General features: G+C 46.0%; 1 protein-coding gene and 1 long non-coding RNA gene across 2 annotated transcripts in view; both read right to left on the reverse strand.

Annotated features, from left to right (window-relative positions):
• The window catches only part of LOC139228589 (rho GTPase-activating protein 45-like), a 247,193-nt gene extending 229,348 nt beyond the window's left edge, over positions 1–17,845 (reverse strand). Inside the window, exon 1 of the mRNA XM_070859736.1 lies at positions 17,543–17,845. Coding sequence (XP_070715837.1) covers positions 17,543–17,632 — 90 coding nt within the window. The 5' untranslated portion in view covers positions 17,633–17,845. The remainder of the gene's footprint in view (positions 1–17,542) is intronic.
• A 23,948-nt stretch (positions 17,846–41,793) lies between these two features.
• LOC139229158 (uncharacterized) lies at positions 41,794–58,440 on the reverse strand. The gene is made up of 3 exons (XR_011587666.1): positions 58,378–58,440; positions 49,090–49,114; positions 41,794–42,134 (listed from the first exon to the last, which is right to left on the reverse strand). It is a non-coding gene; the product is annotated as an uncharacterized lncRNA (long non-coding RNA).
• Positions 58,441–72,089: the final 13,649 nt, after the last annotated feature.

Below are 72,089 nucleotides of genomic sequence, written 5' to 3' on the forward strand. Positions count from 1 at the left end.
GAATGCCCTGCAAATTCCGAGTTTCTGCATGCGCTTGCGTTGACAGGCTATTACGGGGGCCCCGAAAAAGCAATCACTGGCGCAGAGTTGAGCTATTTGCCCAGTGAATGGCCAGCAATGCCCACACAAGTCTTATGGTTGATGCAAGCAGGCATATAAGCAGGCGTAGGAGCTGCTTCCATCAGCGTACGGGTATATATAAGGTTAAATAAAACATTTAAAAATCCAAGTTTATGCAAATATTGGCCGAGATTTATGAAGTTTGAAATTAATATAGCATAAGAACATAAGAAATAGGAACAGGAGTAGGCCATACGGCCCCTCGAGCCTGCTCCACCATTCAATAAGACCATGGCTGATCTGATCATGGACTCAGCTCCACTTCCCCGCCCACTCCCAATAACCCCTTAAACCCCTTATCGTTTAAGAAATTGTCTATTTCTGTCTTAAATTTATTCAATGTCCTAGCTTCCACAGCTCTCTGAGGCAGCGAATTCCACAGATTTACAACCCTCTGAAAGAAGTAATTTCTCCTCATCTCTGTTTTAAATGGGCGGCCCCTTATTCGAAGATCATGCCCTCTAGTTCTAGTCTCCCCCATCAGTAGAAACATCCTCTCTGCATCCACCTTGTCAAGCCCCCTCATAATCTTATACGTTTCGATAAGATCACCTCTCACTCTTCTGAATTCCAATGAGTAGAGGCCCAACCTACTCAACCTTTCCTCATAAGTCAAACCCCTCATTCCCAGAATCAACCTAGTGAACCTTCTCTGAACTGCCTCCAAAGCAAGTATATCCTTTCGTAAATATGGAAACCAAAACTGCACGCAGTATTCTAGGTGTAGCCTCACCAATACTTTATATAGCTGTAGCAAGACTTCCCTGCTTTTATACTCCACCCACTTTGCAATAAAGTCTAAGATACCATTGGCCTTCCTGATCACTTGCTGTACCTGCATGCTATCCTTTTGTGTTTCATGCACAAGTACCCCCAGGTCCCGCTGTACGGCTGCACTTTGCAATCTTTCTCCATTTAAGTAATAACTTGCTCTTTGATTTTTTTCTGCCAAAGTGCATGACCTCACACTTTCCAACATTATACTCCATCTGCCAAATCTTTGCCCACTCACTTAGCCTGTCCATGTTCTTTTGCAGATTTTTTGTGTCCTCCTCACACATTGCTTTTCCTCCCATCTTTGTATCGTCAGCAAACTTGGCTACGTTACACTCAGTCCCTTCTTTCAAGTCGTTAATATAGATTGTAAATATTGGGGTCCCAGCACTGATCCCTTAAATTTTTATTGAGGTTGGTACAATAAAGGAACTTATGAATAAAATAGCAATTCTGTAATTATAAAATTATTAGAATTCTGTACATTTTGTAATTATTAGAATTATGTACATTTTATAATTATTAGAATTCTGTACATTGTATAATTATTTGGGGGTTCCATTGTGAATCATTAGGGAATTCCCTTCATAAATGATTTCAATTGAATTCTCCTTCGTCATTGGGGTCCCAGGGATGCTTCCAAACTGCCTGCGTCCCTGGGATCCGAGGGCCATTATGGAGCCGTCCGCCCCGAGGCCTGAGACCGCAACTCTTTGCAGCCTGGACGCCAAGAGGTAATTTTGTAGATCGGAGGCATTCTCCAGAGGTACGCCTCCAACCACAAATTCTAGGCCAATGTTAATTCTGCAATGGAAGGTCTCTCGGTAGTCAGAAACAGTTGTCACAGTATTAGTGATACTGCAGTCCTAATAGTCTTATTAATAGTTCTAATCTCGCCCATAAAAGCTTAAAACATTCCTGTTCACAGATAATGGTGGATATGTGATTTTTATCCTCAGTGCAAGTAGGTTCCATGCCAATTATGGGGTCTCCAAGTTTCAAATGCATACACAATAAATGAATATTTCTGTTACTGGTTCTCAAACCCCAATCTCCTAGTTACACTTGTACTATTCACTTCTGCTAGGTAGAATCTCTTGTTAAATGAGAGCATCTGTCTTTCCAATTTTCCTCCCTCCTCTCAAGTGGACTTCGACTCATGCTGTTTTTTAAAATTAATTGTTCACAGGATGTCGGTGTCGCTGACAAGGCCAGCATTTATTGCCCATCCCTAATTGCCCTTGAGAAGGTGGTGGTGAGTCACTTTCTTGAACCGCTATAGTCCTTATGGTGAAGTTACTCTCACACTGGTTTGGTACAACTGAGTAGGCTAGTTCAGAGAGCAGTCAAGAGCCAACCACATTGCTGTGGGTCTGGACTCACGTTTAGGCCAGACCAGGTAAGGATGGCCGGTTTCCTTCCCTAAAGGACATTAGTGAGCTAGTTGGGTTTTTACAACAATCCGATAGTTTCATGATCACCATTATTGATACTTGTTTTTAATTCCAGATTTATTTAATTGAATTTTAAACTACCAGCTGCCGTGGTGTGACTTGAACTCACGTCTCCAGATTATTAGTCCAGGTCTCTGGATTATTAGTCCAGTGACAGAACCACTATGCTACCGTTCCCCATGGCGAACGAAGCTATGATTGCCAGCAATCTCTGGTAACCCCCGCAAATGGCCACTGTTAAAATAAAAACATAAGAAATATGAGTAGGATTGGCCATTCGGCTCTTCGCGCCTGCTCCACCACTCAATAAGATCATGGCTGATCTTCTACCTCAACTCCGCCTTCCAGCACTATCCCCATAACCATTGACTCCCTTAATGTACAAAAATCTAATGATCTTTGTCTTGAATATACCCAATGACTGAGCATCCACAGCCCTCTGGGGTAGAGAACTCCAAAGATTCACAACCCTTCATGTATGAGTATAGACCATGAATGCCAACCATCTATTCAAACCAGCAGAGGGGCATCAGAGCAGAGCCCAATCCTATTCTCGCCCAATGTTCACACAGGAAGGGCCATTGAATAATAATCAAGAATGTAACTTATTTTCTCCCTCCCCAGTCTAGAGGCATTGAGCCCAATTTTGATGCCCCCATTGTTACCTCAACTGACATCAGCTACCTCAGCACAGAGAGTTTGAACCTGGAACCTTCCTGGTCTCTATGGCTCAGAAGCATCCCTGATGGCTCTCTTACCCACTGGTGCATCTGATTTTCTTCGTGTTTGTATTTAAAGTTACACCCAGTTACATTTCACCATCACTTTCTTATTGCCGTGTGTGCTGTGTATTTTTGTATTTTCATACTCATGTGGGTTGGCAGCTGTGGTAATCTTTTCCACATTTCTACAACTGTAATGTTGCAATGGCTTAGTGACCGTTTTCTCCACTTTTCCTGTTTTCAATAGTATAGAAAAATGTTGTAAAATATCATTTTTGAAAGCTAACTGAAACACTGATAGTCTAAATATTTGGTGCCTGGGGATAGCCAACACATTGTCTGAAATGCAATTTTTATTCCTACTCATGACATTGAGTAATGCACCCGTGCTACATCATCACCAGTTATCCAGTTCACCTCAAAGATAGACACAGGAAGCATACTTCACAAAGAGGCATTAGATATCTTCCAATTATCCACAAATATACAGCACATTAATGTAAGTTAATGGTTTTTAATTTCTGAAAGACTCCCAATATTGCTGAATCCATAGCAGAGGTGTTGCAATGCTGATGCATAGTACTGATGCACAGTGCAGGCTACACAGCTTAAAGCAAATCTCAAGAGCCCAACTTCTATGATGAAATTTGCTCTGTGAACGGACTCCATTTTGTTTCTATAGCATTGCATTGCCTTTCAAAGAGAATGATAGCCAGAAGAGCAACATTTTAAATGCAGCTTCAGGTTCCTCTAGCACTAAACTTTACAAACCGCAATGCGTCACTGGGATTGGCATTCAGGAATGGGAAGGTTGCTGCTCCCTGTCCAACGTAATGAGAGTCAGTCGTTGATGCACCTACTATATACATCACCCAAGCACCTCTGTTCCGTCCTTGAGACTTGACAGGGTTGCCTTTAGCTGGCTGCTTTGCCAGTATGGGAAACCAATATCCATCTTAGGCAACATAGATCATAACTATATTTTAATAACTTTTTGTGGGAGAGGGGATTGTGGAGTCCGCTGGCTGACACACACCGACAGGTTTCAGGATGGCTCGAGGATCGAGTGAGAAAGTGCACAGGTTCTCGGACACGGCACTGGAGGTCGTGATGGAGGAGGTCCAGAGGAGGAAGAATATCCTGTAACCGCAGGATCCTCCCAGAGACGTGTTCTGTTTGAAGATTCAAATCGATTTTACGTCAAACAGGGCAAAGTTTTAGATCACAGCAGGTGGTGAAAATGTGAATTACTCATAACAGCAATTCCTACTAAGAACGCCTTTTTGTTGGAAAATTCCACTTATATTTAAATTTAATTTTTTCATGATCTCATGATAAGGAAACAGTTAAGTGGCAAACAGCTTATTCCCTTAAAAGGTGTCAACTGTGCTTCTGTGCAATGTAGGCTTGTCAAAGCCACTATACTTGAGCGATCTTGATTTCCTGTCTCATACACCTTGCTGTCACATTGACTTTTTGCATTTCATTTCATTGTTCTTTGTAGAAGAGATCATAAGAATACTACTGGGTATAATTACACACATTCCAACCGAGAAAACTTGCACCAGTTCAAAAAATTACACAGCCCCCAAAAAGTTAACACTTGAAGATCAGACCTTTTTTACAAACCTATGAAATGTAAAAACAAGTAGCTACATGGGCGATGCAATTAAAGCTGCAAGTATGGCCAACATTCTTCACTTGTAATGGAGGGAAAATAAACATAGTCATGGAAGTCTGAAAGGGAAAATTCAGACGTCAAAGGCACTAAATTTGTGATACATTTCTGAAGGAGGGACCAGGAGGCAAGTTTGAGGGGGCAATTTTTGGCTGCTTCTTCAGGCACTAAATAACCACCAAAGTGGCCAAGATGGGGTCTTGAGATGCCACATCGGTTTAGCCTGCGTTTAGCACACGGCGCCATCTTGGTAAAGGATTGAAGCTTACACTAGGAACGGCCGCCTGGAAAATCGTTATGGAGCTGATGGCTACTTAAATGGCCTGCTAGCGTGCATTAATGAGGCTACATAGCATTTAGGTGGATAACGCTTCAAGTAACACCCTCACCTAACAGCGACCAGCTGATTGGGAGTAAACAAGTCGTTGCTGAGAATTTCAAGCACTACTTAAAGGTACATCGTCTTTTACTGTTCACTTTTGGAGGACTTTTGAAAAACATCGGGAGACTTTCTGGGACACTTTGTCAAGACTTCACCAATACTGGAATAACATTTATTCGAGACTTCTAGGCCTTCACCTGAAAAATGTGAGTGCTGTACTACTCTATCTTATTGGACACCTTATAGGAGTCGCCAGGAGAAAGGGAGTGAGTGGTCATGGGCATCTTGCTAGGAGTCCCCCTTGGTCTGCAGGAGAAATGGGAGGAGGACATGAGGCCAGACAGGTCAGCATCAGCTGCTGCAGGAGAGAGGGACAGGAGGGTGAGGCGGGCTCCTTCTCCACTGTGGGTACAGGACGTTCCTCCTCCCCCGGACCTCCTCCACCTTTGACTCCTAGTGCCGCGTCCGAGAACTTGTGCGCCCTCTCCCTCAGTCCCTGAGCCATCCTGAAACCTGCCACTGTGTGTCAGCCAGCGTAGTGCACGCCTTCAGTGGAGCTACATAACCCGCTCCACGGAAATTGCTTCTAATCAGCGCTTGAGTGCTAAACCTGCAGGTGTCTGTTTAAGCGCTTCCAGGCAAGTTCAAATTATAGTAATCAGCGATTAGGTATAAACTTGTGGGCTAATACCAGACTTTCAAACAGGCATGTCTTATTAGCACGGCACCCATTTAGTGCCTGCTTTTCTCAGCAAAATAACCTCCTGAAGTTGTGCAGTAAAAAATGTGCATTCTGGTTCATTTTAAGCATTTATATACTTCACAACAAAGTAATGTTTGGAATTTAAAACAGGCAAACCAGATCATTCCAAAAGTTACCCTAATGGTCAGTTTCCACATCCAACCCCACTGCCCCAGTTCACAGAGGCATTCCCACTCCCCTCCGCCCCCTCCAGACACAGTGCCCCAGCCAACTTGCCATTCTTTCACTCTCTGACATTGTCCTTCTTCCAGTTCATACTGGTATTCCTCCTCCTGCGACCCACACGCCCGCCCCCCCCTCAATTCAACCTGGTGCTCTTCCTCCCCTCCAACCCAGTGCAAACTCGTACACTTTTCCCATTTCTCAATCTCTTTCCCTCCCACCCCAATGCATGCTGGCACTCTCCTGCCCTACTCCCTCACAGTCAACCATGACATTCTTCTACCTCCCTTATCCCAAAGTGTCACTCCCAGCTTCTCCCCTCTTCCCCTCCCCACCCTAACCACCACTCCTAGCTTCAGCCCGTCCCTCTCTTCATTGCTCCATTCCTCTCCCCTCTCCATCTTCTCTTCATTGCTGTCTGTTTCCTCATTCCCTACCCTCTTCATTGTTCTCCATATTCCCCTTCCTTCTCTTTATTGCCATCCACTTCCCTCTCCTTTCATTTCTTTATTAATTCGGCTCTTCGGTACCATCCATTTTCCTTCCTCTATTTTTCATTGGCACTCATTTCCCTTCTTCTCTTTCCCTTCAGTGCTGCTCCAACTGAGCCCTACTGCTAATGAAAAGGGATACCGTGCACTTGGAATTCCCGACAGTGACCTGAATCCCTCAAGCAGCAGGACACGAGGAGCAGTAAGTTCTGCAGCGAGTAGACCGTGCAACCCACGCAATGGGCCTGAGTAGCTCCAGATTTATTTGGCAGTATTCAGTATCATTGTCTTATAAAATGTAGGGGTCCCAAACAGAGAATATTTGCATGAGACCCCAGCAAGGCAAACATCAGACCATAACCCCTGCCCCAACTTTTTTTTCCTGTTTTTTTTCCTGTTTTTTCTGTGTTTTTCTCTCCTTCCCATGGCAGCTGTTTAGACGCAGCTTTTGATTCTTAACTTGTCCCATTACCATCTCCTTTTGCCTTGCACCATCAGCCCTTTTGTCATTTAATCTCTCCTGCCTTCCACCCTATCACAGACCTTCCCTTCTGTTTTTTCCTCCCTTCCCCCTTTCCCTGCCTCTGTACTTGCTTAAAAACTTTTTCCAGTTCTGACGAAGGGTCATCGACCTGAAACGTTAACTCTGTTTCTCTCCCCACAGATGCTGCCTGACCTGCCGAATATGTCCAGCATTTTCTGTTTTTATTCCCATGACAGTGACCTACTTTAAAAAGAATGATTCAAGTGAGACAAAAAGCAGCATGGCAGTTTCTCCCTCCCCAAAGTTATATTGGTATCCTGTGATGCTCCAACAGCCTGGCAAAGAGCTGTGTAAGTACATAGAAAAGCGTATGTTCAAGGTAAGCTGAATTGCCTGGGAAAGAAGTGGTCAAACAATTGAGGTTACCGCCAAGACAAAGTACTTCATTTCTGCCACCCACCCTCCATAATTTTTTTCGGAATCGAGAGTTAGGACAAATAGTCTGCGACTCCCCACCCCTCCCCAGCCCCCCCACCTTCAGCGCAATTTACACCAACCCTTTTCTGGGGGAGAGAGACTGGGGAGGGAGAGAGAGAGACTGGGGAGGGAAAGAGAGACTGGGGAAAAGGGGGGAGAGAGAGTTTCGGGAGAGGATGAGAAAGACTGGGGGTGGGGTGGGGGGAAGAGAGAGACTGGGGGTGGGGAGAGAGATCCTGGGGGGGAGAGAGAGGAAGAGAGAGAGTGGGGAGAGAGAGAGAGAGCGACTGGGGGAGAGAGAGAGAGAGAGAGTGGGGGGAGAGAGAGAGACTGGGGAGAGAGAAAGACTGGGGTGAGAGAGAGACGGGGAGAGAGAGAGACGGGGAGAGAGAGAGAGACTGGGGGGGGGGGGGAGAGAGAGACTGGGGGGAGAGAGAGAGAGACTGGGGGGAGAGAGAGAGACTGGGGGGGGAGAGAGAGAGAGAGAGAGAGACTGGGGGGAGAGGGACTGGGGGGAGAGGGAGAGACTGGGGAGAGAGAGAGACTGCGGGGGGGGGAGAGAGAGAGAGAGAGAGAGAGAGAGACTGGGGGGGAGAGAGGGAGAAACTGGGGGGGGTGGAGAGAGAGAGAGACTGGGGGGGAGAGAGAGAGAGAGTGAGAGAGACTGAGGGGGAGAGAGAGAGAGAGACTGGGGAGAGGGAGAGACTGGGGGGAGAGAGAGAGAGAGAGAGAGAGAGACTGGGGGGGGAGAGAGAGACTGGGGAGAGGGAGAGAGAGAGTGAGCGCCGGAGGGGGGGGGGGGCGGTGGAGGAAGAGAGAGACACACGTGTGGGGGAATCAGAAGGGAGAGAGGGAACTAATGGAAGACGGATCACGTTCTTACAACCGCCTACAAGGGACAACATTGGAGTGGATGATATCCAGAAGTCACGACTGTCACTATTCATTTCATACCCAATAAACCTGTTAACAATCCGCACACAATGCCCCATCTATGGTGTGGGGGGCTGGGGGGCGGTGGGGAGGAGGTAAGGCACTTTGGCTGGGGCAGGGATGTGTCCTTTCTGACTTCTGAAGTCAAAATCGATCCTGTTACAATTAGGCTGGGAGATTCCAGTTACACATTCCAGAGAAACTTCAGGGTGCGGCTTATCCTCCAAGGGGACCAATCAGCAATAGGTCATGTGATAATGGAGAGCCAATCAGAGAAACGGCTGCAATTTAGTTAGTACAAATAGGCGCATTCAACTTTTTCCCCCTTGCTAGTTCTACAGATGCGAGAAGTCTTCCCTTACCTCACCCAAGTAACCATTCTTCTCATGCCTACACAATAAGTGTTAGCTGACTATTTGGCTACGAAAGGTATCAGAGAAAAGCCTGACCCTCTTCTAACGCAATATCCACTCATGCACATTCCAGCAGGAGTCACATGACATTGATCAGGAGCTGTGGCTGATCTACCCCCTTCCTAAACAAATTCCCACTGATATACATGATCGAAAGGGAATTGATTTAAAAACTTCTTTAATGAGGTTTAATGTCCCAAAACATGCACCAGTTTCTATTTTACATTCAGATTAAGTTTGCTTATGCCTGGCATTTATGTGTTTATATTTCTGCTTTTGTACCCATTTATCTGTTTGTTTCTGTGTATCTGTAAATATTTGGGCATCGTCAATACTTGGCACCAAATTTCACAAATCCAATCCTATCAACATTAGAGATATTCCTTTTTCCTCAAGTTATAACCTGAGGGAGGGATGTTAGTGCTGGAGAATTTGGGGCATCAAGTGTCGGCTTCAAACAGAGCGAGATATGGTATAGCACTGTTAGATGAAGAGTAAAGCCCCCAACATGTGGCCCTAACTACGTACCTCAGCCCCAACCTCAAAATAGCACCCCCTACTGCACCTGTGTGGCATCTTTACATTTCTACATCAGCTACTTTATGGTTGATCTGTTGTGGGATTTCTAATTTAGTGCCAGTTCATGCTGCATTAAGAATTGTTTGTGCTCTAGGAACTGGATCAAGATTCCCTACCACAGAGAGTTGTTGATGCCAGTTCATTGGATATATTCAAGAGGGAGTTAGATATGGCACTTACGACTAAAGGGATCAAGTGATATGGAGAGAAAGCAGGAAAGGGGTACTGAGGGAATGATCAGCCATGATCTTATTGAATGGTGGTGCAGGCTCGAAGGGCCGAATGGCCTACTCCCGCATCTATTTTCTATGTTTCTATTTTCTATGTTATGTTATGTCTGTAATGTACTTATGAATAACTCCACGAGGCAATGTGTTGTACTCAAACTGTAGTCACCTTGGTCCTTTATTCGTAACTCCAGAGTGAGGCACAAGCATGGTGGGCAGCCTTTATACTGGGCCTTGCACACCTATGCAGGTGACCCTCAGGTCTCCCACCGCAATGCCCTCTGGTGGACAGCCTCTGCCACAGGAGCAGGAAACCCCGGTCTCCACCAGTTGCACAGTCTAGTGGTGCCAGCATAGTATATACACAGTGTAAACCTTATTGATAGTACATCAGGTAAACAAGTCACCATCTTATGCAACTATACAGTGACTACACAGCGAGTATATCTATGGTCTGCATATATAACATCACTCTCCCCCAAATCCTTTGCACTATGTGCTCTGGCTTAGCTCTCCCCAGACTTAAGGGCCAATAGCCCTTGCACCTTGGCTGTGCTTTGGCTTGGCTCTCTCCCTGTTAACCTCCAAGTCCTTTTGCCACAACATTGGATAGTGGTTATCAGTTTGGATGGTTGGATGTTGCAGTGGAGGTTCCAGTGGGTTTTGGGTGTGATCCATGTGTATGTCCATGGCTACATACATCCATTTCCCCCACCCCCCCACAGAGAGATCATGCAGTAGGCCCGTTACATTAACATACAGGATCAGACACAGTGCAAGTACAAAGAAAGGAAGTTACAGTTTGTATCGTGACACCTTGGTTCAGTGATTTACATTCGTTACGTTTTGCGGTCGTGCGCCAGGATTAGGTAGATTGCATTCATGGTTCCGTCATGTTAAGCACTGAGGTAGCAGTACAGGTATGCGAGGACGCAGGTTCCAGAGCAACCAGACAGGGTCCCAGTCGTCTGATAGCGGCGCTGCAAACCAAGCCAGGACTAGGAGCCTTTGCCGTTGCCTAGTGGTGGACAGAGCCATAGATATGTGTGGCCTCTCTGTCCTCCTTTGAGGGCTGCATCTGCCTGCTCTCTAACGGTGTTGGGAACCTGGCTGTTCCAAGTCCTCGTTGGTTCTGATCTTTCACTCCCAGACACGGCTAAGGTAGCGACTGGGTCTGGGGGCTGCACTGTCTCCACCTGGATGGTGGGTAATGGCGGCCAACTGCGCGTATTGGCGCCGTTTTCATTTCCATGTCCGTGGCGAATAGTGCCATCGGGTGCCTACTGCGTGGGATAGACCTGGGGCAGGGTTTCAGGATCAGTGCCTTCACCCTCCTGAGGTCGCTGGCGTTTAACTTGTGGGGGACACCTGGGGAAAGGCATCAGGATCAGTGTCTTTACCCTCCCGAATTCGCTCGCTTGCTACTTTTGGGAACACTCTATTCCCGACATCTCGCAACAACATTTTGCTCTTTACATTAGGAATAGTACCAACATCTCGCAACAACATTTTGTTCACAATTTTAATCAGTTCGTTACACTGATTGCCATGCATACAATATTTCTTTAAGTTCAGTTGATTGCAGGTCTCCTTTAAGAGAACCCTGCCGGCTTTACCCCAATCAAATCCTTTGTTAGATATCACGTGTTGGTCCCTCAGCATTGCACCTCGTGATATGGCCGTGGCCATCTTTTTTTTAGCCACGCTGCACCTCGCTGCAGCAGGGACACCATCTTGCCTCTGTCCTCGAGGTCGACTGCCTTGATCCTTCTCTCCCGCGATTCTGCCACAAAAGCTGGAAGAGTGCCTGTTAATTCGATCTTCCTCCCCAGGAGTCCTGCCACTGGAGCCGGAAAGGTACTTTTAGGTCGTTCCGGTCGGATCATTGCCACGCAGTCGTGATGGATGGTCTGTGCCTCAGGTTCTGCGCTGGTCTGTTCTCTGGTGCCTGGCCCAAGCAAAGGTGAGGTTTTGCTCTGCCTCTGAGCACGAGGGACATCGATTGCTGGATTGAAGAGGTCTTCCTATTTCCACTGGATCTTCCCCATCCATCTTCTTTCGAGTAGCGTTGGACCATCACCTGCAACAAAATACAGAGGTAACTTGTGCAGCACGCCATTATGCATTACACTTATATCCGCACTACCAAGACTGGGATCAGCTCCTTGGTGTAAGTGTGCAACTTTTCCTGTATTGGAAGCAGCTTGGGTCGTTTTTCGTTCCATAGCCTCTCAAAGGCATCCTGGCTCATCACTGACTGGCTCGCTCCCGTGTCCACCTCCATGAAGACTGGAACGCCATTTATCTCGACTTCCATCTTCACTGGAGGACAATCGGTGGTGCAGGTACACACTCCATACACTTCTTCTTGGGACTGAGCTGTCTCTTTGGCCAAATCATCATACTCCCCGCTGGATTCAAAGTCATCTACCGACTCCTCTGCTAGACTGTGAATCGTATTTCTTTTACAGATACGCTGGAGGTGGCCCTTTGTGTTATAGGCTTTGTATACGTACTCAGTAAACCGACACTGGTGAGCCCTATGGTTTCCTCCGCAATACCAGCATGGTGCTACTCGATTAACATCCCTCGACAGACTCTTGAGTTCTGGAACTCTGAGGTCTGTGCTCTCTGCCCTGGGAAGAGCCAAGTTCTACAGTCTTCCCTGTGAAAGGCACCATTCTGTGTACAGTACTTACCAGATTTGAGTCCACAGGATGAATAATTAGCTTGGTGCTGCAGGTCGAGGTCATGAACGCCTGACTGATGCTGATGGCCTTCTGCAGGTTGACTGTGGTGTCAGCAGATAATAGCTTGTGAAAGACGCCCTCATAGCCAATTCCCATAATGAAGATGTCTCGCAATGCTTCGTTGAGGTGCCTGCCAAAATCACACAGTGCTGCAACTCTCCTGAGGTCGGCAGCATATATTGCAATCTCTTGGCCCTCAAGTCTGCGGTGAGTGTAGAATCTGTGCCTGGCCGTGAGGATGCTCTGTTTTGGTTTTAGTTGGTCGCGAATTAGTTAGTCAGCTCATCGTATGTCTTATACTTGGCCTTCGTGGGTGCCAGCAAGTCCCTGATGAGGCAGTAGACCTCGGGCCCACAACTGGTCAGCAGTATAGCCTTGCACTTCTCGCCAGTGTGTCCTTCTCCCTGCCAGGTCATTTGCCACGAAATATTGCTCGAGCCTTTCTGTGAAGGCATCCCAATCATCACCCTCTACGAGGTCTTTTAGTGTGCCAAAGGGAGCCATAATCGTGTGAAAATCCGTATTCGCGTCGCCAGTTGTTATGTCTGTAATGTACTTATGAATGACTCCACGAGGCAATGTGTTGTACTCAAACTGTAGTGACCTTGGTCCTTTATTCGTAACTCCAGAGCGAGGCACAAGCATGGTGAGCAGCCTTTTATACTGGGCCTTGCACACCTATGCAGGTGACCCTCAGGTCTCCCACCGCAGTGCCTTCTGGTGGACAGCCTCTGCCACAGGGGCAGGAAACCTCGGTTTCCACCAGTTGCACCCTCTAGTGGTGGCAGCATAGTATATACACAGTGTAAACCTTATTGATAGTACATCAGGTAACAAGTCTCCATCTTATGCAACTATGCAGTGACTACACAGAGAGTATATCTATAGTCTGCATATATAACAGGTCACACTCATGTTCTTTATAAAACATGATGCAGTAAGTGCTGCTTGTAACTGTACACATACTGGATGGTGTGGCTGTCACAACTTGGCTCAAACCTATCCTCACTCAAAAATGCAACCATGTGCACTTTCCAGTAAGGATTCAAGAAAGACTTACATTTATATAGCGCCTTTCACGACCACAAAGCGCTTTACAGCCAATGAAGTACTTTTGAAGTGTAATCACTGTTGTAATGTTGGAAACACGGCAGCCAATGTGTGCACAGCAAGCTCCCACAAACAGCAATGTGATAATGACCAGATAATCTGTTTTAATTATGTTGATTGAGGGATAAATATTGGCCAGGACACCGGAGATAACTCCCCTGCTCTTCTTCGAAATAGTTCCATGAGATCTTTTATGTCCACCTGAGAGAGCAGACAGCCCCTCGGTTTAACGTCTCATCCGAAAGATGCACCTCCGACAGTGTGGCACTCCTCAGCACTGCACTGGAAGTGTCAGCCTGGATTTATGTGCTCAAGTCCATGGAGTGGAATTTGAACCCACAACCTTCTGACACAGAGGCGACAGTGCTACCCACTGAGCCACAGCTGACACTCAAGAGGAAGAATGCAATCTAATTGTTCACTCCTTTAGCCCAGGGGCCATTAAGGTAGAAATGGTAACAGCCTGAGTACAGTCCTAATTCAGCAGGAATCAAAGCCAAGGCCATTGCTGCTTCACAAGCCCCTCATTTCCCTGTTCGCTGAAAACAAGGGGATAAATGCTAATGCCTCGGCCCGCATACAAAGGTGGGCACTTGCGCTATCAGCGTATGGCTACACCATCCGCCACAGACCAGGCACCGAGAACTGTGCAGATGCTCTCATTCGGCTACCATTGCCCACAACGGGGGTGGAAATGGCGCAGCCTGCAAACTTGTTGATGGTGGCGTAGCCCGCAGACTTGTTGATGGTCATGGAAACATTTGAAAATGATAAATCGCCTGTCACGGCCCACCAGATTAGGACTTGGAGCAGCCAAGATCCTCTGCTGTCCCTAGTAAAAAAACTGTGTACTGCATGGGAGCTGGGCCAGTATCCCCGTTTAAATGCAAGAGCTAATCAAGCCGTTCCAGCAGAGAAAGGACAAGCAGACTGCCTGTTGTGGGGTAACCGCGTAGTGCTACCCAAAAAGGACAGGGAGATGTTCATCTCGGATCTCCACAGCACTCACCCGGGTATAGTAATGATGAAAGCGATAGCCAGATCCCACGTGTGGTGGCCCGGTATCGACTCTGACCTAGAGTCCTGTGTACGGCAATGCAGTGTGTGTGTTCAGTTGAGCAACGCGCCCAGAGAGGCACCACTAAGTTTGTGGTCCTGGTCCTCCAGACCATGGTCGAGGATCCATGTCGACTATGTGGAACCATTTCTCGGTAAAATGTTCCTGGTGATGGTGGATGCTTTTTCAAAATGGATTGAATGTGAAATAATGTCGGGAAGCACAAGCACCGCCACCGCCACCATTGAAAGCCTGAGGGCCATGTTTGCCACCCACGGCCTGCCTGACATACTGGTCAGTGACAACGGGCCATGTTTCACCAGTGCCGAATTTAAAGAATTCATGACCCGCAATGGGATCAAACATGTCACCTCGGCCCCGTTAAACTAGCCTCCAATGGGCAGGCAGAGCGGGCAGTACAAACAATCAAACACAGCCTTAAATGAGTCACAGAAGGCTCACTCCAAACCCGCCTGTCCCGAGTACTGCTCAGCTACCACACAAGACCCCACTCGCTCACAGGGGTGCCCCCGGCTGAGCTACTCATGAAAAGGACACTTAAAACAGACTCTCGCTGGTCCACCCCAACCTGTATGATCAGGTAGAGAGCAGGCGGCAGCAACAAAATGTAAACGATGGTCGCGCCACTGTGTCACGGGAAATTGATCTGAATGACTCTGTGTATGTGTTAAACTATGGACATGGTCCCAAGTGGATCGCGGGCACGGTGATAGCTAAAGAAGGGAACAGGGTGTTTGTAGTCAAACTAGACAATGGACAAATTTGCAGAAAGCACCTGGACCAAATGAGGCTGCGGTTCACAGACTGCCCTGAACAACCCACAGCAGACACTATCTTTTTCGAGCCCGCAACACACACCCAAAGGATCAACAACACCACCCTGGACCATGAAATTGAACCCACCACGCCCAACAGCCCAGCAAGGCCAGGTTCACCCAGCAGCCCTGCAGGGCCAACAACACGCCAGCCCAGCGAGGGCACAGCCAACACACCAGAACACCAGAGAGACTGGATCAACTGGGCCTTTATACACTGGAGTTTAGAAGGATGAGAGGGGATCTCATAGAAACATATAAGATTCTGACGGGACAGGACAGGTTAGATGCGGGAAGAATGCTCCCGATGTTGGAGAAGTCCAGAATCAGGGGACACAGTCTTAGGATAAGGGGTAGGCCATTTAGGACTGAGATGAGGAGAAACTTCTTCACTCAGAGAGTTGTTAACCTGTGGAATTCCCTGCTGCAGAAAGTCGTTGATGCCAGTTCATTGGATATATTCAAGAGGGAGTTAGATGTGGCCCTTACGGCTAAAGGGATCAAGGGGTATGGAGAGAAAGCAGGAAAGGGGTACTGAGGGAATGATCAGCCATGATCTTATTGAATGGCGGTGCAGGCTCGAAGGGCCGAATGGCCTACTCCTGCACCTATTTTCTATGTTTCTATGTTTCTATGTTTCTATGTTTCTATACCATGCTGACAGTGCAGCCTCTCACTGAGCCATTGGAGCAGCATGCCATTCCTCTATTACATTCAATAAAAGAAAAAAACAAGGCGTAAAAGCTGCTTACGCAATTAATAATTGTCTTGACACAATTTCGTTGATGTCTTTTGTTAACTTATGGTTAGACCAAGGACACATGTCGAGATGGCAGTGTGATAGCAGCCTGAATCTATTTCCTCCCAAAGTTTATATCTCAGGCTGGTTTCCTTCCCCTTTGGTGAATACTATATATCATAACAGCTTCAAGATATAAATACAAACTTTATAATAAACAGATAAAATGTAAGAGTAAAGAACCTGACGCAGTTCCCAATTGCTAGTTGAAGATCTTTTTAAAACATGAATATTATATCACTGTATAAGTATCTGAATTGAAATTTCAGTTTAAATGTGCTTTATAAGCTTCTTTTTAACTAGTTATGCGCTACACACTTGCATTGTAACCCTGTGCAGAATGTTGATAAAATACAAAAAAAAAGTTTTTTTAAAAATGTAACTTATGAACTGACTCCACCTATTTTCTTGGTGTTACCTAAAATAGGTGTGGTGGTCTATCAGTGTCAGGGGCTGCGAGCCATTGGCTGCTGGCACTGCTTGGAACATCGTCTGATGGTTCTGGCTCAGAATCTTTCCTGATGATGAACTGGCCGACATCCAGACAGTGCCACCAACGACTGAACCCCCCTCGGGTCCCGCTGAGCGGATATTGCACACTTTATAACATCATTGTGTCGTTACCGTGAACAGACCCGCACTAAAATATTACAAAACTGCTTCCAAGCGGCGTTCGCTGCTAATGAAACATAACTGGCAAGCAAAAATGCACGATATTTAATACGACGATGTGGGTCTTGAGATTATCGCTGCGAGTTACAGAGTTACTGCTAGCATTTATTATGAACAATTAAACAGAGAGGGGGGAAGGCACATTTACTGAGTTTCTAGTTAAAAAAAAGACTTATCTCCCCAAGTTCCTTCTACCTACCGTGAGCCATACCTTTGGGCGGTTGGGTAGCAGGTCCAGGCCCGATTTTGATCTGGTTTTCTTGCCCCTCAGTCCTACAGTATAAGGACTGTAACTGCTTTTCCCAGTGCTACGCCTGCTCAGCATCTTTCTCGCAACTTGTCGCTCTCGTATATATACATATATATAGTTGCAAAATCTGATTACAAACTTCACAGAACTCGCTCACACACACACCCACAAATAAATAAGAGGGGATCTAAATATTCAAACGTTATCTGTTGCCAAATTTGCCAATGCATCACTATTAATTTGGGTTGAAAGGGATCCTGCTGATGTCCAGTTAAGCCTTCATCACTTCATTGCTTTCCGGCCAGCCCTACCCTGCCAGCTGAAACTGCAAGTGCCGTGTATTTTGCAACCTCCCCGAAAGATCATTTAAATACTCTCCTATGGGCCGGAGAGGATGCTTGCGACTTACAGATGTGCTGTGCGGTACGGGACTTCCTGTTCTGTTCTTCTTAGATATTGAAGGCGTTTTTATCAATTCCCTTTTCTTGCGAGAAAACATTTTCTTGCGAACGGCGAGTTGCTGTAACTTTTTTTCCTTTTTAATTGCTGGCTCCCTTCCTCCCCTCTGCCTTCCAGGACGGTCCGATCTCCCCCTCCCTCCCCTCGCCACCAGCGACTGCTTCAAACTTCTCGCTCTCGTTTCATTCCATCAACATTTCGCAGCTCAGTCGCGTTGCTCTGAAACCGCAGCTATCAGCCAGCGTGCAGAGAGAGAGAGAGAGCTGGTGACAGTAACCACATTCCGTTACTTTGTTCTCCCCTCTCTGAGCAGCCATGTGACACCCATCCACTCATCTCATTGGCTTCGAAACAGAAACATGCACCTCTTCATGTAACATTTCCATACATTACTCCACCTAATCTTTGTTGTATGACCTACCTAGGGCACCGCACACTGCACACACACATGTATCTATTCCATTTGCAGCCATCATCTTGTGCATTTGCTGTGCATGTTACGGAGGATAAAAGAAAGATTTGCATTTATATAGCGCCTTTCACGACCTCCGGGCGCCCCCCCCCCCAAAGCGCTTCACAGCCAATGAAGTACTTTTTGAAGTGTAGTCACTGTTGTAATGTAGGAAACGCGGCAGCCGATTTGCGCACAGCAAGTTCCCACAAACAGCACTGTGATAATGACCAGATAATCTGCTTTTAATGATGTTGATTGAGGGATAAATATTAAACGGGACACCGGGGATAATGCCCCTGCTCTTCTTCTTAATAGTGCCCATAGCATCTTTCACATCCATCTGAGAGAGCAGACGGGTCCTCGGTTTAATGTCTCACCTGAAAGACGCCTCTGATAGTGCAGCGCTCCCTCAGTACTGAGGAAGTGTCAGCCTAGATTACAAGGCGAGGTACTACCAACTAAGCCACAGCGACGTGTTATATACTCCATATGCAGTCATTATCTTCATAGGATCATAGACATTTACAGCATGGAAGGAGGCTATTTGGCCCATCACCATGAAAGAGCTATCCAATTAGTCCCACTCCCTGCTCTTTCCCCATAGCCTTGCATTTTTTCTTTATGCCCAATTCCCTTAATAACCCTCAGTAGCCTTGAGTTGCTGACTCACATCCTAACTTTACAATTTCATACCCTGCTGTTTGACAGCTTACCCCAAAGCTGAAAAGTAAATGTGCGTGTTTTTTAAATGGTGCTGAGACTTATAGACCAAGAGGATCCCAAGTCTGATCCCCCAGTCTCTGTTGAGTTCGCTGGTCTCAGCAAGGACAATAGCAGGAGTATTATAACTAGTATCCATCGCCCCAGGTTGGGGAGAGGAAAACCAAGCTAGGTTTTCACTCCTAATTATGATCCAGTGACCCCTACAGGATGTGTGGACGTGGGTAAGGATGGAATCAGAGGCAGCATTGGTGGTACTTCTCCAGTGTTTTGAGGTGTCTGCTGTACATAGTCCATGTCTCTGAAGCATAACGAAGGGCGGGTATCACTACTGCTCTGTAGACCAGGAGCTTGGTGCCAGGTTTGAGATCCTGGTCTTCAAACACTCTTTTCCTCAGGCGACCACGTATAGAATAATAATACTAGATAAATGTCAGATAATTAAGGACGACAGTATAATTTCAGGATTCAGTGCTGAGGTTTCTGATATTATTTATACCTTGAGAGCACTACCATGTAATGCAATGACAGCCCGGACAGCCCAATATATATAATGTTTACTGGACACGGTACATTTCAATATCAGAGTGCAGGATTATATTATGATAAATCACTGATCAGTGCAGTAAAATGAAATATCACTGCAGCTCAAATCATGTGGAAACCTGTTGGTCTGTCCACCATTACACCAATAGCAACACAGATGACCCAAAAAATTAAAAGCCCCTTTTATAAACCCCACCTCAACATATCATAAATATTAAGTGTCAGCTGTGGCTCAGTTGGTAGCACTCTTGCCTCTGAGTCAGAAGGTTGTGGGTTCAAGTCCCACTCCAGAGACCTGAACACATATATCTAGGCTGACACTCCAGTGCATTGCTGAGGGAGTGCTGCGCTATCGGAAGTGCTGTCTTTCGGATGAGATGTTAAATCGAGGCCCCGTCTGCTCTCTCGTCACCGCCACCCAAAAAAGCAGATTAACTGGTCATTAATCTCATTGCAGTCGGTGAGCACAATAGCTGCTGTGTTTGCCTATATGACAACAGCGATGACTTCAGAGCAATCAGCTTAGGCCAGGGATTGACCCTGGGACCTTCTGATCTATGGCTCAGTCCCATACCAGGAAATTAGCAGCACTAGCTTAGTACTACATCATTAGAGCATTGGAGCCACTGCTGCCAATCCACTTCCATGCTGTGAGCACATCCTTTGTGTCTTGCACCTCTCCAATCACATCCTGTCTGCAGCTACATTTCACATCTCTGTCAGCACACCAAAATGTTGCAAAAAGTAAATATGTTCCAGTAAGAGTTACAGCCTTGGACAGAGTCCTCGGTGGGGTAACACATTGATGGAGGAGGCTGTAGCAACAGTACAATGCACAACATCATTCTGAATGTGAGATTCTTTTGGGATAACCAGAATGGTGAGTTCCTATCCCGACCATGCCACTATGGGAGGCACAAAGCAGACGACAGGTTCTTTCTTTACGGAGGGACGGAAAATTGGGTGGCCATTTACTGAGGAGGATTAGTATACACCTCCTGGTGGCCAGTTGTGGAGCAGCATCTTTAACCAGGGAAGGTGTTTGGCAGGAGAATAGGAGAGGAATATAATAATGTCAGCTGTGGCTCAGTGGGTAGCACCCACACCTTTGCATGAGAAGGCTGTGAGTTCAAGTCCCACTCCAGAGACTTGAGCGCAAAAATCTAGGCTGACACTCCAGTGCATTGCTGAGAGATGCCGTCTTTCAGATGAGATGTTAAACCTCACTTAGGTGGATGTAAAAGATCCATGGATTCAAAGAAGAGCAGGGGAGTTATCCTCGGTGTCTTGACCAATATTTATCCCTCAAACAACATTGCTAAAAAAAAGAGATTTTCTGGTCATTATCGCATTGCTGTTTGTGGGAGCCTGCTGTGTGTAAATTGACTGCCGCGTTTCCCACATCACAACAGTGACTGCACTCCAAAAGTACCTCATTGGCTGTAAAGCTCTTGGGGAAACCTGGTGGTCACAAAAGGTGCTATATAAATGCAAGTCTTTTTACAAAAGAAACAAAAACACACACCCAAGTGATATGCCCTTACTATACAGTATAAATGCACACGAGGCCCATACTTGAGAGAAGGTCACTCTGTGACCAGTTACCTTTATTACCAAGACCTCAAGTGATGAAGGTGGGTGGAGCTTCCCCTTTTATACCTGAAAATCCAGGTTAGGAGTGTCTCCCACAAGTACATCCCCTTGTGGTCAATGTTCTCAAGGTGTACAACTTAGGTCAACTTATACATGGGTTACAATGATAGTTGAATACATGACACCAAGTATAATTTATTTCTTAAACATAACAGGCGTTGTATGGTTTCCCATGTTTCATTATGATTACATTTGGCATGACAGGGAAAGGGGGCAAGTTACAGCACTAGGGAATTCATTGGTAGCAGGTGAAGGAACACATAGTTTTACTGAGAAACAATCCATTTTGTTTTGGGAGATATCTTTTCTTTCTATGTGACTTCTCGTTCTGGAGGTGGGCTGCCAATGCACTCCATATTATCCAGTTTCTACACTCGTGGATTGTATCAGTCCAGAATGTTGCCCCTGGCCATTCTATCACACAATCTAGCACCGTCAACTTTCACCATCACTTTTACCGGACGGTAAAAACTACAACAACATTCATTTTGCCTCCCCAATAAGGTGCCCAGAATATGTCATTTATCTCAGCCTCAGTGAGACATCCGGTGGCTGTGAAAAGCGCTATATAAATGCAAGTCTTTCTGTTTTTCATCACTTCTTTCTTTGCTTGTGCCAGCTCAAGCACCCTCATTAGTTATTCTTCTTGCCCAGTTTCAATGTATGTCTGTAGCACCAGAACTCATTATGTAAATTGTCTTTACTATATAATTGTCTTGTATTTAGTGTGTACTTTCTGCCTGCATCATGCTTACTTCCTGTAATAATTCCCTCTTCACAGATTGTTGATTTGATGAAACAAAATTAATCAGGCGCCATAAATCTGTGGCTCTGATAATAATACATTGCTGCCTTCCATAGCATAATATCCCCCACTGTTATAATGCAGCATCTTCCGTGACTCAACTTAAGCAACTCCTCAGGAGATCTGCTGGTATATAGAAAAATGCACTCAAGTAGTGATTACAAGGCATTGACTTAATAAAGAGTTGCAGACCATATCATAACCAACATCTGAACTAGAATTGCGGGCCCTGTAGGTTCTGTTCCAATGATATCTCAATTAAACCACCACCCATGTAAAAGCGGCGTTAGAGGTTGCAGCCCCTCTTCCAGTTTTTGAAGGGGCAGCTCGTTGGTTGCACTTCAGTCTCACGCTCCCGATCCTTGAGCATCTGGTCCGGAGGGGAGTGAGCAGTTTGGAGGACCTCCTTGTCGGTCTGCTCCTGGATCTGGCCAAGGTGGCCATTAACAAGTCCAGGCAACGGTCAATCGAGCAGGGTGATTCAGCCCGACTGCCTGCCTCTCCTCCCTGGTTATGTTCGCGCCCAGGTGTCCCTGGAGATGGAGCAAGCGGTGTCCACCAGTACGCTCAAGGCCCTCCGCGACCGGTGGAGACCGGAGGGACTGGAGTGTTTCATCACCACCCAGAAACAAAATTCTGATCTGATTTGCTAAGTTTCATTTACTTTCTGTTTAATTTGTGGTTTATTGGCTGTGCCCGTTTAAAAGGAGGCACTTGCTTCTTTTCTTATTGGTGATGGCAGCAGCCACTGATCACTGAAATCAACATCAAAAGTGTAAAAGCACCTTTAATCTTCACCAGTTAGAAGTTAAAAACAAGCTGTCAGATCTGTACAGAATGGCTACGCATCAACACCACATCTACATAGGCAAAGAACATAAGAACATAAGAAATAGGAGCAGGAGTAGGCCATTTGGCCCCTCGAGCCTGCTCCGCCATTCAATAAGATCACGGCTGATCTGATCTTGGCCTCAACTCCACTTTCCTTCCTGCTCCCCATAACGCTCGATTCCCCTAACTTGGTTAAATTGTTCTCTTTTATATTCCGGATGGGATAAATGTCAGAGTGAAAGAAAAGGAATTCAAACTATTAAAAAGATAATTGTGTATGAAGAAAAGGAAACAAATGTCAAGGTTTTTTGAGGGGGTTTAATATTAAGGAAGGGCAAGAAAAGTGCTTTCAAAATTCTTCAGGAAACGAGGTGGAATTCGGAGGAGCTGCCACTGCCTTTTTTTTCTGCAGTTCATTTGAAAATCCAACAGAACCGTGATCCGAACAACCGCAGACGGGAAAATGAGTCCAACGTGAAGGGTGCATTTCAAGAGCATTTAACGAAGTTCAAACCAACAGAGGTTTGCGAAAAACAGGTAGGTCATGCCCAATAAATTTATTGAAATTCTTTTGGGGATGCGACAGAATTAGTGAGTAACCGCAGTGCTTTTCATAAATGAGCCGTAAGGAATTACATAGGGTTGCCCCCGTGTCCCCTTTTTTTAAGGGCACAACAAATAAAGAGACTTAAACAAAAGGCGTACTTTATGGCACCAAACAAAAAGAAACATAAAACGAAATCATAATATTGTTATTTGTGTCTTTGAGACATTCTTGTGGTGCCCACCAGCCGCGGAAGGTGTATGGTGGTGTGGCGAAAGGTTAATGTAAATATTGAGACTTTCAAAAGGCACTCAATCAGGGTCCTGCAACAAGAGACGTGCAGTTGGAGCAAAATCTCTAGGGGATAAAGGAGGAAGTAGTAAATTGGATAATAAATTGGCTAAATAATAGGAAATGAGGGCCAGTGATCAACGAAAACAATTCTAATTGGAAGCTGTCATCAGGAGATTACCTCAGGCATCTATCCCGAGATCCCCGCTTTTTGCAACATTTACACATGATCTTGGGAAAGGTGGGAAAGACAGAATGTACAATTGTATCATTGTGTGGGGAAGAAGGACATTCAGAGGATGAGGATAACATTAAAAGAGATCTACAGAGCCTTACTAATTGAGCAGATGAATTGCAAGTGGAATTTACATTGAGAAATCTAAGTTAATACGTATTGGTAGTCAATGCAATTACAAGAAGGCAGTAACTAATTTAGATGTAATCGTTGGCCAAACGTTGAATGAAAATATACCCCAGTGTATGGCTGTATTTTTTTCTTCCTCCTTTTTCCATTAATTTTCTTCTCTTCCTTTCTCTCTCCTTCTGAAGGTTTAACTCTTTGTTGGAGTATGGTTACACAGGCACCAGTCACCCTCCAGTTCTCAACTTAAATCCAGTCTACACAGTTCTCAGCCAGTGACAGGGCTCATGCACTTCCAGCGTGGGTCACTGGATAGCAATCAGGAGCTGATTGTTTTCCCCTTCCCAACTAAAATTACTGAGGCTAATTGTGGCACTGTTACTGCCAATCCAGCTCAGGACAGAGTGGAGGTCAGATCTGGGGCAATTGAGGCCTGTATGGCTCTATTACTCATTGGGCCGAAATTCAGGCCCGCCAGAAACCTGGCGCACTTACCGTTTTTTAAGTGTTTTCACCGCCGGGTAGGATGTGGTCGACTCTTGATCGATATTCAGCTCTTTTTCGTTTTTTAAACATCGGCCGGGAAGTCGATCGTAATGGGGGCGGAAGTGCAGCGGTAAGTGCTGGTGAGGGGCGGAGTCACGCAGCAGCGGAGCGGTGGTGATGTCATTGCGCGTCTGCATCACCCAGTATCTCCCCTCCTTTAAAGGGGAGAGAATCGGCAGTTACTGAGGTTCGGCCCACTGGGCCACCAGGGAGGGTTTCGGCCAGATCAGCAGTCTGTTGGCGGCCAGGCCGAACCCGGGGAGACAGTAGACCAGCCGACATGGAAGTCGGCCGGCAAAAAAAATAAAATGGCAGCTGCGGCATTGGGCCCTTGCCTTTAATGACCGCCGCACAGCCAGGGCTCACAGAGAGAATACAAGGTGCACCACTCGGCGGGCATTAGATTTTTCGGGCTGAATTTTGAGGAAGGTGGGGGGTCCCGGTGGTGAGCGCACTGATGATGCACTCACGGCCGCTCGGCAGTGGCAGGGCGGAAGTGCGCTCTGCCAGGAACCCCGCCCCCTGCTGAATTTGGCTGGCGCAATTCGGTGGTAATGGGCTTAATCGGGACCCTGAATTTCGGCACCGGTGTCTTAACAAGCTGAACCATTGGGGGAGCCCTAAGGACAGCAAACGGGTAAATCCATGGAAAATACAGTGACAAGCAGTAAAGCTTTAGTGAGACCAACACATGGATTATTGTGTCCAAATATTATTACCTTACTTCTAAAAAGATATTTATGCATCAGAAAGGATTCAGAAATGAAAAAACAAGGATGATTCCAGGATTCAGATCATTGAACTATGAAGGGTTCGAAAACTAACTCTATTCTCATTGCAGAAAATAAGATTACAAAGGAACTCCAGAGATTTTTTTTTAAAATACCAGTAATTATTAAAATGGCCAAGTTTTTTTTAAATGAAAATGAACATCTGAATATTCATCTCAATTTTCATTTCAGAAAAAAATTCTAATTTAATCTACAACAACAACAATTTGTATTTATATAGCACCTTTAACGTAGTGAAACGTCCCAAGGCGCTTCACAGGAGTATTAAGACATAAAAAATTTGACACCAAGCCGTATAAGTAGAAATTAGCGCAGGTGACCAAATGTTTGGTCAAAGAGGTATGTTTTAATCTATAGAAGAAAGCAGTCAACCTGGTGCCTTGAAATTCACTTTTAGCACAAATGTAGAAATTTTAAAAAGCTCTTTGATATATGAGAAAATTCTACTGTGCAAAACATTACTAATTTTAACTTTCATTTTTATACCATTTTTCAGAGTTGACATATGCGTTGCTCAGAAGATGAATTTAATGTCGGTACAATCAATAGAGCGATAAGTTGAGGACAGGCATTGAAAATGGGGTAAAGGGTCAGATACTTTTCAAAACTTCAAGCAGACACGTCAATGTAAGATAAAAGTAATGAACATTGTCACTGGTTTAAATGGAGAGACCTTTGAAAATAGAATGACTGGAAAAATATATAATTAGTGTAGTTTCTCTTTTCTGCCAGTTGATGGCAGTGCAGCCTGCAATCCAAGCTGACTAAAGACACCAGGCATCATCATAGGCAGTCCTTCGAAATCGAGGAAGACTTGCTTCCACTCTAAAAGAGAGTTCTCAGGTGGCTGTACAGTCCAATACGGGAATTACAGTCTCTGTCACAGGTGGGACAAACAGTCGTTGAAGGAAAGAGTGGGTGGGACTGGTTTACCGCGCGCTCTTTCCGCTGCCTGCGCTTGTTTTCTGCATGCTCTTGGCGACGAGACTCGAGGTGCTCAGCGCCCTCCCGGATGCTCTTCTTCCACTTAGGGCGGTCTTTGGCTTCAGAGGTTCCCAGGTGTCGGTGGGGATGTTGTACTTAATCAAGGATGCTTTGAGGGTGTCCTGGAAACGTTTCCTCTGTCCACCTGGGGCTCGCTTTCCATGTAGGAGTTCCGAGTAGAGCGCTTGCTTTGGGAGTCTTGTGTCGGGCATGCGATCAATGTGGCCTGCCTAACGGAGCTGGATCTAGTGTGGTCAGTGCTTCGATGCTGGAGTTGTTGGCCTGTTCGAGAACACTGACGTTGGTGCGTCTGTCCTCCCAAGGGATTTGCAGATCTTGTGGAGACATCAATGGTGGTACTTCTCCAGCGATTTGAGGACTGCATATGGTCCACATCTCTGAACCATACAGGAGGGCGGGTATAACTACAGCCCGGTAGACCATGAGCTTGGTGGCGGATTTGAGGGCCTGGTCTTCGAACACTCTTCCTCAGGTGGCCGAAGCAGTGCCGCAGAAAAATCAACGCCGGGGCACTCAAAGACCCAGCTAAGAGCCCTATACAGCCAGCACCTCACTGGTAACCTGGCGACCCCGATGACCCCGAGACGCAAAGTGCCCACAGCACTTGGTCTGCCCTCCAGGCCACCATAACCAGTGCCTGCGAAGAGACGCTCGGTTACTCAACCAGGAAACACCAGGACTGGTTTGATGAGAATGACCAGGAGATCCGAGAGCTAATAAACCGCAAGCGCAGGGCATTTCTGAACCTAAAACAACAACCCAACTCGGGAGCAGCAAAGCAGCTTTACAGACGGCTTAAGGCCGAGGTCCAACAAAAAACCCACGACCTGAAGAATAAATGGTGGGTGGAGAAAGCACAGGAGATCCAGCAGCTGGCCGACAGCCATGATGTGCGAGGATTAGGCAGCATTCAAGTTCATCTACGGTCCAAGCACCCAAGGCCCTCCTCACTGCTGGCCAAGAACGGGGAGACACTCATCAAGGACACCGAGGCAGTCAGGACCCACTGGAAGGAACACGTCGAAGATCTCCTTAAGCGAGACTCTGCCTTTGACACAAGTGTCCTCGACTCGAGGCACCTGTGGGGCTGTAAGGACACTTTCCTCTTCTTCTTCTTAGGCAGTCCCTCGTATCGAGGATGATTTGCTTCCACACCAAAAAGGGGATGAGTTCACAGGTGTTTCAATGAGGGACCTGAAATTCCAGGTCCTGAACTACAGGCCTGCAATGTTCATCTAAGAATGAAAGACTTACATTTATATAGTGCCTTTCACGACCACCGGACGTCTCAAAGCGCTTTACAGCCAATGAAGTACTTTTGGAGTCTAGTCACTGTTGTAATGTAGAAAATGCAGCAGCTAATTTGTGCACAAGCAAGCTTTCACAACAGCAATGTGATAATGGCCAGATTATGGGCTAAACTTTCCAAAGGGATCGCCCAGTTACCATCCATTTAACCGCAGAGATTGGGTTTAATGCCCATATTTGATTAAAAATGGAAATTAACACTCAATTAGCGCCTATTTATCGTCGGCATAACTTTCGGCATAATGTTAACGCCAGCAATTAGCTAAACTGCGCCCCCATATTTTAAAAAAAAAATCTGATGTCATCACTCGTGCACCACCCAGAATACTGTTTATAATGGAGAAAGTTACGCCCAAATACCGCCCAGATTATCGCTGAGTGTTACTTTCAGCATCTCACCCATATACTGCCCAAATGATCGCTCGCCCAAAAAGACGCTCAAGAAAAGCTACACTCACTTGAGCTTAACCCAGCGCTATGGACGCCATTTTGTAATTCGGAGGACTTTGCAAAAAAGACTGCTTCAAGTTCATGGGAGCTTTGATGTAATTCGTGAGTGCCCGTTGAGATCAAGTTTACTGCGGCACTTTCCTTCTATGCATCGGGCTCCTTTCAGGCCTCAGCTGGTGACATTTGCGGTATCTCTCAGCACGCCACACATTGCTGCATTTGACAGGTGACTGAAGCCCTTTACGCTCGCAGGATGGACTTTATAAACTTCCCTATGACCAGGGAGGCACAGATTGAGAGCGCTTTGGGTTTCTCGAGAATAGCAAACTTCCCCAAGGTGCAGGGAGCAATAGACTGTACGCACAGCGCCCTGCAACCACCTTTTCAGGTTGCAGAGGTGTTTCGGAACCAAAAGGGATTTCACTCCATGAATGTGCAACTCATTGTTGACCACAAGCAAATAATAATGGCAGTAAATGCAACATTTCCAGGGAGCATCCATGACGCGCACATCTTGCGTGAGAACACTGTCTCTGACCTGTTTAAGAGTCAGTCACATGATTGGATGCTGGGGGATAAAGGATATGGCCTTGCCAACTGGCTCATGACCCCCCCCCTGCGTAAGCCCCAGACAGAAGCCGAGAAGCACTACGATGAAAGCCACGTAGCCATACGCAATATTGTCGAAAAGACAATTGGAGTACTTAAGCAGCGCTTCAGATGCCTGGACCACTCAGAAGGTGGCTTACAATACAACCCTGAGCAGGTCGCTCAGTTCATTGTGGTGTGCTGCATGTTGCATAGCTTAGCTATCAGGAGGGGACAAGAATTGCCAGGTGGGACCGCCGGTCCACCTCAGGAGAGAGGGGAGGCGGAAGAGGAGGATGAGGAGGTGGACGAGGACCTCGGGGAGGACAATCAGGCTGGCATTGAAACCATGCCCCCACCCCACCCTAGAATGCAGGGAAAGCCCCGTGGCAGTTACGCAGCTGCAAGACTGTTGTGTCCGCAGCTCATAAATGAACGCTTTGCGTGAACTTACGTTGGTGACCATTACAGTTGTGTTATGTTACGTTTCATCTTTGCCTGGCCTGGCCTCACCATTGTTTGCAAACTTTGTATTTACGTTTAACGTTTCTGTTATTGGAAGACACTGCACAACAATGTTAAGGTAAAAACATTTTTTTTAATGTATACAAAAGTTTAAAAGAATTTTTTTTTAACAATAAACACCCATCTACCTCCCACCCCCACCCCAACAGTGAAATTTTAAAAAATGACAATAACAACCTTAACAACAGCATAATATATAACAGTATAACAACAACAACAACAGCAAACTTTCAAAAACAATTATAAATATAACGAACACCCACCCACCCGTCAACAAATTTATTAATAACAAGAGTAACAAGAGTACAAAAACAAACATTTCCCCCCCTGTCCTACTTGCGGCCACGCCTCACCTTGCCTTTACCCCCCCTGGTCTGAACACCACCTCTCCCCCTTGTACCCACAACAAGCCACCTTGTAGCAGGGCACCTCGAGTGCTGATGCTGTGTGGGGGCTGACGGCAGAGTCAAAGGTGGGGCTGGAGAAGATGGAGAGGACGTTTCCAAAGAAACATCCCCTGAGTCAGAAGCAACTGCTTCCTTCTGACTCTCATCCGTCGGCGGCAATGTCGATACAGCACCTTGGGGGTGCAGTGCCTTATTCTGAGACCACAGGCTGCCATGTGGCATCCATGGACTCGGCTATTCTCTCCATCACCGCTAACATCCACGACATCTCCTGCGAAACTATCGCGGTCAGAGCGGCAACGCGCCCAGTTAACCTGGCCATTGCCTGGAGCAGCTCTCGACCAATGTCGACGCTCGTCCTAGACAGTTGCACCATGTCCATGCTGACATCTGCCGGTCTTGGAGCAATCCGACCTTGCCGAACCAACCTCTGCGGGGTCGGCGCAGGCATTGAACCACTCTGGGGTGCCCTGCTGCAAGGAGCTTGATCCCGCTGCTTCCTCGGTGGCCGCAGGAACATTTGAGGACCCCGCTGAAGGCTCTTCCTCCACCCCCTCACTGTCCTCGATGGACAAGAGGACCTGCACCAATAGAGGAGAGGCTCTTGCTTCCTCGCCTCCAGATGCAGCCTGCAGAACCTGTAAAGCCTGGTAAGCCTGGAGAGCCTGGGTAGCCTGGTGACCTAGAAAACATAAATGAGGTTAGTAGCAGAGAAGGGGATGTCAGGGTGACATGAGAATGCTTACGATGCAAATTCATATGTATGAGGAGCAACACTACTTCTATAAATATCACTGACAGACTTCACATATAATTAACATCATGATAGTACAGAATCTGCATTGCATTACAATGATATTTCATGTGCCCATCATTAATTACATAACATTACATTAATCATATGTTGTACTGAAATGGCATTAAATTATTTTAAATCACCAATGGTTTATACATTACTCACGTGGCACAAGAACAGGTTCAGCACCACCACGGGTGGTCGACCGATTGTGGACCCCACTAAAGCCAACGCCCGCTCCTCGAGGTCGGTCAATTCGCAGAGGTGTGCCGGTCCTTCTCCAGTCCGCCTCGGCTCGGCCCAGTTTTTCGACAGTTTCTTCTGCAAAGGTGATAAGAGCATGGCATAAGCTCATTGCCTAGGTACTATCACAGATATTAATAGATACTATTACTATTACACAACACACAAAACAACACACAGAACGCACAGATAATCTCCAAATAGTCATCGCCCTTGCTATTCATCATTAACGTTATATGCTAATACGCTTTGTATGCAATTGAATGCATGGTTATATCTACAGTCTGAGAATAAATTTAATAAGATCGAGGTTAGGAACTAACGTATGACACCTAGATTACTAGCCTAATTACAACCCAGCAGATCTACATTTGAATTAATGAGTCATTGCATCATTACAATTTATAAATTTAATAAATTTAATATTTACTCTTCCGGAACCAACAAGGTCGTTCCAGCGCTTGTGGCACTGGTTCAGCTCACAGACATCATGTGCCACCGACGAGACCACTTCGGCAATCTCCACCCATATACGTTGGTAAACCCTAGGGCATGGTTTCTCACGACCATCCCGGGTCAATTGGGCCCAACGACTTTCTACCTCTTGTATGAGGACAGCATTGGCCTCCTCAAAATAACGCTTTGTGCGCCTTCTACCATCCATCTCCTCTCCCACCTTACCCAGATCACTCCCTTCAACCATCTCCTCCACCTTTATACGACATCAGCCATCACCTCACCTACATGCTCCATTATACGTTTAGTCAAAAAATCTAATAATCTCTATCGATCTCTATTAATCTCCAAACCAGCTTTCCACCAACAACCACACTCCCCTGTCTCTCTCCCTCTCGCTCCGTTCTGCGCATGTGCAGATGACCCCTGACCTCCCGAATCGCAGGAAAAGTTAATCACCAAAAAAAAACACGCATGTGCAGAACGGCCGTTGCTATGGATGTCGGCCTTGCACGATGGAATAAATCGCTAATGCCAAAATTAAAAAGTGGAAACTAGTGGGTTTTAAAATGGGCGATATTCCGGCGATCCCGAAAAATAATATTATCACTAACCCTGGAAATATCGCCCAGATATAGACCACGATGCAAAATCTAGCCCAAACTGTTTATTTATTATGTTGATTGAGGAATAAATATTGGCCAGGACACCAGGGATAATTCCCCTGCTCTTCTTCAAAATAGTGCCATGGGATCTTTTACATTCACTTGAGAGGACAGATGGGGCCTCGGTTTAATGTCTCATCCAAAAGACCGCACCTCCGACAGTGCAGTGCTTCCTCAGTACTGGAGTGTCAGCCTAGATCTTTTTTATGCTCATTTCCTTGAAGTGGGACTTGAACCCACAACCTTCTGACTCAGAGGCGAGAGTGTCAGCCACTGAGTCACAGCTGACACTGTCTAGCACTATATACTGCTCCATTTCTAATGCCCTTCAATCATTCTTTTTGTAAAATATTCATCCAGTTTCCTCTTGAGTGTAAGCAGTATAAAACAATTATGCTCTCTTCTATCTGAGGCTATCATTTGTATGTTCCATCTTTTACTTTTAATAATGAACAGTTTAAAAGCTGTCTGCAACCTCGGCATCCTATTTGACCCTGAGCTGAGCTTCCGACCCCATCACTAAGACCCCCTACTTTCACTTCTGTAATATTGCCCGCCTTTGCTCCTGCCTCAGCCTGTCTGCTGCTGAAACGCTCATCCGTGCCTTTGTTACCTCCAACAACTCAACTATTCCAATGTTCTCCTGGATGCCCTCCCATCTTCCACCCTCCATAAACTTTGAACTCATCCAAAATTCAGCTGCCCGCATCCTAACTAGCACCAAGTTCCGTTATCCCATCACCTCAGTGCTCGCTGACCTATATTGGCTCCACTTCGATTTTAAAATTCTCATCCTTGTGTTCAAATCCCTCCATGGCCTCACCCCTTCCTATCTCTGTAACCTCCTCCAGCCCAACAACCCTCCAAGAACTCTGTGTTCCTCCAACACTGGCCTCGTGCACATCCCGATTTCCTTCGACCCACCATTGGCGGCCGTGCCTTCAGTTGTCCAGGCCATAAGCTTTGGAATTCCCTCCCTAAACCTCTCTGCCTCCCTACCTCTCTGTCTCCTCCTTCAAGCGGTTCCTTAAAAGTTACCTCTTTGTCTAAACTTTTAGTTGTGTCCTAATATCTCCTTAAGTGGCTCAGTGCCAAATTTTGTTTGATAACGCTCCTGTGAAGCACCCTGGGACATTTTAGTACATTAAAGGTGTTATATAAATGGAAGTTGTTGTTTGCTATCGGTATGTTTTGTATTTCTGAGCCTTGTGTTGGTATGTGGCTTGAGTGCAATACAATGACTGACTTCAGCCAATATCTGAAGTGCTATGCTTTATTGGTGTAATGGTGCATGCAGTGTAAGTATGGTCAGTGTTGCTGCCCCTTTGTGCTGTGTGAACGTGTGTTTTTCTAAACTCCTGAAGTTCTCCTCAGTGATCCCTAAATGAAGAATTCGATATGACAGATGACCCTGTGGTGACCTTGGACTCAGAGGGTCAACCACTGCCCTGTGCAAGTACTCTCGAGGGCCTGCATCAGCAACGGAACCATGCTGTGATATACTCAAAGAAAAGAAAGAAAAACTTGCATTTATCATCATCATCATCATAGGCAGTCCCTCGAAATCGAGGAAGACTTGCTTCCACTCTAAACATGAGTTTGTAAGTGACTGAACAGTCCAATATGGGAATTACAGTCCCTGTCACAGGTGGGACAGACAGGCATTGAAGGAAAGGATGGGTAGGACTGGTTTGCCGCACACTCCTTCTGTTGCCTGCGCTTGATTTCTGCATGCTCTCGGCGATGAGACTTGAGGTGCTCAGCATCCTCCCGGATGCACTTCCTCCACTTAGGGTGGCCTTTGGCCAGGGACTCCCAGGTGTCACTGGGGATGTTGCATTTTATCAATGAGGCTTTGAGGGTTTCCTTGAAAGATTTTGTCTGCCGACCTTGGGCTCGCTTGCCGTGTAGGAGTTCCAAGTAGAGCGCTTGCTTTGGGAGTCTTGTGTCAGGTATGTGAAAAATGTGGCCCGCCCAATGGAGCTGGTCGAGTGTGGTCAGTGCTTCGATGCTGGGGATGTTGGCCTGGTCAAGGACGCTAACTTTGGTGCGTCTGTCCTCCCAGGGGATTTGCAGGATCTTGCGGAGACATCGTTGGTGGTATTTCTCCAGCGATTTGAGGTGTCTACTCTATATGGTCCACGTCTCTGAGCCGTACAGGAAGGCAGAAGTAGAGGAGCAACACAACAGGGTGCTGGGATGGGTATTGTCTCAATGCAATTAATGAAAGATACAGCCTGAAACTTTCTTGTTCCCCAGATGAGGATGTGAAGTAACTGCGCCAACAATCAGTCCAGAGGAAATCGAGTGAAAACCCTAATCTTATGTTCAATGTGGATACATAAGAACATAAGAACAGAAGAATTAGGAACAGGAGTAGGCCATCTAGCCCCTCGAGCCTGCTCCGCCATTCAAAAAGATCATGGCTGATCGAGCCGTGGACTCAGCTCCACTTACCCGCCCGCTCCCCGTAACCCTTAATTCCCTTATTGGTTAAAAATCTATCTATCTGTGATTTGAATACATTCAATGAGCTAGCCTCAACTGCTTCCTTGGGCAGAGAATTCCACAGATTCACAACCCTCTGGGAGAAGAAATTCCTTCTCAACTCGGTTTTAAATTGGCTCCCCTGTATTTTGAGGCTGTGCCCCCTAGTTCTAGTCTCCCCGACCAGTGGAAACAACCTCTCTGCCTCTATCTTGTCTATCCCTTTCATTATTTTTAATGTTTCTATAAGATCACCCCTCATCCTTCTGAACTCCAACGAGTAAAGACCCAGTCTACTCAATCTATCATCATAAGGTAACCCCCTCATCTCCGGAATCAGCCTAGTGAATCGTCTCTGTACCCCCTCCAAGGCTAGTATATCTTTCCTTAAGTAAGGTGACCAAAACTGCACGCAGAACTCCAGATGCGGCCTCACCAATACCCTGTACAGTTGCAGCAGGACCTCCCTGCTTTTGTACTCCATCCCTCTCGCAATGAAGGCCAACATTCCATTCGCCTTCCTGATTATCTGCTGCAGCTGCAAACTAACTTTTTGGGATTCATGCACAAGGACCCCCAGGTCCCTCTGCACTGCAGCATGTTGTAATTTCTCCCCATTCAAATAATATTCCCTTTTACTGTTTTTTTCCCCAAGGTGGATGACCTCACATTTTCCGACATTGTATTCCATCTGCCAAACCTTAGCCCATTCGCTTAACCTATTCAAATCTCTTTGCAGCCTCTCTGTGTCCTCTACACAACCCGCTTTCCCACTAATCTTTGTGTCATCTGCAAATTTTGTTACACTACATTCTGTCCCCTCTTCCAGGTCATCTATGTATATTGTAAACAGTTGTGGTCCCAGCACCGATCCCTGTGGCACACCACTAACCACCGATTTCCAACCCGAAAAGGACCCATTTATCCCGACTCTCTGCTTTCTGTTAGCCAGCCAATTCTCGATCCATGCTAATACATTTCCTCTGACTCCGCGTATCTTTATCTTCTGCAGTAACCTTTTGTGTGGCACCTTATCGAATGTCTTTTGGAAATCTAAATACACCACATCCATCGGTACGCCTCTATCCACCATGCTCATTATATCCTCAAAGAATTCCAGTAAATTAGTTAAACATGATTTCCCCTTCATGAATCCATGTTGCATCTGCTTGATTGCACTATTCCTATCTAGATGTCCCGCTATTTCTTCCTTAATGATAGCTTCAAGCATTTTCCCCACTACAGATGTTAAACTAACCGGCCGAAAGTTACCTGTCTTTTGTCTGCCCCCTTTTTTAAACAGAGGCGTTACATTAGCTGCTTTCCAATCCGCTGGTACCTCCCCAGAGTCCAGAGAATTTTGGTAGATTATAACAAATGCATCTGCTCTAACTTCTGCATCTCTTTTAATACCCTGGGATGTATTTCATCAGGATCAGGGGACTTGTCTACCTTGAGTCCCATTAGCCTGTCCAGCACTACCCCCCCTAGTGATAGTGATTGTCTCAAGGTCCTCCCTTCCCACATGGTCCTCCCTTCCCACATACCTCACGGTTCTATAACATGGACCTGGCTGTGTAATATTTAATTCACGAGTGTATCCTATAGACTCAGCTTCTCTCATTGTATAAACACAGAATCACCTCCGCTGCTGAGCAATGTTCCCTGTAAGCTGCGCTTTGTTCTGTGTGGCCTGTTTCTTTTACTGCGCGGTCCCTTTAAATGTTTGTGCATGTGCAGTATTTACATTGGAAAAAGCGATGAGCGGCCTGCATGGAATCTTTCACATTACAACAGTGACTACACTTCAAAAAGTACTTAATTGGCTGTAAAGCACTTTGGGACATTCAGTGGTTATGAAAGGTGCTATATAAATGCAAGTTTTTTCTTTATTATGGCCGCGCAGCTTAGAGGGAACATTGCTGCTGTGTATTTGGAGGGTCACTTTTGCCCACGATGTAATGTATGCTCACAGGTTTGTAAAGCTGTTGCATTGTGAGTGGCTTAGCCAGTCATGTGATGTTCACAAGACTCAATAAAACCCCAGCCCGTTGGGTCTAGGTCATCTGCTATGACGTATGCAGTTGTGAGCCTAATGGATGAACTGGTAATGTGTAGTGTGATTGTTAAACCTTTGTTAACAAACCAACTAGTTCTTAATAGCAATGTATTGCTATGAATTCTTAAGCAAAACACCCATGAAGCAAACACATTACACAAGGATTCATGGCCCGCAAGCTGTCAATGTTTTCAGGAGAGGAAGAAAATTCAACAGAAAAAAAGGTTAAAAATTCATCTGAGTTCATGTAAAATTATGTGTCATTGTTACATGGAAGATTATGCAGATATACAGATATACATTGATTGTTTTGCAAGTTGATCATAGGCCATGCTACGGGGGTTGTGGGAAGGAAGGCCAAGTTGAGACACATTATTTACTAGATTTAAAAAAATGATTTCCTGGAATGTGGGGGTCGCTAGCAAGGCCAGCATTTATTGCCCATCCCTAATTGCCCTTGAGAAGGTGGTGGTGAGCCGCCTTCTTGAACCACTACAGTCCGTGTGGTAAAGGTACTCCCACAGTGCTGTTAGGGAGGGAGTTCCAGGATTTTGACCCAGTGACGATGGTGATATATTTCCAAGTCAGGATGATGTGTGACTTGGAGGAGAGTGTGGAGGTGGTGGTGTTCCCATGCGCCTGCTGCCCTTGTCCTTCTAGGTGGTAGAGGTCGCAGGTTTGAGAGGTGCTGCCGAAGAAGCCTTAGTGAGTTGCTGCAGTGGCGCTTGTAGATGGTACACACTGCAACCACGGTGCGCCAGTGGTGGAGGGAGTGAATGTTTAAGGTGGTGGATGGGGTGCGAATCAAGCGGCTGCTTTGTCCTGGATGCTGTCGAGCTTCTTGAGTGTTGTTAGAGCTGCACTCATACAGGCAAGTGGAGAGTATTCCATCACACTCCTGACTTGTGCCTTGTAGATGATGGGAAAGCTTTGAGGAGTCAGGAGATGAGACACTCACCGCAGAATACACAGCCTCTGACCTGCTCTTGTAGCCACAGTATTTATGTGGTTGGTCCAGTTAAGTTAAGCATTAAGTGTGGTTTGGGTATTTAGTGGTTGGAACAGGGGACTGGGGAATTGGCAGTTTTTTTTATTCCTTCTGTGTTTTAACTGGAACAATCCATGTCACTACTATATCCTGCAGTTTGAGTAAATTACTCTTTTACGGTTTTAGGAACATCGGAATAGGAGGAGGCCATTCAGCCCCTTTCCCTGTTCCGCCATGGATCATGGCTGATCTGTATCTTAACTCCATCTACTCGATTTGGTTCCGTAACTCTAATACTCTTGCCCAACAAAAATATATCCATCTCCGTTTTGAAATTTTCAATTGATCCTCAGCCCCAACAGCTTTTTGGGAGAGAGAGTTCCAGATTTCACTGCCCTTTGTGTGAAGAAAAGCTTCCTGCATCATCCCTGAATGACCTCGCTCTAATTTTAAGGCTACGGCCCCATGTTCTGAGGAAATAGTTGCTCTCTCTCTACCCTATCAATTCATTTGACCATCTAAAACACCTCAATTGGATTGTGCCTTAATCTTCTATATTCAAGGGATTACTAGCCTAGTCTATGCAACCTGTCCTCATAATTTAACCCTTTTAGCCCCGGTATCATTTACATATATTTAATTGTCAGGAAATGAGTTTAACTTCAATCTTCACTGGGTTTGAGAGGGAGCTGATAGGACTAGGAGCACATAGAGCAAGCCAGGATCTAGGCGAATTTAGGGAAGGACTACAATGTAATTGGGCAGGATTTTGTTTTGCCGTAGCATGATCGGAGAGAATTGTATTGGTGGAACACAACCGGAGAAAGAATTTTGGAGGAAACGTTTGCACAATATGATTAGTGAGCAGTGAAGGCAACTAATTAGAAAGGAGAAACACAGGCTGTGAAATTTGGAGGCTCAGTGCCACCCGTAAAGGCTGGTTTTGCTGAAAAAAAGGCGCCTGACTTCTGCCCGCTTCCAGCGTGGAACATGGGGGCCGCTATTTTAGGGAGGTCGTTAGTGCTACCGTTGCCTGCATTCGCCGGCCACAGGTAAATATGCAGATCGTGACGTCAATCAGCATGCAATGCCTGAATTGCCACACAACTGTGATTTGGACATTGGCGCTCCGGATACCGCGCTCTCCAAACCACGCACGGAAGAACGTGCGTGCAGCCAGTGCTTCTTTAACGGACACACACATCTTTCAGATTTTAACTTTTGGACTTTTCTTTTACGTATCAGAGTTGCAATACATTTTTAAAGTTGTGAAAGTGTGCAGGGAGTACAGGGAGTGCAAAAATAGGCAGGCTGCTTATTTTTAAATGATTAAAAAAAAAATTTTGCTCAAAAGGCAGTTCAGCTTTAAGGGCTAGAGGCTGCCTTGAAAATGAACAGCCCAGCTTTAAGGAAAGGCAGCCTCACTCTAGCAACAGGAGCTTGGGCCTCCTGCTGAGCACACAGCCCATCAGCAGCGTGATCGTCATGGGTTGTGCACTACAATCATTTAAATTAGCAGCACCAATTGACGTGGCATCTGGGCTCTGTGAATGGGCGTGGGCATATCTCGCATTGTGGTGCCTGTGCCCGTTCTTTTGCGTTATCGAATTTCCCGGCCACAGAGACTTAGCTAATAGGGGAGAAAATCAGTTTATCCAATGAGGAAGAAGAAAACTGATAGACAGACTCAATGGTCACAGTGGAGATGACAGTCACAAGATTTTCCAGAAATTTTATTCTAAGAATTTGTACAAAGCTAGAAGATTACAGGAAATAAAATGAACTATTACTTTATGTCAAATAGATTGTCTTTGCTAACTGCACGGAACGCTCCCTTTACAACATAAAATAAGGAACATTAAATCAAAATCTCACTAACTATAAATTGCCAATTCAATCATACCATAATTAATCACTGGAGGGCACTATACAATATGGTCCTAATGCGATAATGTATGAAACAAAATGAAATACAGGGACTCCGCGTAGAGTTCAATTAGGTTTGCATATCCAGACCTTCAAATTCTATTATATTTGTGCAACATGAATCATGTTAAAATAATTAATTTTGTCAGCATTATATATATATTATTAATACAGTTCATTATTTTATCTTGGTCCTTCGGGACTGCACCGTGATGTGATGGGATGATGCTGAGAGTTATGCTGGTGGGAGTATAACTGTTATATAGGCAAATGCAGTAGCCAATTTTACACACAGCTAGGTCCCACAAAGCAGCAACTGAGATATATGACCATTTGATCTGTGGTGTAATCTTGTGCAGACACTGTTATGAGAGGATGATTTTAAAACCAATCCACAAGCACCACTTGTAAAAGGAACACAGTTAGTTTGAAAGCTAGATTTGAGAAAGTAGGTTAAGATAGAGATGTCCAAACTATTTGTCCTCATGGCATGTATAAATGTGTACCAGGGAGCCTGTGGGCTGCATTTAAATACCATCCATATTCCTATTAGATTGTAAAAGTCTCAACTTGCAGATACTAATAGATCTTGGTGTTCCACTTTTGGGCATATATACCATAGATTTAAAGTAATTGGTAGGCGGTTTAAAGGGGATTTGAGGGGACATTTCTTCATCCAGAGGATGGTGGGGATCTGCAACTCACTGCCTGAAAGGGTGGTAGAGGCAGAAACCCTCACCATATTTTAAAAGTACTTGGATGTGCACTTGAAATGCCGCAACCTACAGGGCTACGGACCAAGAGCTGGAAAGTGGGATTATTCTGGATAGCTCTTTTTTGGCCGGCATGGACACGATGGGCCGAAATGGCCTCCTTCCATTCTGTAAATTTCTATGATTCGATTCTATAATTCTATACCAATGAGACAACTGTGCTAGGATTAGCCCCTTTCCAAACTTCCACAAAATTCATCAGGATGAATGAAGGAATAGGAATGTAAGTGCAAGGACTGAGCTGCCTATGCTTTGAAGTGGGGGTGGGGGGGTGGGGGGTTGCCAGGGTTTGCAGTTTGGATATCCCTGGGTTAGAAGATACTACAGTCTGGTCCAGTTGGTGTTACCCATCTATATTGCTTCTCACCAACATTATGAGCAAATTTTGGTTCCTTCTCTCTCATTTACATCTTTAGCTTTCCTTATATTTTGAAATGTTCGAGTGTTGTTCCCCTCCCTCTATTTATTTAGATACAGCTGGATTATCTTTCTCCTCCTGTTGTACTCTTGTCCACTTGTCTTCTAGGTTGATCCCTGGGGTGAGAGGGTTGTCCTATGAAGAGAGATTGAGTAGATTGTGCCTATACTTTCTGGAGTTTAGAAGAATGAGAGGTGATCTCATTGAAACATATAAGATTCTGAGGGGTATTGACAAGGTAGATGCTGAGAGGTTGTTTCCCCTGGCCTGACAGTCTAGAACTGAGGGGCATAGTTTCAGGATAAGGGTCAGCCATTTAAGACTGAGATGGGGAGGAATTTCTTCACTCCGAGGGTTGTGAATCTTTGGAATTCTCTACTTCAAAAAGCTGTGGATGCTGAATCGTTGAGTATAGTCAAGACTGAGATAGATAGATTTTCCTAAGTGGAGGAAGTGCATCAGGGAGGGCGCTGAGCACCTCGAATCTCATCGCCGAGAGCATGCAGAAATCAAGCGCAGACAATGGAAAGAGCTTGCGGCAAACCACCCACCCTTTCCCTCAACGACTGTCTGTCCCACCTGTGACAGAGTCTGTGGTTCTCGTATTGGACTGTACAGCCACCTAAGAACTCATGTTAAGAGTGGAAGCAAGTCTTCCTCGATCCCGAGGGACTGCCTATGATGATGATGAGATAGATTTTTGGACGCTAGGAGAATCAAGGGATATGGAGATAGGACAGAATAGTAGAGTTGAGGTCAAAAATCAGCCATGATCTTGTTGAATGACGGAGAAGCCTCGAGGGGCATTATAGCCTACTCCTGTTCCTTATTCTTATGTTCTTAAAGGAGCCTGACTCAATTCCAAGGGAATGGTCACCCTGTAATACTTCATCCAAGTGACCATTCATCCTGCAGGAGTCGAGATAATGCTAGCAGTCTCATCCACTGACCCTGCAGGAATTATCGGATGAGGAGCAAGAACTCTAGCTGATTATTTTCTCTTTGGAGCAGGAGCCAATTTTTGAGGTCAATTAACTCACAGTAGAGTAAGGATTGAACCTGGGACTTGCTTTCTCTGTAGGACTTAACTAGTCACCCCAATAAGCAGCCGCGCCATTGGGAAAAGCAGCCATCATATCCCTTTTTATGATCCCGTTTCCCAAGGATACAGTTTGCTGACTTTACAGTTCTCTATATAATATAGCTGCTAATTATGTTAGTTGGTTAGTTAGAAATGCTATTGCCAAGCTTTCAAGCAAATTAACCCTTTCTACAGGTTTTATGATGTATGTGTAATATTGTATCCAGAATTATATCAAAAACAATAGCAATGTCATGATGAGCTATCACAATATTGTAAACCCTTGTTACATGCATCTTCTTTCAAGTCAAATGCCAGTTGTTGCCTCTACACGGCATTTCTTGCATATGTTTATCCACTTTTACTCCCAATAATTTTTCCAGTTTAGTTGCAAATGATAGCCTAGAAATTACTACAGTACTGGCGATATTAGCAGTCGAATGCTTAACATGCTCATAGGGCATTCCTCAGATTGTTACTTTCACAAAGGTGTAAAACCTTTATTGGTATTAAATGGGTTAATGCCTCCACTAAGGTAACATTAAGCGTTCATCTGCAAATACTTACAACTGTAATTTGCTGCTTAATATTGATGTATGTTAAATGACAAACTTAATGTTACAAATTTCAACAAGGGAAACTCTGATAGTTTCCTGTTGGATGGTGCCATTCATTATTGTCTACTCCAAGTTCGCATATATGTCCTGATGTGTGCTGAGGTTGTTGACATACATCTCATCTTGTGGGGTTTCATTGTTCAGAAATGGAGTTGGTAGTACATATATGCTATGGCAGTCATCTGCCGGCATCTTCTGTTGCATTGAGCTTGAAAGAAAATTGTGAAGGTTGATTAATTTTCTTTCTTTGAGAAAATGAGTGCACAAGAATTTTATCCGATCTAATGGACATGAAAAATCCTTCTAATAATCCAATATTTTCCTTGAGGAGAAAGTCAATTCAGGACTCCCTTTTTCAATGACCAATGAACTCCCCAAACCCTTTACTCTTACCCAACCCCTACAATCTCACCTGTAGAGGCGTGTGAGAAGCTTATGGACATTTTAGTTTCAAAGATCAAGACTTCTCCCCTCCATTCCTCCCATCACGCACAGCTTTTCCCTCACCCCAGCCCTTTTACCATACCACAGAAATGTCTCCTGTTTTATTTTTCATCGGTTCAGCAGACATATTCTCTATGAGACCCATCGCCTGCTCTTTCAATCTGCTCAGCATCCTGCGACTGACCATATAGCTGTCTCTCCTTGCCCCAGTGCTCACTGATATCATAATGGCTCTTTCTAAACACACATCATTTCAAAATTGCCATCATCACTCTCATCATCAAAAGAAACACTTCAAACTCCACCCCCCACCCCCAGACTCCGCATATCTCCTTTGCTAGGTCCTTGAATGCATTATCATTCTATCATGCTCCCTTCTCCCAAAGTTCCCTTTGCAAATTCCTTCTTAGTGGTGTTGATAACAGCCACCAGGGTGGTCTTAGAGCTGTGGGCAGCATAGAAGCAGGATTGAAGGAGAAGAGGCTCAAAGGGCATGTGCTGGATGCAGAGCTCACGTTATGTTGTGAATGCAATAACTGTTAGACTGAGTACTGTTTAACTCCAAGAGGTATGACCTTGGCTCTGCTTTATTAAGGCCCAAAGTGACTAATATACAAAATGGCTGGCCTTTTATACTTGGGTAGCACACACGTGTGTGCAGCCCAATGGCCTCCAACAGTGACGCCATCTAGTGGCTAGTGATCCCAAAAGTACATACATGACATTGGTCAGCCACTCTCCTGTCTCGACTCCATGGCCCACCTGCCCTCAATGATTCCACTCCTACCGATCCCTACATAGCACCACATCTCCAGCAATCACATTTTCTCTCACCCTCTGTAATGAGTCAGGTTTCATCCTCGGCCCTGGCCATCTCCTAATTTACATGCTGTCCCTGGGAGACATTATCCACAGGAGTGGGGCCAGTTTCCATATGAACGTTGATAACAGCCACCAATACCTCTCCATCTCCACCCTCAATTACACAATAGCGTCCGTGTTGTCAGATCGCCTATCTCATACCGTCATGGATGAGCCAGAACTTTCTCCTATCTGAACACTAGGAAAACCAAAGCCATCTTCGAGCTCCTGCCAAAAGCTTTGTACCTTCTCCCCAGCTGCTTGCTCTGCAATGTGAAACCTCAGTGTCCTGTTAAAACCCCATATCCTATTCATCATTAAGATCGCTTCTCAACATTGCTCTCCTCTGCTCGTACCTCAGACCCATTGCTACTTTCACATTTACATTACCTCAAGACTTGACTTTTCTAACGCCCGCCTTGCTCGTTTTCCTGTCTCCATCCAACACAAACTCCTGATGCCCACATTCTGTTGGCAGTTAGTCCTGCTCGTTCCTGACTCTCATCCTCGCTGAGTGTCACTGGCACTCTGTCCCACCCTCCACAATCTCCTTGAGCCCGACAGGCAGCCCATGCCCTATGATCCTCTGACTCTGGCCTTTTGTGTATCTCCCCTTTTCACAATGCTCTCCAGTGCTTGAAATTTCAGTCATTTTAGTTAGATTTTCTGGAACTTGCTCCCTAAACGTCTTTACCTTTCTACTTCACTGTCCACCTTTACGAACCTCCTGAAAACCTAAATGACCTACTATACATCCCTCCTAACTCTGCTGCTCCAGCTCGGTTGCCACTTTCTATTGTCTGATGCGCGTTGGGCCATATTATTACATTAAAGATGGCATTGAAATTCAATTGGTTGTTGCTTGCTGTTTTTACAACATGGAAAACCCGTGCTGGTGGTACCAGCTCCCAACATGTGGGGCTCTTGCAATCAGCTGGAGCCTGAAAGCAAACTCTGGGATTCACTAATACCAATAAGAAGGAAGACCTGTTAAAAATGGGTCATTTCAGCCACTGGTCTTAGCGAATCCTAATAATTCAGGAGCTGGAGCAGGCATGGATCTTAATAAAAGCCCAGGGGCATCACGGGCCAGCCCACACTATGATATGCATGTGCACTAGGTCCGTGCTGCAGAGCAGGCCTCCAGTCGTCTTGCTTAATCCTTGCCACTGGACCAAGACCTAGCTCTGTCAAACCCGTGTGGTGGCTGGTGTGCAACGGTCACCACACGTTAAAAAAATCCACACACAGACATCTTCCACCCTTCAACATGTAGTTCGGGTCCTTCATTGAAACACCTGTGAACTCATCCTCTTTTTGCGTGGCAGCAAGTCATTCTCGTTTCGAGGGATTGCCTATGATGATGATGATAATAAAAAGAATAAAAAAAGAAAGACTTGGATGTAGATAGCGTCTTTCACGACCACCCGGATGTCCCTAAGTGCTTTACAGCCAATGAAGTATTTCTTGAAGTGTAGTCCCTGTTGTAATGTAGGAAACACAGCAGCCAATTTGTGCACAGCAAGCTCCCACAAAAAGCAATGTGATAATGACCTGATGCCCTGTTTTAGTGATGTTGATTGAGTGATAAATATTGGCCAGGAAGCCAGAGATAACTCCCCTGGCTGTTCTTCGAAATAGTGCCAAGGGATCTTTTACCTCCAGCTGAGAGAGCGGGCAGAGCCTCGGTTTAACGTCGCCATCTGAAAGATGGCACCGCTGACAGTGCAGCACTCCCTCAGCACTGCACTCCAGTGTCAGCCTAGATTTTTGTGCTCGAGTCTCTGGATGGGACATGAACCCACAACCTTCTGACTCAGTTTGTATATTTAAAACTCAGAATGGAACTTTCTCAGGAAGGTCGCCGGTTTGAATGAACTGATCCCGGCCAGGACAGTGGTAAGGATAATAAACTCTCACACATTTCTCATTGCCTGTGACCAGAGAGGAGAAAAATCAGTGAAGGTCCCTGCTCCTGACCACTGCCCATTGAACCTTTAATGGAATGTACATCTTTACAGACATCATTACAAGAGTCGGTTCTGATGGCTTCACGGTTGAATAGTCTGCTAATATTCTCTGTTCAGGCTGGAAAACAATATATGGCCACTTGCCCAAGGTACTCGAGGTCAGGTAGCACTTACAAAAGCCCAGTCCACCTAGGGTAGTGTTCCAGATTTCTAAAAAATTGTCCTACATTCTATCACAGCTATTAGAATAACGTTTTCAATTATTTTTGCAGTATTTGTACATGACTGCTGGAATTATTTGATTTTTTTAATGTAATTTTTATAAAGTACAAAGGAATATTTCAATATTCACAGAATAAACCAAAATGTATTCTAATTTTATATTTGAAATTTGTACATATAAATATTTATTTAAGAATTGTTTTAATGGAAATGGGAGGGAAAATAAGAAACCGTTGTGCATATCGTGCTAAATGGAGAACTATACCCTATCCAAAATTCCAGTCTTCAATAATTTAAATGCAGGGAACCAGCCACTTTTATGATGGAAGTCATGCTGTCGGGGTGATACCACTTGTGGCACTGTAGTTTTTCATTAGCAAGAGGACACCATCGCTTGTCCTTGGATAGGATGAAATCGTTGGGGATTTGTAACTACGCTGTAAAACTCTCTGGCTTATTAGTTTTTGAGAGTCTAATATTAAATGCAAATTAATATGCCATATATCGTGATCCCGACTCCGTGGCAGGAGGGAACGCAGTGATGTCCCCACGTTAATGAACAACACAAGGATCATCATCATCACCATAGGCAGTCCCTCGAATCGAGGATGACTTGCTTCCACGCCAAAAAGGGATGAGTTCACAGGTGTTCCAATGAAGGACCTAATATTCCAGATCCCGAACTACATCATGAAGGGTGGAAGATGATTGTGCGTGGATTTTTTTTAACGTGTGGTGACCATTGCACACCAGCCACCACACGGGCTTGACCGAGCTCGGTCTTGGTCCAGTGGCAAGGATTAACCAAGACGACTGGAGACCAGCTCTGCTGCACGGACCTAGTGCGCACACATATCGCAGTGTGGGCTGGGCCCGCGCTGCCTCTGGGCCCTCGCCTCTTCTGGGCCCCGAACTCACGCCTCTCCCGGGTCCCAATCAAATCCCTTTACGAACTCTTGCCACTCTTTCACCCCGACCTCGCCGCTCCTGCTGTACCTCCCCACACTGCAATCAGCGACCTGGATTTGGGTGACGTCCGATCCAGTCGCCCTCTTCGCAGCCATCGCACTCCTGCAGCAGCACGCGCTGTGCCCCGCAGTGGCATGCTGCCACACGTTGCTCCCTCTACTGGCCCCGGCCTGCTGATGGTCTTGCAGACTGGGACCGTGCCGATTTCTGGGCCGGGCTGCCGCACGTTGCTTCTTCCAATGGCCCCTGCCCGCCGATGGTCCCGCAGGCCGGGACCGCGCCGACCTCTGGTTGGCTGGTTGTCTCCACTCTAAGGACTTGTGGAGATTTTCATACGGGAGCAACTACTGAAATCTTTGGGCCCGAGTTTGGTCAAACCTAGGTTCCGCCCAAGAGCCGTCCAAAGGACTGCGAAGATCCTGACGGTACTTTTGGCGGAAGCTTCATGAAAAAATGTGAGAAAGACCGCCTGGTGGCAAAAATGGGCCTTGCACGCCGATTCTGGGCGTCAGCGGGTGGTAGCTCCCATTCTGGGCAGCAAATGCCATCCCCGGCAAAGTGCCGTCGAGGATAGAGCCGGGCCCAGGGATGAGGAGGGGAACTGATAAAATTTAAAGTTTTCAAAACAATAAAAATAAAACACCAGAAGTCCTTCCGAGGACCCCATCCACCTAAATCCCTACAAATGAAATAAAGAAAAAAGTGGACTAACCTTTTTTTGCAGGTCTTCATATTTACCGTTCAGGTCAGACCTGCCTCCACGCGGCAGTCTTTTCCCCTGCTGGAGCGGAGGACCGCCCGGACCAAGCTGGGAACGCAGCGGGCGGGAGGACTCATGTGGGCATTGCACATCGGCGCACGCCAGCGGAGGACCTGATGAAACTCGCTCGGAGGGGAGAGCACCCAAAACCCATCGAGGCTGCCGAGAAAACTCGGCGGCAGTCAACGGTAAGTCGACCAAACTCGGGCCGTTAATTTCCTTTTAAATTACATTGAGCTCTTGTTTAAGGGTGTGGGCACTATCGGCTGAAAATGACATTGGACCCAAAATTGGTGGACATGCCGCCCGGGGACCGCCGACATATCGCCCCAAATCGCCAAATTGATCGAAAAATACCTACATACCACCCACATACCGCCCGGCGGAAAATTCATCAGCGACATACCGCCGGGCAGTATGCATACTGTCCGTCCATGCACACCGCCGACATACCGCCCAAAATTGCAGAATTGATATATTACCACCGACATACTGCCGACCCCCCCGGACCACCCTGGAAAAGATGGTTTTAAGTTGATCTTCAGTCGGCGGTATGCATTTTTACCTGTAAAAATGATTTCATCTCTCACCCCTTCCCCGGTCTCTCCCACCCCCAGTCTCTTCCCACAACCCCCAAAGTGATCTGTTCCCCCGACACGGCGATCTCCCCCCCAAGTAGTGATCCCCCCCAAGTAGTGATCTCCCCCAAAAAGCGATCTCCCCCCCCCCCCAAGCAGCGACCCCCCTTCACAGATATCTGCCCCCACAGCAGCGACACCCACCCCACACCTACCTGCACATCGCTCTCAGGCCGGCGGTCTCTGTAGATTCTAGTCTGTGTCTCTCAGGGGGTGGAGCTTTGCAGCGGCATGCGCGTGTTGCACAATCCGGGACCCAAAAAATTCCCGCGTGAAAAGGACTCACCACCCGCACACCGCCGGCTGCACTCCGCTCCACCGGCTGCACTCCGCTCGGCATACCACCGAGAAAAAAGTGACAAAAATCGCGCACACTCCGCCCCAGCGGTACCGGGCAGTATGAAACAACATACCACCGGCATACCGCCGAGAAATGGGCGGACGACCAATTTCACTCCCTTAGTGTTATCATATGCACTCGTTTAGATTATTTTTTCCGCTGCTTAAAATGAACAGCTTGATGCCTCTATTCACTGGCAGTAACTTTTAGGTTTACAAGTTCTTGGGGAATTGGGATCAGATATTTTGGTAATGCTATAAATGGTGATTGTGTAATTCGCTGGTCAGGGTCTACCTTAGAAAGCTGCAGGCATGCAGCCCATCATTTCCGATTGATTCATTTTAATGACCAAAAAGTCAGGGGATGGATGACTGTGGATACCCGAAATGAGCTCCCTGCACCGAATTATGGAAGCACCCCTATCATGTCCGCATTTCTCAAATCTAACTTCTGGCAGGTTTAATCTGCATTGGATTAAAGTGGGTAATGGCACAAACCTTCTGTCAGTATACACAGCCACTTAGCCATATACATTTGGTTATGGACCTGTGAATTATTGACTAAATCTGCTAGAATTACAAAACAACTTGGTTTTAAAATAATTAGTGAATTGGTAAATCCCACGGTGAGCACCGTGAATTGTGCCTTTTACCTCACCCTCCAGGTTGCACTATATTTGCGCCGGAAATTGCTGGAAATGCAAATTCCCAACATGGTCGTTAGATTTATATCAGTATTTTCAGTGCACCTCATTTCTTCAGTGTACAGCAAAGGCAGGATTCTTTTATGATTTACTTCAGTCTCAGTCACACATCCGTTGTGCTGGTGTCTGAAATGATCTTATACTACAGTAAAAACAGCGTTCTTGAAATATCCTACAAACTGTGCTGACACTAACTGTGTCTGGAACTGCGTGCAGTTTTAAAGTACCGAAGGCTATTCATGGTTTCAATACTCACAGGTCATTGCCGCTATTGCTTTGCTCTAAAGGAGACGACAAAGTAAAAAGAAGTTATTGGGGTGGGTTCATCTCAAGAGGCAAAAATAACCTATAACATCATATTTGACACTGATATGAGCTTTCAACCACAGCATAACTAAAACCACCTATTTCCATCTCTGTAGCATTGCCCGTCTCCGCCTTTGCCTCAGCTCATCTGCTGCTGAAGCCTGCATCCAGGCCTTTGTTTCCTCTAGACTTGACTATTCCAATGCACTCCTGGCTGGCCTCCCACATTCTACCCTACATCAACTAGAGCTGATCCAAAACTCGGCTGCCCGTGTCCTAACTCGCACCAAGTCCTGCTCACCCATCACCCCTGTGCTCGCTGACCTACATTGGCTTCTGGTTAAGCAACACCTCAAATTCAAAATTCTCATCCTTATTTTCAAATCCCTCTGTGGCCTCACTCCTCCCTATCTCTGTAATCTCCTCCAGCCCCACAACTCCCTGAGATGTCTGCGCTCCTCTAATTCTGCCCTCTTGAGCATCCCTGATTATAATCGCTCAACCATTGGTGGCGGTGCCTTCTGTTGCCGAGGCCTCAAGTTGAGGAACTTGCTGGTAAACCTCTCCGCCTCTCTATCTTTCTTTCCTCCTTCAAGAAGCCCCTTAAAACCTACCTCCTTTGGTCACCTGCGATAATTTCTACCTATGCAGACAGTGTCAAATGTTTTATCTCAAAGTACTCCTGCGAAACGCTTTGGGACGTTTCAATACAATTATGTTCCTAACACAGATGAGACTGCACACAGGGAGGTTAAAGTAAAAGTGACCTCAGTCTTTATTAAGACACTCCAGAGTGAGGAACAGGCCTTAGGGACCGGCTTATATACAGTGCTCCCAAGGGATGCTGGGATCCCTTGGAACTTCAGGGGATGCGCTCCCTGGTGGCAGAACATGGGAGTGCATGCTTTACAGATACACAACATCACTCCCCCCCCACCAAAGTCAAAATGAAAACTATTTACAAGGTGAGACGGTCGGGAGCCTTTCTTTCCCTGGTGGACCACCTCGGTACAAATGTCTGTTCTGGTGTGTTGGCTGTGCCCTCGCTGGGCTGGCGTGTTGTTGGCCCTGCAGGGCTGCTGGGTGAACCTGGCCTTGCTGGGCTGTTGGGCGTGATGGGTTCGATTTCCTGGTCCGGCGTGGTGTCGTTGATCCTTTAGGTGTGTGTTGTGGGCTCGAAAAAGGTGGTGTCTGCTGTGGGTTGTTCAGGACAGTCTGTGAACCACAGCCTCGTTTGGTCCAGGTGCTTTCTGCAAATTTGTCCATTGTCTAGTTTGACTACAAACACCCTACTCCCTTCTTTAGCTATCACCGTGCCCACGATCCACTTGGGACCATGTCCATAGTTTAGCACATACACAGGGTCATTCAGATCAATTTCCCGTGACACAGTGGCGTGACCATCGTTTACATTTTGTTGCTGCCGTCTGCTCTCTACCTGATCATGCAGGTTAGTGCGAACCAGCGAGAGTCTGGTTTTAAGTGTCCTTTTCATGAGTAGCTCAGCCGGGGGAATCCCTGTGAGCAAGTGGGGTCTCGTGCGGTAGCTGAGCAGTACTCGGGACAGACGGGTTTGGAGTGAGCATTCTGTGACTCGTTTGAGGCTCTGTTTGATGATTTGTACTGCCCGCTCTGCCTGTCCATTGGAGGCTGGTTTAAACGGGGCCGAGGTGACATGTTTGATCCCATTGCAGGTCATGAATTCTTTAAATTCGGCACTGGTGAAACATGGCCCATTGTCACTGACCAGTATGTCAGGCAGGCCGTGGGTGGCAAACATGGCCCTCAGGCTTTCAATGGTGGCGGTGGCGATGCTTCCCGACATTATTTCACATTCAATCCATTTTAAAAAAGCATCCACCACCACCAGGAACATTTTACCGAGAAACGGGCCCACATAGTCGACATGGATCCTCGACCATGGTCTGGAGGGCCAGGACCACAAACTTAGTGGTGCCTCTCTGGGCACGTTGCTCAACTGAGTACACACGCGGCATTGCCGCACACAGGACTCTAAGTCAGAGTCGATACCGGGCCACCACACATGGGATCTGGCTATTGCTTTCATCATTACTATACCATGGTGTGTGTTCTGGAGATCCGAGATGAACGTCTCCCTGCCCTTTTTGGGTAGCACTACACGGTTACCCTACAACAGGCAGTCTGCCTGAATGGACAGCTCGTCCTTTCGCCGCTGGAATGGCTTGATTAGCTCTTGTATTTCAATGGGGATGCTGGCCCAGCTCCCATGCAGTACACAGTTTTTTACTTGGGACAGCAGAGGATCTTGGCTGGTCCAAGTCCTAATCTGGCAGGCTGTGACAGGTGATTTATCATTTTCAAATGCTTTCATGACCATCAACAAGTCTGCGGGCTGCGCCACCATCAACAAGTTTGCAGGCTGCGCCATTTCCACCCCCGTGGTGGGCAATGGTAGCCGACTGAGAGCATCCGCACAGTTCTCGATGACTGGCCTGTGGCGGATGGTATAGTTATACGCTGATAGCGTGAGTGCCCACCTTTGTATGCGGGCTGAGGCATTATTATTTATCCCCTTGTTTTCAGCGAATAGGGATATGAGGGGCTTGTGATCGGTTTCCAGCTCGAATTTGAGGCCAAACAGGTACTGATGCATTTTCTTTACCCCGAACACACACGCTAATGCCTCTTTCTCAATCACGCTGCAGGCCCTCTCAGCTTTAGACAAGCTCCTGGAGGCATAGGCGACAGGTTGCAACTTCCCCGCAACGTTAACTTGTTGTAATACACATCCGACTCCATATGACGACGCAGCACATGCTAGCACAAGTCTTTTACATGGTTATACAATACAAGCAGCTTGTTGGAGCATAAAATGTTTCTGGCTTTCTCAAAAGCAATTACTTGTTTTTTTCCCCCATACCCAGTTCTCACCTTTATGCAATAACACATGTAGCGGCTCTAAGAGGGTGCTTAACCCCAGTAGGAAAAACCAAAATAGTTGAGGAGTCCTAGAAACGACCGCAGCTCCGTGATGTTCTGTGGCCTGGGCGCGTTCCTGATAGCCTCTGTCTTGGCGTCTGTGGGCCGAATGCCGTCCGCCGTGATCTTTCTCCCCAAAAACTCCACTTCTGTTGCTATGAAGACGCATTTCGACCTCTTCAGCCGCAGCCCTATGCGATCTAGTCACTTGAGGACCTCCTCCAGGTTTTGTAGTTGCTCGACGGTGTCCCGACCCATGACCAATATGTCGTCCTGAAAAACCACCGTGCGTGGTACCGACTTGAGTAGGCTCTCCATGTTTCTCTGGAAGATCGCTGCAGCTGACCAAATTCCAAAGGGGCATGAACAGTCTCTTGTGCGTGTTGATGCAGGTGAGGCCCTTCGAAGACTCCTCCAGCTCCTGTGTCATGTAGGCCGAAGTCAGGTCGAGCTTGGCGAATGTCTTGCCTCCTGCCAGTGTCGCAAATAGGTCGTCTACCTTAGGTAGTGGATATTGGTCCTGTAGCGAGAAATGATTAATAGTTACTTTATAATCGCCGCAAATCCTGACCATGCCATCACTTTTGAGTACTGGAACAATCGGGCTGGCCCACTCGCTGAATTCCACTAGGGAGATGATGCCCTCGCGTTGCAGCCTGTCCAGCTCAATTTCCACGCTCTTCCTCATCATGTGAGGTACCGCTCGCGCCTTGTGGTAGATGGGTCGTGCCTCTGGGACTAAGTGGATCCGCACCTTCGCCCTGGAAAAGTTTCCAATGCCTGGCTCAAAAAGGGAAGGAAATTTATTAAGAACCTGGGTACATGAGGCCTCATCGACATGTGATAGCGCTCGGATGTCATCCCAGTTCCAGCGGATTTTGCCCAGCCAGCTCCTTCCAAGCAGTGTGGGGCCATTGCCCGGGACAATCCAGAGTGGCAGTTTGTGCACCGTGCCCTCGTAGGTGACCTTGGCCATAGTGCTGCCCAGGACAGTGATAAGCTCTTTGGTGTACGTTCTCAGTTTTGTGTGGATGGGGCTCAGGGCTGGTCTGAATGCCTTGTTGCACCACAGTCTCTCAAACATCTTTTTACTCGTGATGGATTGGCTGGTGCCAGTGTCCAGTTCCATGGCTACGGGTAAGCCATTCAATTTTACATTTAGCATTATAGGTGGACATTTCGTCGAAAATGTGTGCACCCTGTGTACTTCAGCGTCTACCTCCTCTCTCTGAGGCTCGAAATTGCTTTGATCCACCATGGACCGATCTTCCTCTGCCATGTGGTGGTTAGCAGATTTTGCAGAGCTTACAACTCGTCTGCAAGCTCGTTGGAGGTGCCCCATTGTCCACAGCTCTTGCAAACGTATCCTTTGAAGCAGCATGAATAGGCTGAATGGAAGCCTCCACAGCGCCAACAATGTGTGAATTGCCTTGCATTCATCCTTTGTTGCGGACTCTGAGTCATCTGGGTCACCTGAGGCCTGCTGGCAGTTGCAGACTCGTGGTTTCCACCCTGTACATTTCTGCTCGCAAACACAGTTCCAATTAATTTATGAACATTGCTAGCACTTGTGTGCTGAGAGATTTGTTTGGTGTTATCACTGGTGGACATAAACGCCTGTGCTATCGCAATGGCCTTGCTGAGGGTCGGTGTCCCTACAGTCAAAAGTTTTCGTAGGATGGTCTCGTGGCCAATGCCCAGTACAAAAAAGTCTCTGAGCATTTGCTCCAGGTAGCCATCAAACTCACATTGTCTTGCAAGTCGCCTTAGCTCGGCGACGTAGCTCGCCACTTCCTGACCTTCAGATCGCTGGCACGTGTAGAACCGATACCTCGCCATCAGCACGCTCTCCCTCGGGTTAAGGTGCTCCCGAACCAGTGTACACAGCTCCTCATACGACTTATCTGTGGGTTTCACCGGAGCCAGAAGATTCTTCATGAAGCTGTAGGTCGGTGCCCCGCAGACCGTGAGGAGGACCCGCTCTCTTTTTTGCAGTGCTTCCTTCTCCGTCCAGCTCGTTGGCTACAAAGTACTGGTCTAGCCGTTCGACATAGGCTTCCCAGTCCTCACCCTCCGAGAACTTCTCCAGGATGCCCACAGTTTGCTGCATCTTTGCGTTGGATTCGTATTCTCGTCGCCAGTTATTGTGTCCCTAACACAGATGAGACTGCACACAGGGATGTTAAAGTAACAGTGACCTCAGTCTTTATTAAGACACTCCAGGGTGAGGAACAGGCCTTAGGGGCCGGCTTATATACAGTGCTCCCAAGGGATGCTGGGATCCCTTGGGACTTCAGGGGATGCAATCCCTGGTGGTGGAACATGGGAGTGCATGCTTTACAGATACACAACAACTACGTTAAAGGCGCTATATAAATACAAGTTGTTGTTGTTATCTGCTGCCTGTATCCTATCCCACACCAAGTTCTGCTCACCCATCACCCCCATCCTCATTGATATATAATGGCTCCCATTCCCTCATGTTTAAAATTCTTGTACTTGTTTCTAACTTCCTCCATGGCCTCTCCCTTCGCTAACTCTGTAATTTCCTTCACTCCTAGTCTCCCCCACAAATGTACCATTATTCCGGCATACCTTCTGTGCCTCCCCCCTCCCTTTGCCTCTCCACTGGCAGCCATGCCTTCAGCCACCTAGGCCCCACTCTCAAGAATTCCCTCCCTAAAACACGTCACCTCTCCAACTTGCTCTCCTTCATTAAGACCTTCCTTAAAACCCACTCTACATCTAAGCTTTGACCACCCCATCTCATATGTCCTCCTTTGGTACATCATTCATATTCCTCACACTTCTGTGAAGTGCCTTTTGCTGCAGTAACAACAACAACTTGTATTTATATTGCACCTTTCATGTAGTAAAATGTCCCAAGGCACTTCACAAAAAATTGACACTGAGCCTATAAGAAATTAGGGCAGATGAACAAAACCTTGGACAAAGATGTAGGTTTTACGGAGTGTCTTAAAGGAGGAAAGGGAGGTAGGGAGGTGGAGAGGGTTAGCGAGGGAGTTACAGAGCTTGCGGCCTCGGCAGCTGAAGGCAGGGCCACCAATGGTTGAGTGATTATAATCAGAGCTGCTCATGGGGGTAGAATTTGAGGAGCGCAGACATCTCGGTGGGTTGGGGGCTGAAGGAGATTACAGAGGTAGGGAATAAAGTCGCTATATAAATACATGTTGTTAAATCTGTTGCTTATAACCCACTGAATACAGCAGGGCCAGTGTCCATTGCAAAACATTAGCCTTTCACTCTCTTTCAAATACTGATTATCTGTAGACTTCCAGACTTTTCTACTTTTATTTCTAATTTTGAACATTTGCAATTTTTTTTAAATCCCTGGTGTACACGAAGCCTGGCAGCATTCCACATGAACCGAATGTGGTACATTATTTACAAGTGTTATTTTTTTAAATAATTGTTCTTGCGATGTGGGCGACAGTGGGAAGGCAGTATTTATTAACCTGAGGGTATTAAGTGTTAACCATATAGTGCGGGACTCGAATCACCTGTAGATCAGACCAGGTAGGGGCGACAGGTTCCCTTCTCTGAAGGACGCCTGTGAACCAATTGGGGCTTTACAACATTCCAGCAATTTTCATGGCCATTTTCTGGAGCCAGCCCACAAATTATCAGAGCTTTTGATCTTAATATTATAACATGCCATGATAGGATTTGAACTTGCAACCTGTCGCTGTAAGAATAAAAGTGTTTAGTAACGGTAAAATTGATTCTGTATATATATAATAATGTTAAAAGTGTCGATTATACGGAAAGGCTGACGTTGCGAAAGAAACAAACTGGATAACTTCCCCAAGTTCATGTCTCCTCTGGCCGGGCAGAGCTCAAGGGACAAAGGAAGCATGGCTTTGAAACTCACCAAACTAGAAAAGGTGTTAATTGGAAAGTCATTAACCTAATCAAGGAATGGCACTGGGCCTCCAGACAGACACCTGTATGAGGAGAAGCCAATCAGGAATGACCCTGGAAACAATACCCAATCCTGAGGCTTTCTGAGAAACAATGGTCTTAAGGGATATAAAAAGTCAAGCCAAAGATTGTTGGGTCTCCCTTTTTTTAAGCACATGGCAAAAGCAGGATCTTCCTCCACAGACCAAGAGGCAGGCCGTGTGCTTTGCCAGAAGGAAGTGAAGTACACCTTTTTATAAATCATTATTGTAACATAATTGTATCTGTTGGAACTAAATAAAATCCATAGGATAGCTGACGACTGCTGATAGATGTACATGTGTGTATGTTTAATAAACTATTCCAAATTGTTTTAAAAGGATCGGTCTTGCTGTCAATTTAATGCCAGAGGTTTAGAAATTTTACATTGCTGACTAGTCCAGTGCAAAACCATTAGGCCACCATACATATGCCTCCCTATTCATCTGGCTTGAGTTCAAATTTCTATCACATCTAACATTAAAAGGCATCACCCTCCGAGGATGCCAATGTTGGCTGGGCTACCAAATGAAGCATATCATGGTGGTAGATTGGTTTGTCTTAAGGAGTGGTACCATTTCTTGGAGGGATCTATCCTTACCAGCTGAATCACAACTCTGCAAGTCAACACTAACAGCAACTGTGGAGAATTCAAAGGCTGAATTCAAATAACTTCCTCCTGGCTGAAGGAGGAAGGAAGAATGCTGACAGAGATACAGGAAATAGAAATATACAAAGTGGAAAATGACCAAATGAACGGGATTAATGCCAGTTCCATGTGAGTTCTGCCCGTGAGTGGCGCACTATACTGCCTGCATCTCATTGTGTAAAATAAGATGGACTGGCTGTCCACATTTCCTCTTCTCAAGCTGCACTGGTGCTGGGCCATAGGTCTCCCTTTTTCTCTCAAGTTTAACTAATAACAATCCATTATGAGGCTAGTACCTCTCCAGCTGCATGAGCACCAGTCCATAGGCTGATATACCTCTTTCTTCCCCTTTCACTTTAAGCCATGGTATGTCCATAGTTTCCTGACGTTATTATATATGAAATAATAAAGTAGCAGTGATGGTGGAAGGGCTTGTGATATCACAGTATGTGGCTGTGGTGATCAGCTGACCATCCATCTCCCTCCACCACCAAAAGTTAATGGGTTATGAAGCTAGATCTGTGAGATGGAGTCAATTAAAACCAGGAGATTTGTGGGGCAGTAAAACAGAAAGACAAGACAGAAATAGAAAAGGGAAGAAAAAGAAGTGAAATGACAATGAAGAGATGAAAATAGATAAATGAGGAAATAGCAAAGAAATGCAGAAAAGCCGCTATGTACATACAAAAGCAAGTCACACATCATCCCAACTTGGAACTAAAGCCGTTCCTTCATCGTCGCTAGATCAAAATCCTGGAACTCCCTCCCTAACAGCACTGTGTTCACCACATGGACAACTTTAACCTTACCTGCCCGTTGGGAACTGACAACATCTGGTTTTACACCAATGTTCCTGTTAATCTTTTTTGAGAGCCCCTTTAAGGTGTTTAGCAGCTCATTCGAAATACCGTGCATGCACGGTTTTTCTCATTGGAACGCTGGTGAGCTGGCTGCGTGGGAGGCCCAGAGTGCTGCGCGGCTTAAATGGAACATTGTTTTATAGCCTACCCGATTTTCCTCTCCATTGAATGAAATGGAGAATTAGAATTAGAATTAATTGGGTGGGTGTAAAACCGGAGTTCTACCTGATCCTGTGGGTTTCTCGCCCAGTGAGGTGGGTTTAAGTTAGGGGTATGGTAGCATAGTGGTTATGTTACTGGACTAGCAATCAAGTAGACCTGGATTAATGATCTGGCATACATGAGTTCAAATCCCACCACGGCAGCTGGGGAATTTAAATTCAATTAAATAAATCTGGAATTTAAAAAAAGATAGTATGAAACTACTGGATTGTTGTAAAAATCCATCTAGTTCACTAATGTCCTTTAGGGAAGGCAATCTGCCGTCCTTACCCAGTCCGGCCCATATGTGACTCCAGACCCACAACAATGTGGTTTCCTCTGAAATGACCTAGCAAGCCAAGAAGGTGGCTCACCACCTTCCCACGGGCAATTAGGGATGGACAATAAATGCTGGCCTTGCCCATGACACTCACATCTCATGAATGAATAAAGGAAAATTAACCACATTCTTTTTCCGATGCTGATCAATCTGCTGTAGATTTTCAGCTTTAATGATTAGTGTTAGTACAGAAAACACCAGTACATTTTTGTAATAAAAGGTGATAAACTAAATGTTATAATGCTGGTTACTGTATCAACACATTACCTTGACAGTTTCTCCTCTTCCACCAGCACATCACTGATAGGGCTAACAGAGCTACTGCTCCCATGGGAACAATGATTAGGATTAGTTTACGGAGATTAACAGTGCCTAGAGATCCACAACACAGAAAATGAGAGTATTAGATTAATGAATGTTACATGCAATGTACTAGGTCAGGTGTTGGCACGGGGGGGGGGGGGGGGGCGGAGGGGGGTTAATTTTCTAAAGATGCATTGCCCACAATTTTTGGATATGGCATGTTTCCATATTTGGAAAATTGTACCAAGCATGTTGGGTTCGTGCCTGTGATTCCCCATATGGTAAGTTCCTGATAACAACTGCCAGGCTGACACAGAGACTAAAGACTTGTCATTTCCTTGTGGAAAGAGGAAATACTGACAGCTAGGTCATCCTACAGTGGCCCTGCAAAGCTCCTTGTAATCAAGCCAATGGGATGACTGGCAAGAATTCACCTATGCCACTCCCTCATTCAATGAATGTGTATGTGGCAGAGTGACCTCTAAGCAGCTAATAAAAAGAAACAAAATAGAGGGAGGGGGTTAGCTGCAATTAAACTTGTATCTACGGATTTTTTTGTTATTCATTGTATCAAATTTTAAGTTTCAAAAATATTTATTCCAGAATCTGTTGCTTTATATTTAGGGTTTATAACTAAATGACACATATATTTCAAATGTTTTAATTTCTTAAATAAATAGAAGACTGTATCTGTGTGAGGGCAATGGTGTCATATATTTGTTAATGAATATGACATGACTTCATGTCTGGAATGTACAGTATACTGGTATTCACAGTATGGTCCATTGTAGTCAACCTGCCCTTCACCAGTAGTTCTTGGCGGACCTCTTGTTCCAAGTGTCTCTGCAGAACCATTCAGTTCTGCCTGGCTCTGGTGTGTTGAAGAAGTTTGGACTCAGTACAATTCCTCATCTTTTTTTTGCTGGTTAGCTAAAGAATGTGCACAAATGCAATTGGGGGTAGGGTTATTCCAGCTTCCAAACATCAAAGAGTATCAATGTTTAAAGAATGTTTACATTGTACATCATCTGTATTCCAGTGTCCTGGTTCCGTACAGTTTTATGATCCCCTTCCAGAGTGTTGCCGTCATCACATGAAAAATAACAAGACGTCTTGTAATGCTTCCCACCATAGAGACCAGAGCAATTCACATTGCTGAGTTCTGGTTTCTGTAAGAATGTACAGGTAATGGCTATGAAGGAACAAACTGATCAGTAAAAATCAGTTAATGATCATCCCTCCTGGGGTTTATAATAGTATACAATAAACAAATTTCATTGAAACTAAAGAAGATAAAATGCCACTAAAATTGTAATTACTTAGGCCCGATATTTACGGGAAGGTGGGGGTAGGGGCAGTTTAGCGGTCGGGCGCGTTTCCCTCGGGTCATGCTGAATTTAACAGCAGGATGTGATGACCATGTTTGGAATCTGTTCCCCTGCCACAGCCAGCTACACCACAGCAGGACGAAGCCAGGGAGCATAGAGGAGGGAGGGAGAGAGCATGAGAAGCGGATGGGTCATCGATTGGGGAGGGGTGCCGGAGAGACAGAGGGTTGGTGGGCGTCATTGATTGGGGTTCTTTTGGAGGAGATCATGGGAGGAGGGGAGAGGATCGCAGGGGGTGGTGGGGGGCGGGCTCAGGGAGGAGATGAGGAGGGGGAGTTTGGAGATCACATGCCCGGGAGGACATGGAGGGGGCTGGGGATGAGATCGCAGGCTGTGGAGGATATCAGGAGGGTATCGGATCGCGCTGGGGGTGAGAGGGTGGGGAATCCAATCGCTGGGAGGTTAACAGGTTTCCTTGCAAGGCTGGGAGGGGGGAACACTCCTGCTCCTCCTGGCCCACAAGCAGTGCTGTAAAGGCACTTTCAGTCAGTGTTAAAGCTGGAAGAAAGATAAAAATCTTAGGCATGCAGCCTCATTAAAATATTTAAATGTGGGACCTGCCTCCTGGGAGCGGGATGGTCACCGACCTCCATCCCGCCTCCGTTAAAACTGGAAGTGGACGAGTTCAAGACAGGTTGGGTTTGAGTTTGACATTTTTTTCCCAACCTGGCCGAAATCCACTCGTTTTGGGGGGGTTAAAGTTACCCCCTGGATGTCCACATGCAACCAGAAGAAGCTGCATGTGAGCTTTGTATTCATATTTTCTCACTGCTGCCAACTGGTATTATTTCATTGTGAAATATTTTTACTGGGTTTTGTAAAACTTTACACAAATGGTAAGGTATGGGCCATTTGTTCATACTATATTTGCAGATTCATTTGTCAATGTGCGAAGCTCTTGAAACAGTTGGATAAAACTTTTATTTAAAGGATGGGGAAACATGGGTAAGTTGCAACCATTGCTATACATAACAACAACTTGCATTTATATAGCACCTTTGACGTAGTAAAACGTCTCAAGGCATTTCAAACAAAATTTGACACCAAGCCACATAAGGAGATATTAGGACAAATGACCAAAAGCTTGGTCAAAGTTTTATGGAGTGTTTCAAAGGAGGTGAGAGAGGTAGCAAGATGGAGAGGGTTAGGGAGGGAGTTCCAGAGCTTGGGGTCTAGGTAGGTGAAGGCACGACTGCCAATGATGGTGCGATTAGATTTAGGGATATTCAAGAGGCCAGAATTAGAGGAACGCAGAGATCTTGGAAGGTTGTAGGGCTGGAGAAGTTACAGAGAGAGAGATGGAAGAGGCCATGGAGGGATTTGAAAACAAGGATGAAAATTTTAAAACTGAGCTGGTGCCAGACAAGAAGCCAATGTAGGTCATCAACAACTTAGGGTGGGACTAGGGTGTATCTGTCAGTGAAGAGTATTCTCTTGAGCACAGGGAATGTTAATTCCACTCTTTCCTGTCACAAACCTTCATTGCATTGAAGGAGATTGCCAGAGTAGGGATTTTTGTAGCGCAGCATTGATGAATACCTATATTTTAATCCTGTTTGCTCAATACAGTGATTGTGTAATATTTTGGTGCGATGGTAATAGTCCCATTGGAAAGGTTTGAATGTACTGCATTAGTCTTTATGTAATGTGGGAGCCAAGCCTATATAAAGAACTTACCTTAATAAATCGTACTGCTACATGTTTCAGTTCTTAATACGTGGACACCCTAGTGCATTGTGGCTATATCAAGTGGAAAATCTAAACTGTTTCTAACTAGCTACCACTTTCGTACCACTTCATAAATAGGTAAGCAAACAGGAACTAACACTATTTTTTCAGTCATATGTGATGAAATTTGAGGAAGCTATGAAATTCCAGGTGTGCATACAAACCAGTTTCTTGGTAAGCCATTCTCTGTATTGGAGAAGAAGTGGTCGCTATGTCAGAGTATTGTGTTTGTAAGAGTTTGGAGATGCCAGTTGAGACTAAATCCTTTGCAATTGTTTTCCTTTAATGAAACTTGAATAAATATTGCTTCTTTAGTTCAGTAAGGATTTTTTTTTAGCATTCCAGTGGCAAGCCTTGTCCTTCTATCACTTAGAAGGATAAGGGCAGCAGGCGCATGGCAACACCATCAACTGCAAGTTCCTCTCCAAGTTACACCATCCTGACTTGGAAATATATCGCCGTTCCCCTATCGTCGTTGGGTCAAAATCCTGGAACTCCCGCCCTAACAGCACTGTGGGAGCACCTTCACCACAAGGATTGCAGCGGTTCAAGAAGGCGGCTCACCACCATTTTCTCCAGGGCAATTAGGGATGTGCAATAAATGCTGGCCTGGGCCTTTTGGCTAAGATCATGCGTGGCTGACCTGACAGGGGAGTAACCACCATAACCCCAAGGTGGTTCTCCCTGGATCAGGAAGGTATATGCTTGCTTTTTTGGAAATAGGAGGTGGGTGGGGTGGCTTGACCCATCCACCTCCACGGAGGTGTGTGGGGGGACCTGACCCATCCACCTCCATGGCACGAACCTGGTATTGCAGTATTTCCAGGAACGGTGCAGTGGCTCTAGGCCTTTTGGCTAAGAGCATTGGCGCAGAGTGATCCTTGAATGGGCCCAAGGTGACCTCTGGCGTTTGTGATTTGACAAAGAATTGGAACGATTGGCTACGAATTTCAAAAAAAAAAAAAAAAATGCTGGCCTTGCCAGTGACGCCCACATCCCAGGAACATATACATTAAAAAATAGTTGGTCACATGGCTAAATGTTACCCGAGGAAGCAGTTACACAGTTACTTTTGTGACATCATTGATGTCATAACTCTGAAATTGGGTTCTGATCTGATCCAGAGGGATGCGGTGTGAGATTCCCTGGAGGATGGGACTCTCTGGGTTAACATTGTATGGAGTATAAATCTAGTGTGGCATCAATTGGGTTAACATTGCATGGAGTTGAAATCCTGATTAGACACACTCTGAATAGATAAATGTCCAGTTAATCTGTTTTTGGTGCTGTTGTTTGGAGGATGAATGTTAGCCAGGACTGAAGAAGAAACCCCGACTCGTCCTTGAACAGTACTAGGGGATCTTTTTGCCCACCTGAACTGGCAAGCAGGGTTTCAGTCTCATATTTCATCTGAAAATGAAGCACTTCCTCGGTACTGCACTGTAGTGCCAGACTAGATGATGTTCTCCAGTCCTGGTTTGGGGATTGAACTTGCAGTCTGCTAACTCAGGTGGGCATGCCACTACTGAGCCAAGTTTTAAAAAAATGTATTAACTCCTGGGATGGGGGCATCGCTGGCAAGATCAGCATTTATTACCCATCCCTAATTGCCCTTGAGAAGGTGGTGGTGAGCCGCCTTCTTGAACCACTGCAGTCCGTGTGGTGAAGGTGCTCCCACAGTGCTGTTGGGAGGGAGTTCCAGGATTTTGACCCAGCGACAATGAAAGAATGTTGATATATTTCCAAGTCAGGATGGTGTTTCACTTGGAGGAGAACGTGGAGGTGATGGTGCTCCCATGCACGTGCTGCCCTTGTCCTTCTAGGTGGTAGAGGTCGTGGGTTTGGGAGGTGCTGCCGAAGAAGCCTTGGTGAGCTGCTACAGTGCAATGTTGCTACAGCCATATTGCGCCGGTGATGAAGAGAGTGAATGCTGAAGGTGGTGGATGGGGTGCCAACAGGCGGGCAGCTTTGTCCTGGATGGTGTCAAGCTGTTGAGTGTTGTTGGAGCTGCACTCAACCAGGCAAGTGGAGAGTATTCCATCACATTCCTGACTTGTGCCTTGTAGATGGTGGAAATGCTTTGGGGAGTCAGGAGGTGAGTCACTCGCTGCAGAATACCCAGCCTCTGACCTACTCTTGCAGCCACAGTAGTTACATGGCTGGTTCAGTTAAGTTTCAGGTCAATGGTGACCATCAGGATATTGACGGTGAGGGATTCGACGATGGTAATACCATTAAATATCAAGGGGAGGTGTTGGAGATAGTCATTGCCTGGCACTTGTGTGGTGAGAATGTTACTTGCCACTTATTAGCCCAAGCCTGAATGTCATTCAGGTCTCGTTGCATGCGAGCATGGACTGCTTCATTATCTGAGGAGTTGTGAATTGAACTAAGCACTGTGCACTTGTCAGCGAAACAACCCCACATCTGACAAAGCTGATACAGACATTAAGTGGGGAAGGGAACCAAAAATATGGTGGAAGAGTTGTTTTTAAGAAACTTTTGGAGGAGGTGAGAGAAGTGATGTGATAGTGGTTTAACACAGGAATTTCAGTGAGCAACATATAGTGATGAATGATTGACCACTGATAATGGAGCTGAGAAAATGAGTTAAGTAGTAAAATATGTAGTTGGAGTCATGACCATGAAGAGACTTGAAAATGAATGCTAGACCCTTGAATTCGATAAACTGGGGGCCAGGGTCAGTGAAGCTTGACAAGAACAAGATAACAATATTAGGTGATCTAGTTTATTTAATTCGTTCAATCGGGTTTTTTTTTTGCTTAGGATAGATGTCATGTTGGGGTAAGATTCTACATGTAGCTGATGTTGTGGCAAAAGTAAAACCTGTACACGTATTGCAAAGACCTCTGTTCAGTTGCCACCGTTCATACAGACGGAATTGGGGAGACAAGACACATTCAAACCAAAACATTTGTGTGTGATTTGCTAGGTTATGACCACACTCGATCAGCTCCGCTGGGCAGGCCACATTGTCCACATGCCAGACACTCCCAAAGCAAGCGCTCTACTCGGAGCTCCTTCATGGCAAACGAGCCAAAGGTGGGCAGAGGAAACGTTACAAGGACACCCTCAAAGCCTCCCTGATAAAGTGCAACATCCCCACCGACACCTGGGAGTCCCTGGCCAAAGACCGCCCGAAGTGGAAGAAGGGCATCCGGGAGGGCGCTGAGCATCTCATCACCGAGAGCATGCAGAAATCAAGCACAGGCAGCGGAAAGAACGTGCGGCAAACCTGTCCCACCCTCCCTTACCCTCAACGACTATCTATCTCACCTGTGACAGGGACTGTGGTTCTCGTATTGGACTATTCAGTCACCTAAGGACTCATTTTAAGAGTGGAAGCAAGTCTTCCTCGATTCCAAGGGACTGCCTATGATGATGATGATATGTGTATGGTTAGCAGTTCATTCTAAATTTAGCTGAGAAATTTATTCAATGGTTGGGGAGTATTTATGAGTGTGAATTGTTCAAATTATTGAGTTAGTTTGGAGGTTTCAAGGAGATAGATGTTATGCAGGCACAGGGTAAATCCAATAAACAAGGTAAGATTCAGTACATTTTGGGGATGTTACAAGAACATACCAAAACATTAGGAACAGTGAAGATATTCTCACCACAAAGGGTTAAGAGTTCAGCTTTTGTTTTTATCTCATTCATGGGATGTGAGCGCTGCTGACAAGGCTGGCATTTATTGTCCATCCCTAATTGCCCTGGAGAAGGTGGTGGTGATCCACATTCATGAACCACTGCAGTCCATGTGGTGAAGGTATTCCCACAGTGAATTTGTCGTCGCAGTTTGGTGCAACTAAGTGGTTTGTTAGGCCATGTCAGAGGGCAGTTAAGAGTCAACCACATTTCTGTGTGGATCGGGAGTCACAAGGACAGCAGATTTCCTTCCCTAAAGGACATTAGTGAACCTGATGGGTTTTTACCACAATCTGGTAGTTACATTACAGATACTAGCTTTTTATTCCAGATTTATTTAATTAACTGAATTTAAATTTCCCAACTGCCGTGGTGGGATTTGAACTGACATCTTTGGATTACTAGTCCAGTAATCTTGGCCCCAAGTTTCCACATGATTTGCTCCTGATTTTTAGGAGCAACTGGTGTAGAACGGAGTATCTTAGAAATCGGAATTCTCGTCATTTAGTTTGCTCCAGTTCTAGTCAGTTAGAACAGTTTCACTTTGGAACAGAATTTTTTTTCAAAAGGGGGCGTGCCCGGCCACTTACGCCTGTTTTCAAAGTTTCGGCAGTGAAAACTTACTCCAAACTAACTTAGAATGGAGTAAGTGAAGATTTTTGTATGCTCGAAAAAACCTTGTCTACACTTTAGAAAATCAAGCGTAGGTTACAAATCAGGCGTAGGGAATGGGGGTGGGGAGGGTTTAAAGGGAAGTTTACAAACATTAAACACTTCAGTTTTACAAATAAAGAGCCATCATCAATAATAAATGATAAATACATCAATAAATCAACCAATAAATCAATCAAAAAAAATTAATAAGAAATAATTTTTTTTTAAATCAATAAATAAAACATTTTCTACTTACCGACTGCAGCACCGGGAGCCCTCCAACAGCGTGCTGGGATGCGCCCCCCTCCCCCCTCCCCCAGTGTGTCTGTCAGTGTCTCTATCTCTCTGTATGTCTGTGTGTGTCTCTCATTCTCTGTCTGTCAGTGTCTGTGTTTCTGACAGCGAGGGGAGGGGGAGGAGGGGGGTAGAGGGAGAGAGGGGGGGAGCAGAGGGAGGGATGGGGGAGAAGGGGGAGGGGGGAGAAGGGGGGAGGGGGGAGAAGGGGATAAAGGGGAGAAGGGGGAGAAAGGAGATGGGGGGGAAGGAGATGGAGGGGAAGGAGATGGGGGGAAGGAGATGGTGGGAAGGAGATGGGGGGGAAGGAGATGGGTGGAAGGAGATGGGGGGAAGGAGATGGGGGGAAGGAGATTGGGGGGGGAAGGAGATTGGGGCGGCGGGGGGAAAGGAGAAGGGGAAGGGAGGCTGAACGGGCCGGGCCCGAGACTTCGGGCAGGGCCTGTCCCCAGCACCAGATTTACAGGTAGGTGGCATTGGGTCGGGTCGGGGGGGTGGTGGGAGGGAGGTTGGTTCGGTTCGGGTCGGGGGAAGGGAGGGAGAGGGAGGTCAGGTCGGGGGGAGGGAGGTCAGGTCGGATCCAGTCCGGGGGCGCGTGGGGGGGCGGCGGGGGGAGCGGGAGTCGGGTCGGGGTCGGTGTCGGGTCCGGTCCGGGGGTGGGGGGGGGAGCGGGAGTCGGGTCGTTGGGGGGGGGGAGCGGGAGTCGGGTCGGGTCGGGTCGGGTCGGGTCGGGGGCGGGGGGGGTGGGGGGGGCAAGTGGGAGTCGGGTCGGTGTCGGGACCGGTCCGGAGGCGGGAAGCGGGAGTCGAGTCGGGTCGGGAGGAAGCAGGAGCTGGGCGTGGGAGGAGCCTTATTCACACAGCCCCAGTGAGGCCATTCGGCCAGGGCTAGGGGCTGCGTGCTTCGGCCCCTCCCACACAGTTTTGGGCGCCTGGAGCTACTGCACATGCGCGCCCACTGTAGCGCGCATGTGCAGAGGTCCCGGCACTGTTTTCAGCGCAGGGACCTGGCTCCACCCCCTACAGCTCCTGCTGCGCTGCGCCGAGGGCCAGAGGACCTGCAGGGAGCTGGAGAATCTGGAGGGTTTTTTTAGGCACACTTTGTGGCGCGAAAAACGGGCGTCCAGGTCGGGACTGCGCCGTTCTAGGCGTGACTCGAAACTTGGGCCCATAGCCACTGTGCTATCATTCCCAATAAGCTTGGCTTAGTTGGTAGCATTCTTGCCTCTGTCAAAAGATTATGGGGTCAAGACCGTTCTCTCCCACTTTCTCCCTTCTCCCTCCTCCCATCTCCCTCCTTCCTCCAACCCTCATCCACTCCACTGTCTCTTGGCTTGAATATTGCTCTTGGACTCAACTCCCCAGGTGCAGGACCGTGGGGGGGGAATCAACTTATATTTAGAAGCTGCTGTACCATGATACCACTGATGCTGTTTGATATATCTGTGTATTAAATATACAGACAGGTCTAATTTAAGAAACGTTACCAAGTGCCAACATAGCAAACTATATTGCATCAAAAATGGCAGAACTTGTACAGAAAATTGCTCAGAAGGAACCTGTAACTTATTCAAATTCGTTTAACTATGAGTTCTGTCAAATGCTACAATTTGTTTTTAATAAACTAGCACGCTGACCTTGACAGGTTGTATTGTAGGTGGTCCAGGAACCAGATGCTTGGCATGTTGATGAATTGTTACCATTCAGAATAAATCCTCGTTCACAAGTAAATGTGCACACAGACTGGAAATTGTCCTTTCCGTGCGATCCTTCGCATTTAACCGTGCTACGGTTGGGTTTTGTAATGACTGGGCATGATGTAACTGTAAAACAAAGAGTTAAATGCAGAGTATTTTGTGTAATGCATATAATGTTTTGTAATGCCACACATTTGAATTTGTGCTGTAAACAAGTGGGTTTCAAACTTTCCTGGATGGGGCCACCATTCAAAGTATTGAGACATACCAGGGGATCCTGTCTTATCTTCTGAAAGACAGTTTTAGCTAGCCAAAGGAAATGGTGCTATTGTAGCAGAAAATATTTATTAGAATCCAGCAATGGAAATAATGTACAAGAAAGTCAATAAATGTAAAAGTCTGATAACTTATGAACAGAACTCTGAGGACTTTGTGGACTCCCTGAAACCCCCTCTGGATCTCCTCGGGACTTTGAAATACTGTAATCAATAAGTCTGGGAAAATATATAAAAGCTAAAATTATTGGCTTAAGTAGGAATGGATGTAATGGTTGCAAATGGGAAATAATTTTGGATTTGTGATCCACATTCATTTGAAAGACTATAATTCACTCTCGTAATGAGCAAAGACTCTGCCCAGTGTGACACTGAGCTATGGGGGCCAAAAGATCCCATTTCATTCATGGGTGGTGCTGAGTTAACTGATTTCAGTGTTTCTAGGCTACAGAAGGGAAAACTCAGCCAGGGTTCCAGGCTCTGCTGGAGAATGTGTATGTGCTGGATGTCAGGCGAAGGCAGGACCCAGGCTCAGCTGTGAAACCGTCCACAGTCCAACAACTTGCCAATATCAATAGGGTCATTCATGAAGAATGTCCACTTGGGCAAGTTAGCAGAAGATCACCAGTACATATGGAATCATACTCCAGCAAGCGTCAGTACCCTCAGGAGATTACATTCTTCAATACATATTTTCTGCCATTTCTTTTCTCCAGTTCTTACCATTTTCACAATTGTTTCCATAGAAACCTTGGTCACACGTGCAACTAAAACCATTAGACAATTCAATACACGTGCCTCTTCTGTTGCAGGTTGTTGACTTGCATTGCACTGTAGAAACATTAACACATACATTAACATTCTCACTCAAATGTGATGTATTCACTAATAAATCATTTGCAGATTAATTATTTAGTCTGATTGGCTGCTGAGAATGCATTAATTAAACAATAATGCACATCTGCATAACCACCACTGAATAATGACCAGGCATCCAACAAAAACGCAGGTCAATTCTACAAATTAAGCAGGCTATCTTCAATTTTCCTTGCTATAATCTATGTGTATCATATTAATCTTCCAACACACTTCAACGTGTGTTAGCCATGATCTTATTGAATGGCGGAGCAGGCTTGAGGGGCCAAAGGGCCTATTCCTGCTCCTATTTCTTATGTTCTAACGTATTGAAGGATATGGCCTATATTTGTGTTTGGAAACAAAGCCTGCTTCACCTTGGCTGGGAACAGGATTTCAACTTCATTAGTGAATGAAATGGAGGATTTGGAAGGACACTTGCCTCAGTGGATCTCCTCCTTCCAGCTCATATCCTCAAACAAAGTGCAGCGTAACCAGTAGCAAGGGAGGATTACCGAGAGGCCTAATAGCGGGGACAGAAAACCTGAGGTTTGGGCTGAAGGGGGCGGGCAGGTAAGCACCAACATAGAGCCAGTAGGAAGAAAGAACTGCTGACAGATCCCATGGCGGGGGAGCGATGAGTGGCAGAAGCACCTGACTGGGGAGTGGCGACCGGCCACAGGAGTCTCTCCAGTTAGGTTCACTGGGAGGAAAGACCAGTAGAGTTGGCGGGAATATTGCTGACCATTAGTAAAGGCAGCAGGCAACAAGCCTTGGGAAAAAAAAAGAGAGGGCCTCAAAAATTAAGTATCAGGGAAAGAAAAGAAGAAAAGAACAACAGGGAAAGGACATGACAGACAGAATTTAACAGAATTTACTGCTTCAGTTAAGACTTCTGGTGTATGACAGAGCTGGAGATCAGTGCTGAGGGGATCATATCACAATCTATATTATTGATCTTGATGAAGGTGTTGGGGGAACTGTCCGTTAGTTCATGGATAACACGCAGATTTATAGAATAGAATCATATAAACATAGACATTTATGGCACAGAAGGAGGCCTTTCGGCCCAATGTGTCTGTGCCAGCCGAAAGAGCTATCCAGCCGAATCCCATTTCCCAGCTTTTCATCTGTAGCCCTGTAGGTTACGGCACTTCAAGTGCACATCCAAGTATTTTTTAAATACGTTGAGGGTTTCTGTCTCTACCAGCCTTTCAGGCAGTGAGGTCCAACCCCCACCACCCTCTGGGTGAAAGAAATTATGCTTGGAAATTAGGATCTTGGATGAGAGAAAAAAAATGACAATCAGCTCTAGATGCAATGAGGGAAATGGATCCACATCTGCCAGATGGCATTCAACATAGATAAGTAGTGTAATGCACATGGGTAGGGCTTTTGCCAAGCATGATGTTTATGATCAGCAGTGAAAGGCTATAGCAAAAGCAAAGGCTATAGCTCAGATAATCCAATATGACAAAAAGCACTAGAGTGTCCTTATACAAGACCTTGGTTAGGCCTCATTTAGAATACTGTGTCTAGTTTTGGTCCCTTTACATGGTGGGTGATATAGAGGTGCAAATGTAAATTAATGTAAAAGTCTGATGACACATGAACAGAACCCTGAGGATTCTCTGAGACCCCTTCTGGGCCCCCTCGGGTCTTTGAAAACCTAGATGCTGTAATCGGTATGTCTGGGCTAATATATAAAAGCTAAAATTATTGGCTTAGGCATAATGAATCGAATGGTTTCAAATGGGAAATAATTTTGGATTTGTCATCTACATTTGCTTAAAAGACATGCACTGCCTGAACAAACAAAGACTTTGCCCAGTGTGATACTGAGCTACGGAGGCCAAAGTTCCAATTTCAGTCATGGGCTGTGCTGAATTAGCCGGAGCAAAAGTTGGAAAACTGCAGCTAACTTTGCTTTAAGGTCCGTTCTAATTCAAAAGTTCAGTAGTCACTGTATCTAGAACAGTACAGCACAGAAAGAGGCCATTCAGCCCATCGAGTCTGCGACGGCTCTTTCGAAGAGTTAGTCCCACTCCACGCTCTTTCCTCATATCCCTGCAATTTTTTCTTCTTCAGTTATTTTTCAAAGTCCCTTTTGAAGGGTACAATTGAATCTGTATCCACCACCTTACCAGGCAGTGCATTCCAAATCCTAATCACTCATTGAGAGAGAGGGCCTCGGTTATACATGTGGGACAGAACAGTAAACCCCAAACACATCCCGTAGGTTAAGAGACCAAGCGGCCATTTCATATCAGAATCATTGCTTAAATACAATGACTTTCATTCCCCATGGATGGCAGGTGGTGATGATTTGTAAACACAGCTAGATATTCTTATACTTCCTTACTTAATGAGCAAATGCTAAAGGCCACTATTGCTATAATATAAAGAGAAATGGATGGCAGTGTATCATTAGCAGTCTGTCTGGACTAGAGATATAGAGCCCGGGAATTACTGTAACGCAAATGCATCATCCTGCAATTATTGACTTTGTTGGACATATGCCAACATTCACCCACTTTATCTAAATCAGCCTGAAGTCTATTAATATTTTCCAAAATCCTTATCCCCTGCAGTCATCCCCCTGTAAAACAGATACACCGCTTTAGGTACTGTTGAGGGGGATGACTCATCAGGGGAGAGCAGCAACAGCCAAGTTCATGGCATCGTGTGTGGCTCTGCTGCACAGGAGGGCAGGAAAAAAAGTGGCAGAGCTATAGTGGTAGGGGATTCTATTGTAAGGGGAATAGATAGACGTTTCTGCGGTCGCAACAGAGACTCCAGGATGGTATGTTGCCTCCCTGGTGCAAGGGTCAAGGATGACTCGGAGCGGGTGCAGGACATTTTGAAGAGGGAGGGTGAACAGCCAGTTGTCGTGGTGCATATAGGTACCAACGATATAGGTAAAAAAACGGGATGAGGTCCTACAAGACAAATTTAGGGAGCTAGGAGCTAAATTAAAAAGTAGGACCTCAAAAGTAATAATCTCAGGATTGCTACAGTGCCACGTGCTAGACAGAGTAGGAATCGCAGGATAGCTCAGATGAATATGTGGCTTGAGGAGTGGTGCAGAAGGGAGGGATTCCAATTCCTGGGACATTG

Source organism: Pristiophorus japonicus, chromosome 18 (assembly GCF_044704955.1).
Source record: "Pristiophorus japonicus isolate sPriJap1 chromosome 18, sPriJap1.hap1, whole genome shotgun sequence".
NCBI lineage: Eukaryota > Metazoa > Chordata > Chondrichthyes > Pristiophoridae > Pristiophorus > Pristiophorus japonicus.